Raw genomic sequence first — 72,089 nt, 5'->3', positions numbered from 1 at the left:
GTATAGTGTAGCCAAACTCAAACTATCAAGTAACTCAGTATGATGTGCTTATTCCGTAAAAAATACAAAACCTTGATTTAGGGGCCCTTCAAAAATTTTGTGGCCCCTGATCCAAAAACTAATTATTGGTCAAGATCAGTATTTTTTATTTTTTGTATCACTCCTAAAATTCTTGTTTTATTGTATTTCAGTCTGTAGACTTTTCAACAGTTTCTTTTTTTTTCTTTTATTACTTTCGCCTTCCCTCATTGGTATGTTATTTGAAGGCGTGAAAATTCCGAAATTTAATTCTATACCAATGAAAGAGAGTAAGGTTGTTCCACTCACACTTCGTTGTAAGCCAAAATCAAAGAGTCCTAAAAATGCATTTCTCTGATGTGTGTGTTGTGTCTCAACTGAAAAACAAAAATTTTGATGGTTGAAAAATGTTTAATTCTTTTTTCGGTATTGATATATGTGTGTGTTTCAAATTATGCACGAATGAATCCACAGATTACCATTATTAACGTAACACAATATGAGCCAAGACTAACCTGAACACACAAGTCCTGCTTCCCAATGAACCTCCTTAGTATCGGCGCGATGATCTTTTTCTTAGAAAAGATGGATGAATCCGTTCGGTTGTCAGTCTGGGTGATTAGTTGATGCTCAATGTTATTCAAACGTGCTCTAACTGGAAAACCTTTTTATTGAACTGTTGGTGGTCGCGAAGTTTAAAGATGAAGTCCAAAGATGAATGATTAAATATGTGAGAATCGAACACAAAGGAAGTCTGGAGATTAAAGAACTGATAACCGATTCAATCTCAGATGATCGAAGGATGACGAAGATGAGCGAAAGTCCAGAATAGGACAGGGCAGGATAGGTTCCTGATCATTTCCAATCTTCGTATTTACATAGGTTCATGTCATCGTCTCTTGTGTTATTGTGTTGTGTTCTTCACTCTTAGGTTTTTGTTCCTTTCTTCCTGGTTTCAGAATTAGAGATTTTTTTTTTTTTACCTTAGTGTTTGCTCATTGTGTATTCGTCAGTTAAAATTTTTGACAACGTTTGGATTCTATTAAGCATTCCTTGAAAACGTACAAAACTACAGCGTTTGTGGTTTCATAAAATTTCCTCATGTTACAGGTGTAAATTACCTTGCATTTTCTTTCTTTTTTTAGAAGTTAACCAACCTGTCTTTTGTATCTAGGGTTGCCATATTTCAAAAATGAAAATCCGGGACCTACTAACGGGGAATCTTTGAAATGTTAAAATGAAAAGTGTTGTATACTAATTTACTTTCTTCCGTTAGATAGAGTTGTTCAAGTATTACGTAATCATATTTTTAGTCATTTTAGTAGACCTTTTCCTCCCTAGTTAGGGAAACGTTAGCAGATGATTTACCTATTTCCTCCTGGTAAGCAAAAAAAAAAAAAAAAAAAAAAAAATCTGTTATGTTTACTAGCTTTTAGTCTGTTTTAGCTAATTTAAGGTATTTTCCTTTCACACGTTTTGTCTGTTCGTGTTTTACTTTTTTTTTTTCGACCAGTTAATTCATTGGGAAAATGTTTTGGTGGCGTTTATTGTCTTCAAAGAACTTCTTTGTTGATTTTTTACTTTATTTCTGTTATTTTTAACAAACTAACAACTCAATAACTCGCATGTCTGTTCAGTTTTATTAATTAAAACAATGTACTTTTCTTCTTGAATGGTCAGCGGAAAATTACCAAAAATATCGGTCAGGAATTATTGATTAAAATATTTCAGAAGCAGGATGCAGATTGAAACAGAGTACTAAAGATTACAATAAGATTAAGCAGTAAAACCTTTTGTCCCTGGACCAGTGAAACGAATGCTTCGTTCAATGTCAAAGTAGTTAATCGTGAACTTAATTAAATCAATGTTTTATGTATTCAAGATTAAAAAAAAAAAAAAAATTGAATTGCTATACTCAGAAGCCGAAGAGAATAATTATATACGTAATCTTGTGAAAAAAACAAACTATAATATTCCCTTCTTTTCTTCTTTGCTGAAATCCGGGACATTTAAGCGTCCCGACAAATATTTTCGGAACGCCGGGACGCAGATCTCGATTCCGTGACAGTTCCGGATTTTCCGAAACGTATGGTAACCTTATTTGTATCATTTAATACTCTACTTTTTTTCTGGTTCTAAGTTCATTGTTCCTATATTTCGTTCTACAGATAATTTACATGTTCATAATTTTTATTAATAAATCAAAATGATACCCCAATTATAATTATTTTTTTAAACAATTATTTTAGTTTAAAATTTTGTGTAATATGTTTTGCTGTATCTGATAATAAATATGTCAAAACATTTGACAATACCTAGGTAAATAGAGGTAAAGGTGGTATTATGAACCCTTCGCGCATTATGAGCCACTTCAATATCTTTCCACACAGCGCTCTTAACCTGGCGGTGACGACATGAACTCTTAGTTTGGTAATATACCTTTCGCCACAAGAGTGTTCTCAGTTGTGGACTGTAGTTTGCGTGTTAGCACATTATGTTTTTTTCCTCGTTCTGAAGAACTTTGAACGGTTATTATTTTGCTTTTAATTACCGTTCTTAATCCTTTAAATTAATGCTAGTGTATTATTGGAATGGATGAAGCATGTTTGAAAGGTTGTTGTTGTGTAGATACTACGTAACTTGTGAGTTTCAAAGATTGGTTATGAGTGTTTCAATTCCAATGTGGCGTAACTTGTGAGTTTTAAAGATTGGTTATGAGTGTTTCAATTCCAATGTGGCGTAACTTGTGAGTTTTAAAGATTGGTTATGAGTGTTTCAATTCCAATGTGGCGTAACTTGTGAGTTTCAAAAATTGGTTATGAGTGTTTCAACTCCAATGTGGCGTAACTTGTGAGTTTCAAAGATTGCTTATAACTGTTTCAATACAAATGTGCCGAGGGTTGTAATATGAGGCCCAGAAATGGTTGGCATATGAACCTCGAACACTTGACCAATGAAATAAAAAGAAAGAGGTCAGGCTTAGCTGAAGGGAAAGGAATTGGAAATCTTAAAACAAAAGAAAGGAAGCAAGAAGCTTCTAGAAGGTTCAGATAAGGAATCATGTGAGTCAGACGTGGGTCTGCAGAATACGTCTTAGAAGCCAGTGTGGTCTTTAGGCTGAAAAGTTAGGAGACCCCCTGCTCCAGGCCCGTACCCAAGGGGGGTCTAGAGGAGTCGGGCCCCCCTAATTTTTTACTGGCCCCCCTAAAAGTTTCACGGTAGGCTTACAAATGAACTATAATATGGTGATGAATTATAATAATGTTGGATCGGTCCCCCTAACTTCTACAGGCTCCCTACATCGCTGGACTGGCTACCTACCTGCCCTGCTCTTGTTGTGGATTATCATTTGTTTGAATAAGAAACGATAGATTCGAACCCGAAACTTCCCAAGAGTTAGCTGCAAGTAACGCTACGTTGTTTCTCAGCTATCATTTCTCTATTAAAGCCGGAAGCAATAAAAACCAGTAGAACTATTAATTTCGATATTGATTCGTAATTATGAAGCAAAAGCTCTAAGAGATCGCGAAAAAAACTGTATTTTAAAACGGATTCAGCTTCCCAAAAACAGGTTTCATCTCACATTATGATTAGGATTAGGAATTAGATTTTTGCACTTTCGGCATCTGTGACCATGTTAGCCCGTCACGTATGAGGGATGACGTCCCTCGGCAATAACATTATCCGAGGAAAGGGAAGGAAGAAAAGACCATGGGATCTGTATGGTAAATACCATCCCGGTATTTGCCTGGTATGAATGAGGAAAACCCCAGGAAAACCTCACTCAGAATGGCTGGCGTGAAAGAGCTTTTACACTATTTCGACCGAATGTCCTCACCGGGAATCGAACTAAGGACCGCCCATCTGATATCGTGTATCTTTCTATTGCAACCGGAAGTGATCGTCTACTACTTCCGATTTTCATATCGAATCCTCAAACTCTACCGTAGTTTCAGAATGTGAAATAAATTTCTTTTGCTTCTCTTAATTTCAACGAAGAATATTACCAACAACTTCATGAAAATAGCAAAAAAGACCATAAATTTAACTTGTGATCAATTTCGAAACTCAACCCTAGGTGTGTTCGAAAAGTATCGAACCTTATTTTATCCCGCGTAAACCAATGTAGCACGGGAGACTTTCTGCATTGTAGATGTAGAGGGGACACCCATGCGTAGTAGTAAATTTTTTCCCACCGGCATAAAGCATTAGTTGCTGGCAGTCGGCAAATGCATGAAGACGTGTAATGAGCGTCGTCGGATTTCAGTTTTTAGTAAAATGACAGAAACACTTGTACAGCGATATTGCATCAAATTTGCGAAAAACTTGGCCAATCCAAGCTAAAACTAGTCAATCGGATCGGTACATTCAACTTTGAACGAGAATTTGAGCATGAAGAGTGTGTCCGCGAAATTTGATTCAGACTTTCATCGCCGAAAACAACATTTCTATGTGTCATCAGCAGTGATGAAAATTTTCCTATTCATAAAAACATATTAAACCTATTCCTACATCGTTGTTTAGCCGTGATGAGAGGTGGAAAATTTTCTTCTATATTTTTCCGAAAAATTTTCCGTTCTTAAAAATATCAGTGATCAAGTAACAATTCCTCAGTATTCAAAAAACTGATTGAAATCATGTATAGAAATGATAAAAAGTGAAAGATCGTTTAAAGAATCTGAAAATTTTCATGACACAATTTTCAGTACTATGTAGGAACAAGTGAAACAATTTTTCATGAATCGAAGTATTTTCTGTCTTGTATGGAAAAGTTGAAGAACATTTTATGAGTCGAAAAATTTTCATCATTTTGAAGCCAAAAGTAAGACAACTTTTTGTGAATCGGAAAGTTTTATTGCTCTGTAAAAGCAAGTGAAAGGAATTTTCATGAATCGGAAAATTTTCATCACGATGTAGAAACAAGTGAAAAAACTTTTCATAATCCGGACAATTTTGGATATTATGTATAGTGATGTTTGGTGGAAATTTTTCCACTATATTTAACTGCACATTCAGCTATAAAATTCGATTCCTGTAGAGGGAAGGTAGACAGCAACAAATTATCATTTTTAGAATTAGCTTTCGGAAACTTGAAAATTTTCTAATATTTCAAGTTGGGAAGTAAAAATATACAATGTTTCTCTCTCTCTCTCTCTCTCTCTCTCTCTGTTTGTGTGTGTGTGGGGGGGTGTGTGTGTAAAGTGCAGGGAACATGCATCGAGTTCGCAGAGAACAAATATTCCATTGCAATATTTAAAATGTAACAAAAAATTGAAAAGAAACCTTTGTGAATTTATCAATTTCAGAAACAGAAAATTCCACTATTTCTTCACGTGTAGGACTGCCTATGTAATGAAATAACTACATAAAAGTTCATTATGAAGATTATTTTTGTAACAGAAAATAAGAAAAAATGATTTTATTATGTTTAACACTCGTAAATCATAATTTCAATATTGGAATTTTGTATAATCAACATATTAGAGCAGATATTTGTATTGTAAAACTACCATTATTATGTATAAAATGTATTAGAAATAATGACTGTTCGATAGAACAAGTACATATATATATATAAAAGAAATATTTTTTTGTTTTGTAAATTAAAATGAAATTACTTGCTTTTAGAACGCAGCGCTAATAGTTCTGCTTTCTTTGTTTCTTTTATTATTTTATTGGAAGAACAACTACACAAATCAGCTTCCTTATTAGTTATATTTCACTTTCTCTTCTGAATGAATATATGAATAAATAAATGTTTATTTCCAGAAAATTATCAGTATTTGCTTTCATGAGTTACTTAAACTCGAATTTTGGATAGTCAAAAATTTACAGTAGGCACTTTATATTATCTCGTTGCAGTATGCAAATCTATAAAAATAGTAAGCCTATGAGAAAACCGTCTTATGCGTATTAAACTGACGAAATCTACTATTGTAAGATCAAAGGTGGGTTCTGAGGGAAGAACGCATTGAAGTTTTTGAAAAATTCTTGAAATGAAGAATCGTTAGATTTTCACTTCATGACACTTTTTAAGACAATATTTATTACCAATAAATTTTACGGCTAAACAACGATGTAGGAATAAGTGGAGTATGTTTTTATGAATAGGAAAATTTTCCGTTTCAAAATTTTCCGGAAAATTTTCATCACTGTACAGGACAGACAATTTTTCGATTTATGAAAAATTGTTTCACTTGTTCCTACATAGTACTGAAAATTGAACCATGAAAATTTTCATATTCTTTAAACGATCTTTCAATTTATAACATCTCTATACATGAATTCAACCAATTTTATGATTGCTGAGAAATTGTTACTTGATTACTGATATTTTTTACAACGGAAAATTTTCCGGAAAAAATATAGCGGAAAATTTTCCACCTCACATCACTAGTCATCAGGCTTCCTACTTTCCCGACATGGTTCTGTATCCCAAGCTGAAAATGCCATTAAAAGGGACCCGATTTGAGTCAAAAGAGGACATGAGAAATGCGACGGCATGGTTGTTGACCATTAAAAAAACTGCGTTCCAGAAGTGTTTCCAACATTACCAAATCAATAAATGTATTTATTGCCAACCAAAGGTTCGTTACTTTTTGAAGACACTTCGTATGAAGTAATTCTTTTAAAATCTTATCATGTCTTTTATCTTTACTACAAATAATTTTAACTTTAGACCTAGCGAATATGTACAGGGAAAGACAGAGATCGCTTGTATGCGGTTTATCGTTTGGGTTAAACACGTTGTATTACCAAGTGAATTGTTCACCTCGTTTCCTAACGAGGGGAGAGGAGAAAACTTTGCTTCAAACTTGAAATTAAATTAGCGTACGGTATACAGCCACACAAGGAAAAGTATTCATTAATCAAAATTATATAGAACAAGGTAGCTAACAACAAAGGTTTATTGTTGTCTTTTACCTTCTAACGACAAACAAAACCCAGAGCTACTCGACTCTAAGAAGGACGGTTTCCTTAATCTTTGTTGGATTAAACACAAATGCTGGTGCTGCCGTCTAGCGTTGTTTGACATTACTTCTCCTTGATTCGGTCCTCCTTTTGTTCTTTGCAGACAATTTCACACAAGCTATGTTGTTATTAAAACGATGTTTGAGAACGGGGGAAACTCAAACAATCTAAAGGTTTATGTTTCCTCAAAAGATGGCTTTTCTGTTGAGATACGTGGATTATCTTCGTAAACTTTAGTCGTCAAACACAGTTCCAAAACAAGATAAAGGAAATGTGATTCGTCACTTAGTTATGTATAGAAGTCCTTCTACTTAAATGTAACATGATATTGGGTTCTGAAGTATTTCAGTTAAAGTGTTACGTCTGCAATCTTCTTGCAAATAGAGTTTGATAAAAAAAAATCTTGTTTTTCAGGGAATAACATCAGAGTTATTGTAAGTTTTCTTATGACCTAGTAATTTTTGTGAAAAATGAGCGCGGTTTCACAAAAAATAATTGAGCTTCGAATGTAAACTTGGCGCCAAATTTTACGTTGATCCATCGGCGTATATACAATATTTTGGTGGAGGTGCTGCGACCTCTTACTTCAGAATTCAAAGTACTTCTTAGGACCATTTTCTAATAAATAGTATTTATTCTTTTTCATTTTAAAAATCATTTTACATTGTAAGCACAAATCTTCTCCCTCTTATTACCAATCCCCCGCGCTTGGCAACTTACTAACATCCGTGTCTTCCTCTGTTTAATTATTTTTGTCTCTTCAAATTTAAAGGCTGTCATTGGCGTAACTATGATATTTTGCTAGGAGAGTCCAGTGCCAGGGCCGTAGCCAGCCCGAAAATGTAGGGGGGGGCGGGGCGGTGAAAGTTAGGGGCGGCCCTATCCAAAAATATTATAATTCATCACCATATTATAGTTCATTTGCAAGCCTACTGTGAACATTTTAGAGGGGGGCAGTAAAAATTTAGGGGGGGCGTCCCCCTAGACACCCCTGGATACGGACCTGTCCAGTGCCCCTCCTGAGAATTGAAATTACCTTTCAGTTTCAGCCTATAATATTATGTTTTACGAGCGGTAATCAGAACACAAGGTTACATTAAATTGTTTTTCGACATAGTCTCCATATTGTTTAAAGCACTTGTCGCATTGTGGGACGAGTTTCAAGAGTACCTCCTGGTAAAAGTCCTGTCCTTGCGTGGAACCCATTCGGAACAAACTTTCCGGTACTGCAGAATATCGTGCACAATCTGACGAAAACTTCCGAACGACATTCCCAATTCTGCCATCAGATGCGTAACATCATCTTCCTGTCAGTGATACCAACCTGAAACGTTATAAAATCCCATCTCGAGAGGCAGAAATTCCCATTTTGCTTTTGAATTTCCCACGCTATACTAATGACAACATTTTCTGTATTTAGAAAACACGAACAGTGAAATTAGTGTATATCGATTATTTTCTTCTACGCATGAGCGAATTATTAAAAAAATTCCAATCGTCTACGTTTATCAAACAGTTTATGACACAGGTATTGTCCTTCATTGAAAGAACAATCGACAATACTGATGAAAATAATTACATTTTGTTGTGAATTAAATATTTCCATCATGCTTTTTTGCTATACTCTACTGAACCTTATAAAAATAGATAAACTTAATTCTTTAGTCATTTCGTGTGCAGCGATTTGAAAGTTGATGTTTCTCGTTTTATTTTCTTCCGTTGTGTTCTTTCTTTCATTTCTATCTTTTTAATACCGGAATATAATTGGCGTTCCTTGGCACTTGAGTTTTCAGATTCACAAGTCACTGCATAAATCAATTTAACACTAATATGCATTTTATAGTAACAAAATTAGACAATTAGCATTAATTTCAAGTTTTTTGAAGGTTGATTTGTCTGCTCCTCACCCATAGACAATTTTGCTGGCGTGAATGGAACAGATATATGAAAAATCCCATAGATCCTGCCAATTTTCGTGAAAATTCCTTTTATCTCATTTCCAAAAATTATTGTCAGAAAATCCCACAATATGATTTTTCCCACGGGTTGGCATCACTGCTTTCTGTTGTCCTGAATCAGCTCCTCCAAGCGAGCTGTGTTCAAATCTGTTGATGCCGTGCTGGGTTGGCCACTGCGCTTCTCGTCGGTGACGTTTTCTCTACCAGCCGCAAAATTTCGAACCATGCTGACGAGGCATTACAGTCTGACCGTAAATCTCTACCAGCCGTCGGTGAATTTTAGCCACGGTTACATGTTTCGCCCACAGAAATCCAATAACAGAACACACTTCTTTGCGAGACAAGTTTTCCAGAGGAGTAGCCTTTTGTGTTTACCTACAACTAGCGCTGTAGGTGGCGGGTGGCTGGAACTGTGCACAGTTGCCAACTGCATGTGATAAAATTATCGCACACTCCTAATTCCTGTATAACAGACGAAACCAGAGAAATATTAGCCTTGTAACCTTAGTTTCTGATCCTCCCTCGTACTAAGGAGCAACAGTTTTCTAGTGGAGGTCCTGACTACTCCCTGGTTGTTTCGAGTTTCGCCTATGAATACCGTTGAATACTCCTGCAGTGCATTTAGAAGTCTGATGGTTGGCATGGCTGATAAAAGGTGGTTGGAGAAACAAAACTGAAAAATATTCTGCCCAAAGTAGTTTAAATTGTATGTAGACCAAGCAATTATTTGCCGCCATTTAGCTAACAGTTTCGATCTTATAGTCCCAATTATACTTTTATTTCTCCCGTAGGAACTCTTTTAATCTCATTATTGCACATGTAACCCATACCTTCTACTTATTTACAAATATGTAATAACTTGAATTCATGACTAAAGAGTACTTCCATCCGAGCTTTCGGTCACCTGTATACAATACATTAAAATCTTGCTTAGTTAAAATATCTATCTAGTACAGATAGTGAAGGAGGACGTACATGAACGAAGACGGTATTTCGGTACGAGGTGGAATGATTAGGTGTATACGGTTTTGCAGATGATATAGCACTTGTTGCGGAATCAGAAAAGGATATCAATAGGATGTTAGAAAACTTGAGGGAGGGCTGTGAAGAATATGGGATGAAAATAAATGTAGAAAGACAAAAGCCATGGTGATTGGAACGAATCGGTCGGTGTCAAATATAGAAGTAGCAGAGGAAAATAGAACAAGTGACTAGTTTTCGATACCTGGATAGTATTATTAGTGATGATATGAACTGTGAACGTGAAATAAAAGTAAGGATAGGAATGGCGAAAGAAGTTTTTAGGAGGAAGAAAACTCTATGTTGTGGGAACTTGAATGAAAAACACTCATAAAATACTTTGTGTGGAGTATTGTATTGTATGGGGGGATACATGGACATTACGCAAAAATTATGAAAAACTACTGAAAACTTACTAAATGTGGGTGTGAAGAAGAATGCAGAGAATTAGCTGGATCGAGCTGAAAACGAATGAAAGGATCTTAGAAATGGTGGAGGAGGAAATAACACTTTAAATATTATTTTGAAGAGGAAGAGGAACTAGTTGGGGCATTGGCTAAGAAAGAACTGTATCATGAGGAAAATGCTAGAGGGTATGGTGGCACGAAAGAGAGGAAGAGGCGAAGGAAGTTACAATTCATGGACGATGTTAGAACAGAAATATCGTACGTGAAGACGAAGACGTTAGCGGAAGGATATGGAACATGAAAGCTTCTCAGTTGCGGTAAGTGACATTCCAATAATTGGGAGAGTAACTATGATGATGATAATAATAATTAAAAGCTCTTATCAATTGCATTAACCAAATATATTTTTTGAGTTTGCCTATCAACAACAAACTCTATACCATGTTCGTATACTATTCCAAAACTTCGTTTTACACAACAATCCCAGAAGTACAATATCTATTAGCGTCAGGCAAACAAGATGATAGCGTACATAGCGATATTTGTTATCATAACTGTTTACTATTAGGAATTAACCTGGTGCACTGAGAACTTTACTGTTTGTTGTAGACACTCTATTTTCATTATGCCCCTTGTCTTCCTGCAACCAACATTTCAAATTTGATGAACAATGTTGTATAACATTCCAGGATAGTGTTACACACGCTGGCTTGTTTGACATCTGTAATTTGCATATATAGGGTGGGCACTAAGTTCCCACTCTGTATATGGAAAGAAATGAAATGAGAAGCTATCAGCAAGCGTTTTTCATTTTTGTATTTCAACTGGCATTGCTGTGTTTCTTAATATGGTTGGGACTGGCAACCATATTTTCGAACATTTTTCGTTTGAGTTGTTTACTGGGTGAAGTTGTGCCTAGTAGTACAGATGTTGAGATGAATCACAAATTAACAAAGGAACAACGTGTCTTCGTGCTACAGGCTTGGGATGGAAACAGAAGAAAAATACAAGTACGGTGAAAGCAGACTTCAGGAGAAGATTTCCAGGTGTAAAACCTGCATCACGTCAAACCATGAGAAACCTAAACCAATCTGTGTCCGATCTACCGCAAAATGGACGACCATGAAGTGTACGAAATGAAGAAAAACACTGAACTTGTTCCTCAGAGTTGTGTATCTAGCTCGAAGAAGTGTACCAGAAGGTTTGCACATGTCCTGGGAATGACATGTATCTCCTTAAGGAACATGTTAAAGGATTTGAAGATGAAGCCTTACCGGCCACGTGTTGCACGAATATCATCCAGGCCAGCGTGTTGAATTCTGTGAGGAGTTTGTTATTCGGAACTAAGATGTCAGAGACTTCCGGAAATTAATTTTGTGAACAGATGAAGCCTCATTCAAGATGAAATGACCCGTAAACAGACACAACTGTTCTTATTGGAATGATATAAATCCATATGAGATTGTGATATGTAAGTTAAAAAATCTTAGTGTCACAATGTAGGGTAGTATTTGGAATGATTGTGTCATACGGCCATTATTTTTTAAATAAACTATTTCCAGTGACATACTTTCACATATTGCAGGAAATTGTGATTGCACAACATTTAAAGAATCCTAGCTACGAAAATGTTCAGTTCATGTGGCAACACGATGGTGCACCGCCACACTTTCGGGTTGTGGAGAAGAGATATTTTGGTCAACATTTCGATTAATAGATGGGTCATTATGCTACGACAGATTGACCATTGCATTCATGTGACCTCCCACCACGCAAAGATTAGGTGTTTTTATTGCAACCATAGAATTCAGATAACTTGAAGCAGTTAATCTAGCAGTCATTCGAGAGAGTGGGTGCCAATCCTTAGTTATTCACGGTATTTGCAAATCAGTGCTGAATCAATCTTGTGCATTGAACATGGTGGGAGACAGTTTGAACAGTGTTTGTAAGTATATTGTCACGTTACCTAGTTTCTTTTGTTTTATTTGTTCATATTTTGGGGACAGTGATTTTCTGCCCACCCTGTATATACACAATATTATGAGAAGGGAATTTTGAATTCCGAAGAATGGTACACTTCGTTAGAAACTCACTTCCTCCCTTCTATTGTGCATATAACCTGCATTATCATTTCCAAGAAATACTGGGGTAAAAGCGAAAACCACTCTGTAATTTTAATCTAAATATTTTCTTTAAAAATTTTCAGTCATAATTTTACTTATGTTTAAAAGAAATGTTTATAAAAAATTAATTAGAAGTAAAATATTCCTTATTGCAAAACAAAGATAAGAACTTCAGCTTTCTGAGAAATGAAAGAGGTAAAAATAATATGAAAAGGAAAGCTGTGGAAAGTTTTCGATTACCAAAATATTGGTTCTTGTTTTAAAAGAGGGCAAACAAGATTCTTAAGTTGCTGATTGTCTAAAACCTCACGTTTCCTCCTTATTAAATTACGAGTTGAGAAAAGTGCACTGTTGAATATGGTTCAAGGGTTCAAAGTCAACACTCCACTCCAAAAGCAATAATTGCTAAGAAAATGCTGGGCGTTCCCTGAGTTTTTACCACTACTAATACTAATACAAGTACCAATAACGAAAAAAAAAAAACAAATCTTGCCTGAGCTTGTGGTTTCTCAGATTGAAGAGACAGACAAAGATAAAATGAAAGAAAAACAGATTAAAGGGAAGAGAAAGCAGTGTCGGTTTTTTAACGGAAGTCAAGTTGGTAAAAATTAAAATTTTATCACCAATTTGTAGAACCTTGTATTCAAGGCTAAAGGATCATAGGTAAATAACAACACTTGTAATCTTCCCATCATAGAAGATGCTGTGTGAAAACGCTAAGTAAACTATAGGCTAGCATTTAGCTATGCAGACGGCCTACATAAAAACCGAACCCAATGGCAACTGGATTAAAAAATCTTCCTTCTCTAAGGACAGATTCAAAAGCATGGGTATAGGCCGAGTTCTCTTAGTTCCTGGCCGACCCTATTGTCAATCTGGGTTACTACTCTCCTAAATTTAGTTTGAGATGTTGAAGTCAGATGTCGCTCATGGCAAGTGAAGGAGGCACCCCTTCACTAGTAGTTGTCGCCAACTGGAACTACAATTTAATAATTAAATAAACAAACTAGATTAAATCTTATTTCTTCTTTTCTACATATGTTTCGTTATTAGTTAATTAATATCGGACTTCCGAAGAGAAAATCAACTGAATTTATTGACCTTGTCTATAGCGACAACTCCCAGTCACTACCTCTCTTCAGTTTTATTTAAAAAGTAAGAAAGAATGAAGAAGAGATATATGAAAGTCTAGAAGGAAGATAAAAGAAAAGAAGAAAGAAGAAACTAGAAATGAAGAAATACTGGATAATTATGGACATATAATAAGAAGATTTAAATATGTATTAAGAAGATAATTAATACCCGAATTTATTGTTCGAGGATCGATTCCGAATTATTGTCGATAAGACACATGTTCCCTCATACTACTCTGACCTGGATCCAGGTAACTGCACAAGTGGGAGTTACCCTGACCCAGCCTAGAGAGTCAGTGGGAGTTACCCTGATGAGAAGTATTAATTTAATCGTTTGTCTGTTATTTCCAAATGTTAAATAACCTTTATCCAGTAACTGAATTTCCATAGCGGAGATCGAATACATGTTTGAGTTAGCCAAAGGAAAGAAAAAAAAATCCACATAATACATAATGTTTTCCACAATTTGGAGTTCGTGATATTCCTGGAGAGACTGTTGTTATCCCAGCTCGTTCTGTTGCTTCGGCTTTCCTTCCAGAGTCTATTTAGATTAATTAAGAGTTAGTTATCATTTATGATCTCGGCCACAAACCAATACACACAGGTTATAGTAATACACACATATTGGAAACAGTATAATCATAAATCAAGGCTAAAGGCTACCACTTAAAACTAAAGTTATTACTCATTCACACACACACACATTCATACAGGACAATATATTGATATAGGTAAATCAGCTTTGAAGAAAACTATCAGCAAACTACAGTTTGTCAACATTTATTACATCTATTAAAATAAGTACAGGAAATGTTTATAATAGGGATGGGCAAAACCGGTTTTTATAAAAACCGAAAACCGGTTTCTATAAAAGCCGAAACCCGAGAAACCGACATTTCGGTTTTCTCCAAAACCGGTTCGGTTTTTCACCGAAACTGGTTTCGGTGAAAACTTTTCGAAAACACATAAAACTATTTCTGTGGAAATGGAATCGGTTTCCGGAGAACAACGAAACACCAGTCTGGTCAGAAATAGAACAAATTTTGAAAAAAAAAACGGAATCGGTTTTGAAGAAAACTGAAACCGGATCAGGTGAAAAAACGAACCGGTTTTGGAGAAAACCGATAACCTGTTTCGGAGAAAACCGAACCGGTTTTGAAGAAAACTGAAACCGGTTTTTCGAAAATTTTCAAGAACCGGTTTGCCGAAAAACCGGTTTTTGTGCCCACCACTAGTTTATAACATGCAAATAAGTATACATAAAATATATCATTACACATGGAATCTTGGATTACATCAATATAAATTCGATATTAACAGGAGGATAAAAAAGAAAAAAGAATAATTTAAATTTTAATAAAATAAAGCGTAAAACTGAAAATCTAGTTACATCCTATTATACTGTATTTCATACGAAAGAAACATTAAAATACTTAAGATGATGGTTAAACGAGTCTTTTCTCGTGGTTTTCAGGTACTATTTTATATTGTGCGTCCATAATGCACTCTTTTGGTGTCCATGTATGCAATTTCACTTTAGTTAGATACGCATATGAAACAATATTTATGCACTCGTGAATTACACATATTTAGTTTGTAAAATTATTCATCTAAGTATAACCGCTACCAGGTTATAGAAGGATTTTTTGTGGACACTCTGTATATTTCGTAAAGACGGTGATTATTATTTTCGATTTATACTTTATTCTGCAACGCACATAAGTTCTTTCTTTAGTGGGAATTGCTTCTTTCCCACACAATTGGACAAAGAAGTCTTTCATCGTTTTCTCATATATATATTTAAAACATTGATTTTGCTGAGAACATTTCAGTTAGTGACTAACCATTTCAGTGTTTCTCCCTGACTCATTATATGCACAGTATATATTCTATAGTTATTGGGAACTGACTTAAGTGCTTTCTTTAATCGCTTATGGAAACATTATAATAGATTAGAGAAATGTGGGCTGACCAGATGTCCCAGTAGCCAAAGTGGCACCAGCCTCACAATTTTCGTAGCCCGTTATCTGTACTTTCTCACGCCAGTGTTATCGCCGTGTCTAGTGCATTATAGGCAGTTGACTAAAATTAACATAAATTGTTTTCCGTATTCTGTTTGTATGTGTATATAGGCGAGTTAACTGAGTGATTTTTGAAATGAACTGCCAACACTTTTCCGTTGACCATTGCAACCCGTAGCTTGAGCTTGGATGCTCAAGGAGTTTGACTCCAGGTCTGGAAGCCGTAACCACGCATCTCGCGTCGAACTTCAAACATAAGTTGTGTTAAGGGGCACTAGCTATTTAGCCGGTGAAGGACGATTTCTTACGGCTAGCCCCAATCAGTGAAATCCCAGGTCCTCAGACCTTGTGCGTTTAAAATGTTATATACGCGCCCTCCAATATCTGTATTCCATTGTGGAGATCTTCTTTTGTGTGTTTGCTGAAGATTCACCTTTACGCTGCAGGACTGTTCAGCGTAACAACTGGATTCATCGTGAGACGATCCAGACAACTTTTCCCCAGTGCGAATCCCCCAAGTGTGTTATTGGTGTGAGCGAAGTATTTATAGTGATATCTGAATTATAATCATATATATATAAAGGGCTATATTTCCCGAAAAGGGCAAAGCGTAATTTCAGCGGCAAAATTTTATTAGTGTCCAGTGTTGTGTTCATTTCTCTTCGTTATTTTTTTTCAAAATAGTGTTCTAATAAATAAGTATAGTGTCATTTAACCCAGTGTGTTTTCGTTGTTTGTATGAGTGATGTTTATGTGCGTTATGGTCTGGATGACCGTCTGATCGTCCGTGAGGTTTTCGAGACGAGACACCCGAACCTCTCGGCGCCTAATGCTCATATTATTGAGACAGACGGGCAATTTGAAAACAGTTTGTAACCTTTCTTGGAGAGGTCTTCGTCGTCCTGTCCAGGTAAGTTAAAGTATCAGGAGTATACTTATTGGTAGTACCACGAGCCAAGGACAGCGAACAGAACTACAGGCGGTTACAAATAAATGACGCCCGAACTACCGACCCGAATCGAGACCGTTGGTGCTCGAATACTTATAAGATTAATATTTTAATATACCATTTCTTTTTCAGCTCAGTACCAGAAAAAAAAGTATCTCTTTCAGGTGATTTTAATCATGTTTTTGTGATAGTCTAGGTTATTTTGTTCAAGATGCCATACACGCAAGCACAACTAGCTTTACTTAATGAGAAATTAGATTTACTTTTGCAACAAAATCACGCTAACTTTGCTAAATTATTAAAGCAAAATAAAGAGTGCCGTGCTGAGTTTAAAGAGAATTGTGCTCGCTTGAAAGAGAATCTCGTTGAGTCAAAGAGTGGATTAGGTCAAAAGATAGACGCTTTACGGGATGTGTTTCGTGAAAATAGTCGGCAAACAGTAAATACTGAAAACAGCCAAGAAACAGAGAGCGCTGAAAACAAAACACCGGAATGTGAACCCCAGTTACAGTCAGATGTTCCTATTGGATACGAAACACCGGAATTGGAACCTGAGCTAGAAACTAACACTCCTAATGAAAAGGAAACGCAGGAATCTGAACTCCAACCAGAGACAGGTAGTCTAAACCAACCTCGTAACAAATCTGGCAACGATTTTATCTATTCAGAATCTAATAACATCCCTGATAGTAGTACTAGTGACGCCGCTTGTAATAGAAGTAGTGAAATCCACAAACATATGATTGTAGACGACAGAAGTCGTAAGCGCACAACAACAGCTGTCACAAACCACAGAGTAAAAAAGCGCAAACGAGGTTACAGTGATAGCAATAGGCAAAAATATGCAGACTGGAGCGTAAACAATACGAAATTTAAAGGGAATCAAAACAAAGACCGCACTCGAAAAGGTAGTAACAGAAACAGAAGGAGTCGTAAATCACGGCCACGTAGCCTGAGTTATCACATACTAGACAGGAACCGCAATTTGTGTGACATTAAGCATAGATTTGTACGGAGAGGTAACCACCGTAGAAATAGACGAACAAACCGTAATTATCAAAGCAGAAACAGTAATCATAGAAAAAAAAGTAACCAAGACTTTGTGTGTTGATACAAATTTTTCTCCTAGGAGAGCGACGCATTTCTAAGCGATAAACATGTATTCATTTTTCTTCCTTTTTGCTTTTAGTTTTTGACAGAACACCTGGACACGAAAAGAAAAACTACGCATTTCTTTTAAACTCATTTTTTGCTTCTAGCTTTTAACTGTTCAGCAAAGAATAGATAACACGTTTTTCTTCCTTTGTTTTGATAAGATAATCGCTGCATTTTCGATCACCTGTTAATGTCGATGAATGACGGACGACACACAGCTGATTGATTCTTTGTGTGTGTGTATGAGTGTTGGAAACCTTATCACTGACTTACTATTAGTCTAATGTTATTAATTTTTTTCTTGTTTTATTTCAGATGTTTGAATTTAGATTTCTTAATAAATAATTAACGTATCATATACGTAGGGGAACCGTACTTTTCTAAAAACGGTTTGAACTAGTAGCGCAGTTCCGTACCCTCAGCCAGTGGGAAGATATTTTGGCCTTATAACATATTTTTATTAAATGTTTTAAATTTTAAATCCCTTTTTAGGATCCCTTCCCACTTTCGAAATTCTTAAATATGTTACTACATGTTATTTACAATAAATATTTGATTTTCTTTTTTTTTTAAAAAAAAGAAGAATATATCCAGATGCGCAGGATCAGAAAAATTTTAGTTGTTACTTATATATATAGTTGTATGTTTATAATTAAAATTTAGTATGTAATCACATACGTAGGGGAATTGCATTTTAAAAGCAATTTGAAATCTTGGCGCGATTTCCGTATCCCCAGCCAGTGGGAAGATGTTTTGGCCTTATAACATATTTTTATTATTTTTCATTTAAAAAAAATCTTTTTAGAATCCCTTCCCACTTTCCAAATCCTTAAACATGTTATCATACGTATGACTCACAATTAGTTTGATTTCCCTTTAAGAAAAGTAGAATGTATAGATAAGAAAATTTTTAGTTGTTAATTATATATACTGTACACGTGTATATTTGTCATTGAAACTTAGTATGTAATCTCATGCGTAGAATATGGAATTTTACACTTATAATCAATGTTAAATTTCTTTTCAGTGTTAATCTTAGATTTTCGTTTTCATTTTGAAGTGTTTACTGTAATTTTATTGAACCTCATTTACGTCATTTACCCGATTTTGACTTATTTGAATTTCCAGGATGTGACATGATATATTTTGTTCGAAGAGAAAAGTTTAGAACGGAAAGTAGGCTAAGCCTTAAACAAGTGATAACAGACATTTCCTTGTTGGTAATAGAATGTGCAGGAATGTCGTGTGAATAGTATAATTCTCCGAACGAAATCAGTAATCTTTTTATTGTAGAAGGAACTATATGAACAGATATTCTGATGGTGAACGGTCGTTTTTCCCCTCATATTAATATATATGCGGAAATATATTTAACTTCTATATTTTCTTGTAATTTCTAATTAACATTTTTTTTGTCTTCTCTAGACCACTGAACGATCGTAGGGAAACTTCTTCGGGTAGGATATTTTATGGGGATAAATATTTTTTTTCAGGGAGGCAATATTTCCTGGAATTGCAGATCTGTTGCAAAAATGGATGTGGCTAATCCATTGGATATTCCATAGCTAACTGTATTTTCGCCATCAATCGCAAAATATAGTTTTTCATTTCTCTTCTTCTTTTATGGTATCCGTAACTAAGTATGCGTATTCTTAGGTTAAATATTTTGAGTATATTTTATTGTCTAGTAATATTCTAGTGAATATTTTAATGTTTATGAATCGTAACTATATTGTGTACTTGTATGCTAATGAGTTGTAATGTTTATTTTTCATGTTAATTTTGAGAAAATTGTATTTTAGTTCCAGTATGTCCTAGAAACTATTCGAATTCGATATAGATCCCGAATAATAAACCTATTTTCTTTCCAACAGCGTGAAGCCATAACGATTTTTGAAAATTATTTTGTTAATTATTTCGTATGCTCGATGACTGAATTTTAATATGTTAATAAGACCATTTTAAATATTTGTAGCGAAGATGCCTAAGGAAGCTTGTTACAGCTGTTTTGTAGGGAATTTAATTTGGATGTTTTCAGACCAACCAGAAATTTGTAATGTCGTTGACTATACTCTTGTTTGTATCCCATGTTTTTCTTTTCACCGGTCTCATGTATTTTGTCTTATAGAGACATATCTTTACGATGCTAGGAGAGCATTTGTATTTCGTGTGTTTACACATTTTTTTCCAGGTGGATGATGTACGTTATGTTCCAGGGAACATACGTGTATTTTACTGAATATTAGTGTTGATATTTCAGTTATGTATAGAAACATTTTGTAAGTGCCTATGGTCGCAGGCCTTTCCACGTTTCTAGTTTTTTGCCTCGCAGGTGTCGATGGCATATTGTGTGTGTAAGTACGTGTAGTATTACACATTTTTCCCACCTATGCTTTTGGTCAATTCATGGTGTAATGACCATTTATTTTCAGGAATGTTTGGACTAGTGAGTCAACTTCCTTGATTCAGACCTTTGAAAAACTTGGATCAATATTGAATAGTTTTCAACGCTGCATTAATAAATTTTTTGCAGATAATACCCACATGTTCTGGTAACCCTACAATGTTTACGTTTATGGAAGTGAACAACAACCATTATTCTAGGCCTAAGCTAATAATAACTTTGTTTCAGAATAAAATCATTTGTTGTATTGAGCATTATCGAACTAAAGTCTCGACGAGCAGATGGCATTTGATCTTATGGCGTGCCAAATTTCCTTCATACATGTCAACGAAATCACGATCTTCTTCTTGATATGCAGAAGCATGCTTATTTCTTGGAATCACTATGAACGTCAATTTTGACATTTAAGTTTATTTTTTTATTTTTGAAAAACGATTTTTCGTTCTTTTCTGCCAAACAACACGAGGCACAGTTAAAAAAAAGGACATACAGGTTAAAACCTTATTTTTGTTTGTATATTGTCAGTTTATCATGTGTTTACATTTTCATTCACTTTACTTTTTCAATGATTTTCATATTTTTCAAATATATGATAGTGATATCGAAACTTTAACAATAATTTTAATATTTTAGTACCTTTAACATGTTTTGCTATTTGCTTATTCATTCACATTTTGATATTTTAAATACAGATATCAGTATATTTACTAATTTTTATTGAGATATTTGATAATTCTTTATGTCGATGTTTTCTTGAATAGTTATTGAGTGTGCACATTTACTTCATATTATACAAAATGTAGTGATCGAAACGGAACACTTAAACATTTTATGAAAAGTATTTGTGCTTAAAAAAAAATAAGAATTTTAATAGCCCTACAAACGCTTTCTGCGAACTTTAAAAAAAAAGTTATCATACAGGTGTTTCAACAATACCTCGCTTCCCACACCAGTGTTAAAAAAAATCTCCCCTTCTCCCCTCATCAACTCATCGTTGGAGAACCATGGAGGATACTCATACAGGAAAACAGCATGGTTTCAACATGTGAAGAAACGGAAGATAAAGAAACCCAATTGCACCAATTACCTTATGGAACACTTGGATTGGACATTGCTCATGCAGGAACTTCATCATGTTGTAGCAAGTGAACAAATTCTTTAACTATTTTAAATAGCCCTTTTTCAGGTGAAAAACCATTCAACGTTCATACACGTAAGTCTCACACCATCTGACAGTGTTGCCAACTAACCGATTTCAAATTTTTGGTGAAAAACCTAATTTTATTCATATTTCGTCATACGGCCAAGAGTTCTCAACCTGTCTACGTGTGCACTTGACAGGTCGTTCCACTTTCGGACACCATATATAACCGCTACCAGGTTATAGAAGGATTTTTTGTGGACACTGTATATTTCGTAAAGACGGTGATTATTATTTTCGATTTATACTTTATTCTGCAACGCACATAAGTTCTTTCTTTGGTGGGAATTGCTTCTTTCCCACACAATTGGACAAAGAAGTCTTTCATCGTTTTCTCATATATATAGAGATGCAAGTGCTCGGAAAAAAACCGGCTTTTTTGGAAAAAAACTCGGTTTTTTCTGCTTTGCTTTTTTGCTTCGGAAATTTTGGGCTTTTTTCAAAATACTGCTTTAAATTGATAAAACAGACTTTGTATCGCTTCTCTATAACACAAAAAATCATTTAATTAGTGGTTGATGCTGATAATAATATAAAACATCGAAAATAAACTATGAATTTCGAAAAAATATTTCAAACAATTTTTCTTCAACATATTTACATTATGAATTCCACAGGATTAACCAATGTATATAATAAGAATTTTTTAACCTCCTATATACAAAAGCAAGCAGAATTGGCAAGAACCGTGGTTGTTTTTGAAAATGCCAAAAACCCGTTTTTTGGGGGATATTTAAACCAGGCTTTTTTGGTTTAAACCAGGCTTTTTTGACTTAGATTTTTTGCTTTATGTATTTATATTACATATTCACAGAAATAGCCTAAGTTTGTTTCGCCTTGATGTTATTATGCAACAGCGGGGTTATGCCGGAAGAACTCCCATAAGCTTAAGAAGTGCGGTCAGTAAATTTCTTAAGTTGAGAATCTCCCGCCCTAGCCATTGGGAAAATCCCGTCATTACTTGAAATGTAAGACAATTACGGGAAAATCCTGTTATTGCTTTGCATGTAAAATTTAAAGGTCAACGTACCATAATCAGTACGCTAAAACTGAGGTATTAAATTACAAATTTAGTACCGGTACGTAGATATAATTGAAAGTCCAATCCAAGCTAATGTTGGAAGCTACGTAGGCAATCGATAAATTTTGCCAATTTCTATCAATATATTTAAGCAATATTGGCTTCTTTATAAAACAACACGCATTTAGGCATGTAGAAATATACAATTTGGTTTGTTTCGTATATTTAGGCTTAACATCCTTACGAAATACCGAGGTTATCAAGGAGAAGACTTTCGCTTAAACTGACATCCGAACCGCTACTTGGGTTACACATGAAAGAAGGATTGTGGTTCGACCGAGAATTGAACATGGGACACCTTGATTAAAAGGTGAAAGGGAAATAAAACTATTGCAGGTGGTTTGATATCTGGAAACGTTACCATGAAGTTCACACGATTCGCAATTTTCATTCTTTTTATTTTTGTGGTTTAAACCAGTTATTAAAAAAAAAAGTTGGTGTAAATCAGCCAACCCTAAAAGTAAACACTTCTTTTTAAAGAATACACAAATAACTAGCAAAATAGTATGTAATATTTTTACTTCAAAATATTCCATACCCTCTTTTTGAAACAAAATAAAATTAAAATAAAACATAAGAGAAATACTTAGATTTATATGATACACTTAAAGACTGCACATCTAGAACTTTTGGTTCTGTATATTCTTGAAATTCTACAGTTAAGTTTTATAGAACCACCATCACAGTTTACCCAATCCTCAAGTTTTCTGAATTTTTAACAAGAGGGATTCAACATATCATTACGGAACTCCTCCCCCCCAAAAAAAAAGACTACGGAATATATTTAATTTAAGCTAAATACAACTGCACAACAAACATGACTGAGTGATTAGCTTTTGCGCTTCTATCGGGAAGTCCGGGATTCAACCAGCATTCGACCATTCTGTCAAAGCTTTTCTTCATTCCATCTGTGAATGTAGAAATAGTGCGTGTACTGTGAGTTGGGCGACTTCCTTTTTTATTGTTTTTAAATCGTTATTATTACTAATTACCAGCAGTGACGGTTTTGCGAAGGTTAGGGGGGCGGTCTTTCGGACTGAAGCCCGTTCCCCAAAGTTACGGAATGTCTGCAACAAACGAAATATCTATTATTTATGCCTTTACTGATAAACTTTAAGCTCCCGTCAAATAAAAATTACGAATGTTTAAAAAAACTAAACATTAGTAAGAAACCCTTCCCAAAATACTTTTCTAAATCCGCCACTGATTCTCAGTATAAAATGATTTTTAAAGTTGTATCCGGAAGATTATTGCCAAACATATAAACGAAACGAAATATTAGTTATGCCTGTACTCATAAACTTCAAGCACTTCCCAAATAAAATTAGGACTTTTTAGGAAACGAAACAATCAGAAAAAACCCTCCTAAAGTACTTTTCTAAATCCGCTACTGATTATTTGTATAAATTGGTATTCAAGGTTGTGTCCGGAAAATTATTGCTAAATCACTTCACAGCTACAGTATAACAGAAATGTGGAAGTACGGTTTGACGGATATATTGAAAAACGTACGCTTTGACGGATAAATAGAAAAACGGGCAAGTTTAACTTTTGCGCTAGAAGCTAGAGTACTAAAAGCTCTTAGAAATGAAACACGGATGACAAACTAGAGAAGAAAAAAGATGTCGATAACTCAAAAGTTAAAATAAAGTTAAATAGCCTCTAAAATTACCCTCAAATACTACATTCTTCATGTTAGCTTTAATTCGTAAAACATGTGCTCCATCCATCTTGATGGTGAATTTCAGGGCGAAATATCACATTCAGGTCATGGAATTCTTATCTAACTATAGAATATACTATAAGAAAGCTATTTAGATAGAAAAATCATGAAGTTGAAAAAAGCCAAAATTTCCAAAATTCTCGTTTTTTTCCCAAAAAAGCCGGCTTTTTATGTGAAAAAAAACATCGATTCAAAAAAGCCGGCTTTTTTGCATCTCTACATATATATATTTAAAACATTGATTTTGCTGAGAACATTTCAGTTAGTGACTAACCATTTCAGTGTTTCTCCCTGACTCATTATATGCACAGTATATATTCTATAGTTATTGGGAACTGACTTAAATGCTTTCTTTAATCGCTTATGGAAACATTATAATAGATTAGAGAAATATGGGCTGACCAGATGTCCCAGTAGCCAAAGTGGCACCAGCCTCACAATTTTCGTAGCCCGTTATCTGTACTTTCTCACGCCAGTGTTATCGCCGTGTCTAGTGCATTATAGGCAGTTGACTAAAATTAACATAAATTGTTTTCCGTATTCTGTTTGTATGTGTATACAGGTGAGTTAACTGAGTGATTTTTGAAATGAACTGCCAACACTTTTCCGTTGACCATTGCAACGCGTAGCTTGAGCTTGGATGCTCAAGGAGTTTGACTCCAGGTCTGGAAGCCGTAACCACGCATCTCGCGTCGAACTTCAAACATAAGTTGTGTTAAGGGGCACAAGCTATTTAGCCGGTGAAGGACGATTTCTTACGGCTAGCCCCAATCAGTGAAATCCCAGGTCCTCAGACCTTGTGCGTTTAAAATGTTATATACGCACCCTCCAATATCTGTATTCCATTGTGGAGATCTTCTTTTGTGTGTTTGCTGAAGATTCACCTTTACGCTGCAGGACTGTTCAGCGTAACAACTGGATTCATCGTGAGACGATCCAGACAACTTTTCCCCAGTGCGAATCCCCCAAATGTGTTATTGGTGTGAGCGAAGTATTTATAGTGATATCTGAATTATAATCATATATATATAAAGGGCTATATTTCCCGAAAAGGGCAAAGCGTAATTTTAGCGGCAAAATTTTATTAGTGTCCAGTGTTGTGTTCATTTCTCTTCGTTATTTTTTTTCAAAATAGTGTTCTAATAAATAAGTATAGTGTCATTTAACCCAGTGTGTTTTCGTTGTTTGTATGAGTGATGTTTATGTGCGTTATGGTCTGGATGACCGTCTGATCGTCCGTGAGGTTTTCGAGACGAGACACCCGAACCTCTCGGCGCCTAATGCTCATATTATTGAGACCGACGGGCAATTTGAAAACAGTTTGTAATCTTTCTTGGAGAGGTCTTCGTCGTCCTGTCCAGGTAAGTTAAAGTATCAGGAGTATACTTATTGGTAGTACCACGAGCCAAGGACAGCGAACAGAACTACAGGCGGTTATAGTAATACACAGGTTATAGTAATACACACATATTGGAAACAGTATAATCATAAATCAAGGCTAAAGGCTACCACTTAAAACTAAAGTTATTACTCATTCACACACACACACATTCATACAGGACAATATATTGATATAGGTAAATCAGCTTTGAAGAAAACTATAAGCAAACTACAGTTTGTCAACATTTATTACATCTATTAAAATAAGTACAGGAAATGTTTATAATAGGGATGGGCAAAACCGGTTTTTATAAAAACCGAAAACCGGTTTCTATAAAAACCGAAACCCGAGAAACCGACATTTCGGTTTTCTCCAAAACCGGTTCGGTTTTTCACCGAAACTGGTTTCGGTGAAAACTTTTCGAAAACACATAAAACTATTTCTGTGGAAATGGAATCGGTTTCCGGAGAACAACGAAACACCAGTCTGGTCAGAAATAGAACAAATTTTGAAAAAAAACGGAATCGGTTTTGAAGAAAACTGAAACCGGATCAGGTGAAGAAACGAACCGGTTTTGGAGAAAACCGATAACCTGTTTCGGAGAAAACCGAACCGGTTTTGAAGAAAACTGAAACCGGTTTTTCGAAAATTTTCAAGAACCGGTTTGCCGAAAAACCGGTTTTTGTGCCCACCACTAGTTTATAACATGCAAATAAGTATACATAAAATATATCATTACACATGGAATCTTGGATTACATCAATATAAATTCGATATTAACAGGAGGATAAAAAAGAAAAAAGAATAATTTAAATTTTAATAAAATAAAGCGTAAAACTGAAAATCTAGTTACATCCTATTATACTGTATTTCATACGAAAGAAACAATAAAATACTTAAGATGATGGTTAAACGAGTCTTTTCTCGTGGTTTTCAGGTACTATTTTATATTGTGCGTCCATAATGCACTCTTTTGGTGTCCATGTATGCAATTTCACTTTAGTTAGATACGCATATGAAACAATATTTATGCACTCGTGAATTACACATATTTAGTTTGTAAAATTATTCATCTAAGCATTTCCAATTCATAGATGGAGAAAGCAAAGTTTTTCCATTAATTTCTCCGTGACTATATCACTCATTTCGTTATTCATTGTTAATCTCATCCGTCCACTAATTTTTAAATCACTATCATATTTTATCATATTGAACTTACAATTTGGTAGTTATAGTATTAATACAATTCAAAGGACACACACATTTGTTGAATACAAAGAGGTTCAGTTGTAAGCAGTTCCATATCAAGATCAATCACTAATTCAGAGAAACACTATTCGCGTTTGAATATTGTAGATGACGAATGGAATTGAAAAATTAAGACGACCACAGTTCGTATATTTATATAAACAAGGCTCCTGATATATCAAAATCCATTTTACACACTGCATCAAGATATTACCTTTTACTGTAGTACGTAACAAATTAAACAAACACATTCTTTAAAAATCTTCACGAGATGGATTCTTTCTTATGCATTATTTATTTTTCCGTTACTATGATAACTAAACTCACATCGTCGAATCACTGTTATAACAAAATATAATCGCATTACAACAAAAAGGAAATTAATTCCATTTCTCTTGTCATATTCTTCTTCTTCCCTTTTTGAACAGCTTGTGCATAATTTAAAAGCACATTTTGCCCATAAATACAAATAAAGATATAATAAAGGTGTTAAAATACAATTATCGTTGTAAAATAATTGTATGGGAAGTTCTAGGGTTACTGACTTGAAGATGAATTGAATGTTAACTTAGGGTTACGACAACCTCTTTTAATTACATGTCACATGCAGTTAATACAATAATAGGAGATAGGAGATGTTAATACATACACATATAAGTTAACTATGAACCAAGGATTAAGGATAATGTTTAACATGGGGCGGTATATTCTAAATTTACATTTGTCGAATTTTCCGAAATAATAGCAATCAACGTAACCGTTCGGGGTCAGCAAAAACCATTTATACATATTTATTCAAGTAATTGAACATCATACGTTTTTCTTCCATATTACATTTATATTCGTTACGTATTTATATTTCAACATACATATATTTATTTATTATTCAATCTTTTAAATTAATTACTCCGCTCAATAAAATGTTTTAGATTGCAACACTACATACAATAAAATTCGGCTATATAACGACTGATTAACCGCAGATTATGATAAACAATTTTGTACTTGAATAATTTCGAGTTACTGAACATTTAAAGTGCAAGGCAGGCACGTAAACTGAAGTACAATACAGAAATATTATTTTACAATTTGTCATCCGGATGATGAAGCCTTAAAGTGATAACAATACTTATGGACCCAAACATCTACACAGAATTCATCTCTAGAGTGATCGATAGAACAAAAGTGGAAAAAAGCAAATAATACAACGGTTAGTTCCAATTAAATAACGGTAAGGGAGACGAAAACTAAGTTAAATTGTACACCGTACAATCGCTCGCTACTGCAGTGGGTCAAATTGTGATGGAAACGGTTCCGTGATATCTGACGAAAGTGAATACGTCCACGAATTGTGTCTTGCAACATCTCAATTGAATATTCATGTTCAAATTATGTATGTTAAATGGTAAAAATTTGTCAAGTTAAAACTGCATGCGGGGAGGAAGGTTTATAAAAAATTCTTAGAGAACAGAATAGAAAGATAGCTAGAGAAGAGAAACAGCGGCGCGCCAAAGGAAATAAACTAGAACTCTACATGCTACAAAGATAAGTGGTAAAATTTTTACATATGACAATTGTCAACTTCAGAGCCAAATATATATTTAAATTGTACCAAAAAAGCTGGCCTACTAAATGCATGGCCCAACGGGATATCTGAGCGTCTAAGTACGAGTTCGTGCCTTCTAGGCAACCAACTCACAAGGAATAAGCCCTGTGGAATGATTGACTATTAACCGTTTCAGGTACCAATTCGCTCAGATTACGGCCGGTCCAGCCGGAAGGCCAGTGTGGTCTCTTAATAGAATTTCTAATAAAAAATTATCCGACCCTTCAGAAACTGAGAAGAGTTCAGAGTAAAGTATGGAAAACTAGAGTAACGTCGATAAAAATAGAGAAAATCCTAACTGAGATTTGCCAAAATTAAAAAAAAAAATAAATAAACTTTGCACTAGCAAGTTGTTTGCAAAATTCTTGCTAGAGCTCCCAATCCCGCAAGATTCGCTACATCTTGAGGTGTCGATTATTTTCGATTACTACATAGTTTAGAACTAAAGAATGTGAAAATATTTGGGGGGGAGGGCATCGACAGCTTGGTACGGAATATGGAACTCTACTGTAATGAATTTGCTATATTATTCACTCCTATCCGTTTCGTTATCTGTGCGAACAGTAATGAACTCGGCTTAGTCAGGTGACGTGAAAAAATTGAGTCAAAGTACTATTGCAAGTGTACATATATTTAAACTGTACCATTCCTGCAAACAGCTATTCTGTTCTGTGATTACTTTCAAACCATCCAGAATCTTTTGCCACATGATCACTATTCACGTCGTCAGACCAGATAAACAGTTAGTATGTGCGGTTACTAGTACATGCCAAGCCTCGAAATGAAAACATGGTCATTTTCACACGACTCACTTCCTCACACGAATTTCTGACGCAATTGTCAGTGCTCAAAAAATTCATCATTATATATAAACAATCTATATTTTGTGGAAAAAATACAACTGGGCTCATATATTCACAGGTGTCCTATTATTCAATCACACTTATTATAATATATATATATATATATATATATATATATATATATATATCACTATTATTAATTTATATTTTCTTAACATTTACGACATAAATTCATTTCTAGACACCCTATTCTATAATTATGCCCAAGACTGTTCAAAGCAGTCTCATTCTATATATTAAAATCAACAAGCCACTACATAAATTATCGCACACTGATCAATACGCGGGAATTCACATGAACCAACACTCAATTCTTCCTACACAAATCACACCATATTTGCACTTCACGTCTTCATATTATATATATATATATATATATATATATATATATATATATATATATATATATATATATATATATATATGCAATGAGAATTCAATATTACGGACTGTATTACTTGAATAAATGTGTTTATATTTTGAAAACAACAATGAGATATATCACTGATTGCAACGAGGGGAGTAAAATTCGTAATTGCAATCTGGCGACGGAATAGCGTCATGTATGCAAACTTGTTTAAGAACGAACGTAAAGTCCTTGTTAATTAATTATTTAATTACTAGACTACATAATGTATTGTGCTTCTCAGAATAGTTGGTTGTTAATGTAATTCGTTTATTTATCTATTCGTGTGGACCAGAACTGCAACACATTTCTTAATAATCACGAAAAAGAGGTAATTTTTGAGCTAATTTCTTAAATCTCGGGGGAACGAAACACTAACGATGAGTAGTTGTTTACGGGATTGTATGATGGCGTTGTGGTATAAAAATAAACGTTGTACTACCAAACACGCTTTGTACTATATGAAAACCTAGCTATGCGCGGTATATCATGAGATAACAATACAGAATTACGGTAAATTTGTATTTCGGACTATTTTTTTTTATTAATTTGGATCGAAAGAGATGAATAATTAAAAGTTAACAATACACTGTTCTTAAATAAATTAAGTCTTAATCATACTTTCACAAATAGATCACTCCTACTAACCACATATTAAGTTACACATAAACTAAAATTATACATAACACATATCACTATGCATCCTAATTATTACATATAGTCAGTGTGCGAATTAAATAATCTATATTGGGGGGGATAAAATTAGGCCAAAGGACATAGTCTGAAGGTTCAAATTTCAAAATGAGAGAGTAAATGCCTTACCCCCCATATATATATATATATATATATATATATATATATATATATATATATATATATATATATATATATATATATGTGTGTGTGTGTGTGTGTGTGTGACATCTGTAATAAATAAGACATTTATTCATTTAATAAATCTACCGACAATAACTATGCACATATATATTGTCTGACATACACACACCCTACTAAACCTTTCTGAACGTATTTTAATGTTGTACTCACTCTTGTCCCCGTAGCTCTCTAAGGTTTATTTAGTTAATAATTCGGCTTAAGCGATAGCCATAATCACAAGCATATGTTAATTTTTCCACTCATATTGAAAGCTTCCACTTTGCATAATACATACAGGTTGCGAAAAGAAACCTACTTCAGTCTTGTGAAAACCACTAAAATTATCAGTTAAACCGGGCATTTTTTTAAAAAAAAAGAAAATCTAGATATTAGCCTATCAAATAAGAAATGGATTGTTGCTGATCCCGATTTCTGACATCAAGGTCAAATCGAAAGCCAAATATTTAAAATATCTCAATTCAAATTTCGAACTTGTGCTTCTACTTCCCGCTAAAGCTGTGCTCATCACGACTTTTTTTCTCCAAATATCGATTCCGTGATGGGCACGGAAAATCAACACTTAAAAATTACTTTACTGTTACGTTGAAGATGAGTTGATTCACTATGGGCTACGTTATTCAAATAAAGTAAAACATTACTGAAGTTTTTCAGACAACATTAATTGCGTGGACAGCAAACTGTACAGCGAAAAGATGGAAAAATGAAGGGTTAACTTAAAAAAAAAAAAAAAAAAACGCTCCAGTTGAAATGCTTATACAGACACGGACAATGACACGGAGAACTAGTCGTATTAACAAATGCTGAAACAAATATTGAATTATTCGCTTATTCACCTAAAAATCACTTTCATTAACATGTCTGCTCACTAGGAGCGTATCCCCCAGCGTGTACGTTAACATATACTTACGAGAGAATACCTGTATCTCAGATTTTGAGTACAGTTTCAAAAGTTCATTTCCGTAAACTGTAAAAGCAGTGATTACTATGCTAATTATCACAAATTAAATGAAACTTTTGAGTTGCATACACACAACCTACTAGGGAATGAAGATCATGTGCTAACAAAGAGTACACTGGAAAATGAAATAACATGTTATAACAAAAATTAAAATAAGATGATAATCGATACAAATATAGAGGATGAATATGACATATTCGAACTTCGCCAAGTATGGTAGAAGAAGCTATTTGTTTACTTCTTCTTGGCCAACCGCTAAGAACATTTATAAATCTATATGTGGCTTTGTTATACGCAATTAGTACATTCAAATTCACAAACGATGACGAACTGAAGGGTACGAAGGTACAGTTGCAAGTAACAACCGTAGTCATAATAATATAGTTCTACTAAACAACGTTGAAAATAGTGGGTAATTAGGTGGTAAGTAGAAATGACCAAAACTGAACAGTTTACATCGATCATTTCGAAATACAGCTAGAAGATTAAATTTACAAGAAATAACAAAAATCAGTGAAATTTGGAGTTATATTAAGCATAGTTTGAGGGGGAAAGCGAGCATCCCCGGTGGGGATACTTCAGCTGACTCCTTTGGGGGGGAACAAAATGTGATTGAGGGGGAAAATCCCCCTCATCCCCCCCGGTAATTCGCACCCTGCATATAGTCCGAACAAATCACTAATATTACCCCATTCTAAACCGGCTCGCGAACTGAGAAGGGAGGAAAGGGGTTGGAACCAAGTGGCCCTTCTATCAATTAACCCATGTTTTCAGTTTTAAGATTATTGTCAATGCCCCGGGAGGGACATATTGAAATTATTAAGGAAGAAAGATTCCTTTGCTGAGGGGAAAAGAACCTTTTTGGAAGCTATTGTCAATTTAAGAATAAAAAGGGGAGTCCCTGTTAGAATTTACACTAACATGGTGAAAATTAACTATAAGAGAACCTAAACATACCGTCATGTTAAAAAAAATCTGATATACTACACACACAGAACTATATATAAGGACAGGCTAACGCACCCTAATTAAAATGCGAACGAAGGGGAATATGTTAAATGTTTCAAAATCTCCAGATATTTGTTTAAAAGATCCCAACCGGAAACCAGATTCTCTATCACTTGAGGCCTGTCCTAGGAGTCAAACATAGCGATCCCAACTTGTACATCCATATCTCACTGATTTCGGTTTGTCTTCAGATATAATTTCAATAGATTGGAACTCCTTTTGTTTCTGAGGTGTTTATTTAACTGTTTTGTACATTATTACCTGAATTCTACAATTTATTCCTGACAAAATCCCACTTTTCCAGGAGCGGAACTGAGGTGGTCTGTCTCCCAACGTGGCACACGAAGAACAAGCTGAAGGCGCGCTATAATACTAAGGCGGAAATATAGTTCCCAATCAGAGCAAAGGAATTTTCGCGGTGGAAAATATAAAGTGAATAAAAAATGGTAAAATCTGGATGAAACCGGATTTTAGCAGGGTATGGGCATCTCAGAGGGACGAAGGGGGTCTAAATTATTCTACCAAATATCAGATTGGTGGACAATTTCAGAAAATTCTGTCCAGTCACTGACCTATGATTTATATTGCAATAAAAATGTATAATTTCAATAATCATCTATTTGAGGTACCCATATACAGAAATTTACGATGAAATATTACATGAAATATAAATTTTTCCTAGGTTATTCTGAAGCTTCTGCGTTAATTTTTGGTTTAAATAAAGAACAAATGGATTTAATACATAGGCCGAAAATTATGCGTTGAAAGTGTAATACACAGCACGTTCGAAAAGTATTGGTCCCCCAAAATATTTATATTACCTTAACTGTAATGGCACATTACAATGTAGCATTAATTGTAGTAGAGCACTTAGAGTACTTCCAGATTGTTCTCGTTAACACAGGGTACATATTATATTATCCATGTTGCTAATGCTAAAACTACGCACCTATAATGTGCTCTTAGGTACTGTCAGGGAAACTCCACCAGTGATTGTTTAACGGTCAACTAGAACCGATAATGTATATGACAAACGCAATTTAAAGATGTAGGCAATATGTAATAAGTCATAGATAGGCGTATTTAAATGTTTGTGTAACGGCATGTAAATCATGAGTCTAACTGAAATGAAATGAAATGAAAATTTTGAATTTTACGTCTCACAGTTATGCCGGTTAGGCTAAAGGAGACGGTGATGATTAGTAATGAATCAAATGGTAGAATGAAGAAAGTGGGAGAAAACGGGAGAACAACGAGGAAACCCACGCACATGGTGTTTGTCCACCGTGGAGGGTGCTGATATCAAACCCGGGACCCCAAGCACCAGAGGTGAACGCTCTACCACTGAGCCACCGCAGCCCCATGGGTCTAACTGAGTAACTGTTCTCTAGCAATAAAAGGAAAGGATAAGATGCCCATACCTTACGTTGTTCATGATTTCTACCAAAATCTGGATGTCCACCAGATGAGTGAAGTTGTCAATGTTGTGTAAATACCAGTGTGGAGTAAGACAGTTGAGTATTAAAGTACAGCGAAAGCTATATTACTTAAGTATTAGAAACTAATACTAGATCTTGGAGTCTCTCTACAATTCTCTTTGAGTACCCACGAGTGACTAGATGTTATAATATCTACTTGAAGAATACACTTTCTGTATAAGTTCTGTATCTGTCACTTTCTAGTCTTGATCAAATTGCCTGGAGCATTTATACAACTGAAAGGCCACTTATACTGCAACTCATGGTTACCAAAATTCAGGCAGAAGTCACTACACGTGTGTATGAGATTTCTTTGAAGAAATCATTGTTAACCAATACCTTTTACCGACCGAGCATCTTGTCAACACTCAGCATCTGACAAAAGTTACATAACGTTTTCCGACGAAATGTGTATATCTTTACAATAACATTACAATTTTAAAACTCTTACGCTTAATACTATAAGCAGACCTATAAATGCTATACTAAAATATAATCCATTTGCCTTCAGCATAGACGTAGGATCTGTTTCTAAAATATTCTTCCATTTCCTACCACTTATGCATGTATACTGATTAACTTACGGCTAGAGTTCTCTCATCTCTGGTGGAGAATGGACATGTTCCAGACCTCAATATTCAAGAATATTCCATGAAAAATTCTAAGGGAGTTCTCTTGCAACGGACTTCTCTAAGGCTATTGATACAAGAAACTGGCCTCTTTCCCTACTTACGAGACGACCAACTCAAAGTATCGGTCCTCCAACAACAGACGACGCGAGCTTTCAGGGACTCTCTTTTTGTACTCTCTGATCTGCTTAAAAAAAAAAAAACGAAAACAATTCCTCTGGACAGCAAAAGTACAGCAAGTTGAGAAGGGGAAAATAGCAAACAGGGGAGATTCAGAACAAAAGAACGGAAATTCCATATCTAGCCTCTCGGCAGGCTTAGCAAAATTCTTTTACAAAAATTGAGCAGTGAATTAAGCTGAAATCTATAGCTAAAATAAGAGAGAAAATTATATATTATATTAATGTTGGGTTATTCTCTAATTTATGTACAAAAATAGTACTTTTCACTTATTAAATTTCTTAAAACTAGCATAAATAACATACCTTACATTATATATGTAACAGGCCTGGTTGTAGAAAGATTATAAATAAAACATAATATACACACAGTTTAATGTATTCATACTCAATTTTAACTAATTATATTTTTAATTAGCAAAGTGGAGAAAGATCGTTGCAAAGGTAAGGGAAGAAACTTGTCTAACGTTTTGCTTCTTGTATACAAAAACAATAACATGAGGTAAGATTTCTTTCTTTACCCTATACCGAAAAAATAAGAATTACCAGCAGCGATTTCCCTCAAGAGCTGCCAGTAAAAGAAGAAATTTCGAACTGGAACAAATATAGAATGGGTAGAAACAGATTCGTAGAAGTATTCTAAGTTAGGACTTCTCATCCTTTCTTATTATGAACAGGTTGGAGCTTAAGATCCGTTTTCAGCGTCGAGGATATATATGGCACGGATCTACAGCTAATTGTGAGATCCAAGACATAATGAACTTCCAACAGAAATCAAAACCCGATTTACAACTCCCGATCGACGTAAGGTTGCGAATAGCTATTATAATTCACATAAGTGCAAATTAAATAATAATAATAATAATAATAATAATAATAATAATAATAATAATAATAATAATAATAATAATAATGATAATAATAATAATAATAATGATAATAATAATAATAATATAATAATGATAATAACAATAATAACAATAATAATAATAATAATAATAATAATAATAATAATAATAATAATAATAATAATAATAATAATAATAATAATAATAATAATAATAATGATGATGATTGCAGTGTATTTTCCTAGTTCTGCAAATTAATTTTACACTGAAATTGGTAACTCGTATTATAATTTTGGTCTCCCCATATCTATGCAGATATCGTACTCTCTTTTGACGCGAAAGACCTGGCTTCGATTTCTTGTGGAAGCTCTGTGTGGTTTGGATTCCATGTTAAACTGTAGCTCCACGTCTCATATATCCTCGGTGTGAGAGAAAGGGTAAATTTAAATCAACTAAAATCGCATCAATCTTTCGAATCTTTTCACGGATATGTGCACGTAGATGATTTACAATGGTGCCCAGGAAGCGAATTTCCTTCCCTCGAAATTTCCAAACCATAAGCTGATATTTGTAAAAAAAAAAAAAAAGTTCCAGTTATCATAATATGATTCCAATCTTCTCGGCCTAGAGATCTTTGTGTTTGAGTTCTAGAAACCAAGTTATCTTAGTTGCTTTAGAACTTCTACAAATTGAACACAAAATGAAATATATGGCCCCCCTTCCCAAAAAAGTTCTTCCGTTTCTCAGCCCTTTAGTCACAGAAGAACGCTTACGTTACGTTATACCTTAAATGCAATTTCTGACATGATTAAAATTCATCTTCTCTGTATTCATGACGATTCATATCCACAGCAGCTCTCGACGTTTGTTCTGGAACTACTTTAGTAGAAGAACATCGAAAAAAAAAGCAGTTTCATAACTCTTAAACATCTGTGGCGAAAGTTTTCCCTTCTACCGGATCTGCTCCTAGAGGTACGGGAAACTTTCAGCTCTACAAGGTTAGTTTTCGAGTTAAGCTTTGCACGGAATAAAATTCTGGTATTAAGCTTCTTGTACAACGAAACTATAAAAGAGAAATATAAATTAACAAGTTTTTGAGATGTAAAAGAATGCTAACAACAGCACAGTTTTAAGAGAATATGACTGTGAAATGGCTGTATTTGATTTTACAATTTTCAGGTTAAAAAAAGGAAGTTAAAACTTTCAAACAGTAGTCCATAAATTACGAAGTACTAAGAGTGCGGTGTACTGTACTAGCGAGAGGAAATTTTAATTTAAGTTGGAGGTTTTTCACATGTTATCGTTGAGAAGTTTCACCATCTTTTACGGTTTATACATATGAAATGAAGGTTGTATGTCAGATTTTCACAGCAAAACAGTTGAACCGTTTCAAATGAATATTTGAATGTAGTTAGCACTTAGGTCGATCTCTATTCTTATTACTTCGATTTGTTAATCAACTACCCATTAGTTGACAAAATTGATAATCCTAATGTCCATTAATTGGAATAAATTTCTTACAGCCTGTTTGATATGCAACCGATGCTAACAACACCGAAAAAGGGGTTGCATAACGATCGGGGGTAATATTGGTTTCCTGCCTTGTATCTACAATGAGGCCTACAAGTGTACTCTTTATGACTTCGTACGAGGCTTGTCCTGAAGTAAATTGACCTTTTTTTTGGGGGGGATACCCTTGCAACTATGGCACAGTTGGTATCTCCCCGTATTTTTACGGTAATTACATTGTCCTGCTTTTTGTGACTATAACACTGCTAGCATTGGAGTTAAGTTTCGTTTTATACTTGTGTCGATTTTGTGATACAGTGAAACCTCCCTTAACAGACACCTTTTCGATTTTGTGATACAGTGAAACCGCTTTAATTGATACCGTGGCTATTTTGTGATACAGTAAAACCTCCCTTAAGAGACACCTTTTCGATTTTGTGATACAGTGAAACCGCTTTAATTGATACCTTGTCGATTTTGTGATACAGTGAAGCCTTCCTTAACGGATACCCTGGCTATTTTGTGATACAGTAATACCTCCATTAACAGACACTTTGGCGATTTTGTATTATAGTGAAACCTCCCTTAACAGACACCTTGGCGATTTTGTGTTATAGTGAAACATCCCTAAATAGACACCTTCTTAGCAATTTAGTAATACGGTGAAACCTCCCTTAACGAATACCTTGGCGATTTTGTGATACACTGAAACCTCCCTTAACGACTAATTCTTAATCTTATACACTTCTATAATACGGACATATTTTCTAGTCCTGACAAAAAATATATGTATTAGGGCCAGAACCCTTCCGTTTACGGACACTCTCAAAGACAGACACTTCTTATTCCTCCAACATATTAATAACATATTCATAAAGGACAGAAATTATTCCCACTTTATATACGTATATATAGCACAGAAAATATCTGCCATTGAAAAGTAAATCTGCAATAGAGTGCAGTAAACAGAAAATCACTTATGCAAAAACAAGCTTTTGTCATAATTCAATGACCTGGTTAGCCACTACACACAACAGCTGCAGCTAAGCTTGAAATTGTTCTTTTATCTTTCTACAATAAATACTTTCTGGTGAAAATGCTTTAGGAAGAAATACCTTTAATCAGTTACTTCTATTCCAGTCAGTATACGAATTAAAAGATTTTTTTGTTGGATTAGAATAACACGTACTTAAGAAGAAAATTATCACATGCAAGAATATTTTGCATTACATCTATTAAAACACATTTTCTTGTGCTTGTTCTAAAAATGATTCTTTCAGAGTATTCCTGTCATTTCTTCTGTAATTCGAACACCATAGAGTGTTTCGATATGAAACTATATTTACATTTATAAGTAAAGTATATACCGCACAACTACATACGATTATCTCATGAAGTGTGAGAAACTCAAATTTGTTTCCTCACCGTAATGGGTGCTTCTCATTTCCGGACAAGTAAACAAATTCTATTGCTATCCAGCATCCAGAGGTTTCAGGTATTACGGAAATGAAGATTTTGAAAGAGTAGGTAGAGTTAATCATATTTTGGTTCAAATCGGGTAAGACTTTCAAAATATAGTTGGAATTATACGGGTAAGATATATTAGTGTTGTAAGTGAAGATATATTAATATTATAAGTGGTTTCAGAGTGTCAATGAAGGAAGAACAATCATCTAAGACGAGGCAAAACTTGGATGCCCCCCCCCATCAGCATCTTGTGACGACATTCACGTTCAGAAAATGCGCGATGTCGTACGAAAAAAAAAATCATTGTTTGATCTTGTGCACAATAGTTGAGAAAGGAGAAATCAATACATAACTTAATCCTGCCTTATTATCTTACCTGAATAAGTGAACAAAACTGCGTCGTGTTGCAGCAAAACTTGTTCCATGAATGAACAAAAACAAATAATTTTGAACACATGTGAATATTGTAGAAATGAAGACAATAGCTTCTTGAAGATTGTCAAAAAAAAAAAAAAAAAAAAAAAAAGAAAAAAAGAAGCGACGAGACTTGAGTTTAAGACTAAGATATTGAAACAAAGTTATTGTTGTGACAATGGGTGGGAAAATTCTTGCCGGAGAAAAGCAGGAGAAAGTCACTCAAGCATTAAACTGATGCTAGATGTTTTATTTGTTTGTATGTTCTAATTCACTATGAATACATCTTAATTGCTCAAACCATCAACAGAAATTATTACCTATAGAAGTGATGATGTGTTTGAGGAACGCTCTGAAATTGGGAGATACCGCATGCTTAGAAAAGGGCAGGATGCTGGGCCTTCACAATTCTCCTCTCCATTCGGCACTGCCGATTAGGAAGTTTTTCATTAAGAACAATATCATTGTTGTGCTCTCAGCCACCCTGATCAACTGATCTGCTACCTGCAGATTTCTTCCTATTCCCTCAGTTGAAATTAATCCTCAAAGATCGCCATTTTCAATTCATAGAAGAGATTTTTTTAAATCACTGCGAGACCTCGAGAATATTGCAAAAAATGTATTAGAGGATGCATTCCAGCAATGGAAGACACGCTGTGAAAGATAAATTAAAAGCGGAAAGAATTATTTTGAACAAGATATATCAAAATTACTTCCAGAAACTGAACTACCATTATGCTGAATTTAGAAATTTCGGTTTTTCTTCTTTGACAGATCTCACATGTCGTCTTCAATGACTGAGCCGTTTCAAGTAAACTTTTGAACATAGTTATCACTTGGATGGAACTGGATTATTACCATTTAACTTTGATAATGAACTATCCACAAATTGAAATACACTCGGGTGGACACAAGAGTACGTTTGTTTTATCTTGGCACGCTTCCCGCCTAAAGGATGGATCTGTCTACAACACGTTCTTGCCACGTCTCAGTTAAGTTGCGAGTTACAATACGCTAGGGAGCAGCAAAACGCCACACCACTCACAAGTCACTCTAATACACTTGTTCGCGTGTGGCAACTAAGGACTTCAAATACCCGTCAAATAGCAATGACCTCATTTGATAGGCTGGCTGACAACTAAAGTCACCTACACGACAAAGCCAATAAGACGTCTATTGGATTAAAACGTTCACGTGAGTGGTAGCAGAAAGTACTTTAAAAGCCAAACAAGTGAACTGGTGGGAAGTATGCAAAGATAAAACACATGTACTCTAAAAAAGATGCACTAGAAGTTTTAATTTCGTCCGGTATATGTCAACTGGATATTTGTTGCCATATAACGGAGAAATGAGTAACTTTACTACTTTTGAAAAAAAAAAAAAAACAACTAATTCCACCCTGTTCAAGAGTTATCGTGAGGAGTAACGGAGATTACAATATTAGAAGCTCCACTTGCATTCATTAACTGTAATAGAACCAAATTCTCATAGCCAGTAGTGCATGCAACCATGCTAAACAGCAGGGAAAGAATGGTTGCATAAAGATCGGGTATAATAGCAGTACTCGGTTACTATCTCTTACCTTCAAGGATGGCTACAAGTTGATTGTTTACGGCATTGTCACAACAAGGCCGAACCATTTGAATGAATGAATGTTTGAACAAGCATTTGGGTCTAGTTGCGTGTTATTTTTTCACTTACATAATCAACTACTAAGAAGTTGAGATGATTGATAGCAATATTATGCATTAAATAGTAAGGAGCCAATTTCTCATTCCTGCGGCTGATTACTGCACTTATGCAGTACATTGGTGCAAGATAAATTTGTTTCCAGATAAAATTATATTTTCTGTAGTTGACCTTAGTGAAACAGGGTGAATGAAGTTAGTCAATAGGCGATTGTTGAGTACGCTGAAATTCCAAGATCAGACAATTCAGAAATCATATTCTACGCTTTCACTAACCATACGATTCACCACTTCATTTCGTCGTCTGCTAACACAGATTTCCAATCTTGGCTACTTTCGTCATATATGTCGGGAAGTCCTTGTTTAAACTCTGCACCACGCATGCACACAGCAATTACTTATGAAGTTCCCGCTATAATTCTTACTTATTCGACGATAAATTGTGGCTGAATTATACGCTTACATCTGAAGGAATCGAATCACATCGCGTAGTTTTCACTTGACAGTCTCTTCGATAGCTGGCTATGTTTAGACAGTTTCTATTTCACAACGGTTGAACGGAAAAGCTTGTCTTTGATATGGCAGAATTGTGACCTCCAATGAATAGATTTATTTTATTAGTGTTTCATCATTTCATGTAATTTTTCTCTGTTATGTTAAGAAAGGTTGAATAAAATCTGCATCGTAAATTTTGTGTTCAACTATTAGATTCCATTTTATGGATTAAGTTTCTGTTTAAACCGGAAGTGGTAGAAATAAATCACCCTCTTATATCTACATAATCTGGGAGTAATAGAGAGTTATGACTATTTTCAGTTTCAACATATTGACCTACGTAGACCTAGTATGGTATAACATAGCAGAAACAGCCTTTTTATATATTTTCACTGCCCAAAGAATAAGTTTTTTCATGATCTATACCCTTTTATTTAAGTCAGAAGTGCTGGGCCTTTATGGTATCCGGTTCCAACATAATCCGCAATAGTGGTAATAATGGTACAAATAGTGGTACAGAATCCTCCTTCTCCCACTTTAATAGTCTATTGCAACAACAAATGGTAGATAATTCCCTTGTTTCTATATGGTTAGAGTGTAAGCCTCTGGCGTGGAAGACCCAGGTTAGGCTCCCGGTTGAAGCTCATGTGGAATTGATCCAACGTGAAGCTGTACTTATATTTCATACAGCCTCGGTGCTGAACGACACTAAAATCTCCAAATCAATAAAACTAATCAGAACTGGTAAACATCTATTTTATGTTTAGGTTCCAATATTCTTTGTTATAGTAGTATTCATTCATATAGTAAAGTGGTAAAAGCAACCAACGAACAGTGTTTTGATATGGACTGAAGATCCAAGGAATACATTTTACTTCTGACCTTATTCCTTCACTGAAACCAGAAGAAGGGTGAAAACTATTTAAGTTTCGGTTTTAATATTAATAATTTCTCCATCATTAACTTTTTTCTTGCTTACGCGAGGTCAGCATTTTTTTTTTATGATCCGCTTCCATCATGCTCAATTCTAAATACCATCCTCTATTAACTGCTTTTCTTGTAAGTCCGTAATCACACTATCTATCCATCTTCTTTGTGGTTTTGCTTTTCCTCTTTTGCCTTTTACTTTCATCTTCTCCCGCTCCCTTCCCGGAATAATCATCATCTCTTCTCATAACATTATCATGTAATCTTCTCTCCTGTACTTTCTTCGACATCTCGGTTACTTTTACGCTGCGTCTTATTCTTTCGTTTCTGACAGCTCCCTTGTGGCTAAGCAGTTAGTATACGCGCCTTTAGGTGGGAGTCCCGGGTTCAATTCTCGGCTGGGGCTCATGCGGTTCAGATTCCACGTTAAGCTGTAGGTCCACATCTTACATAGCGTTGCTGCTGAAAGGGATACTAAACTGAAAATCCAATTAAAATCTTTCGTTCCTACTCTTACTCAACGTGGTCACTTTACATTCTCCAGTAGTTTACTTTTCTGGGAGAGAGGGGATAAATCAAAGACTGGAAATTAAACTACAGAAAAGGCAAGCGCGGTAACGATTATGCTATAAAACGTAATTATTGCTGACGAAGAAAAATAGTGAAAACTTAGTTTTATCTTAATAGCCATATAGAGGAGAAACTCTTTTATGAATAGTCTTGTGTCAGAACTTTATTTTCTTCATGTACATTAAAGATATAATTTGAAAATAAAGTATATGTAAAGTTGTGTCAAGCATACTATTACAAATCTCTCATTAACTCATATTTTGTAGAAAACTAGCATCAAATACCCGCTTCGCTGGGTTAAACTAACACAAAATAGTTATATGTTCCGTTAGTCAGTTACTTTTTACTATTACTAAAGCAATATTTGATATCGGTCATTTTCGATAATTTTTATATATACCCCTCCCCTACCCATGTTGCAGGGCACTGTATCGGACGTGTCATTGTTCATCTCAGCTACTCCGAAAACTATGGATTCGACATTAATATTGGTTGCTTTAGATTATATATATATCTATCCCCTCCCCTTCTCCCAAACTGCGGGGCTGAATTTGGATTTAAACAGCATCGAAAGTGTCGTTGTTTATCTCAGCAACCCTGAAAACTATAGATTCGACATTACTATCGGTTATTTTCGACCATTTCTAAATGCCTACCCCATCCTCCTCCCTTAAGTTATACCGTCAAAGTGATATGACAGAAACCATCACAGGTTCGAACCTCATCTAGGTTGAAAATTTGATTGAGATCGGTCGGCGGGTTCAAGAATGATGAAGTCTGTAAAACAGTCAGTTTCATTTTTATTTTTTTTTACATATATCTCCCCCTACCTGTTCCCTACGTTGCATCCTCAAAGTTAAATGATAAAAATTATCTCAGGCAGGAACGTCATCTATGTTGAAAATTTGATTGAGATCGGTTGGGTGGTTCAAGAATTAAGTTTTATTAATTTTTACATATAAATCTCCCTCTCCCATCCTAATCCCCTGGGTTCTCACGTCAAGTGAAAATATTAAAAAGTTTCCAGGCTCGAACTTCATCTATGTTGAAAATTTGATTAAGATCGGTCGGGTGGTTTAAGCGTGATGAAGTCACAAAGACCATCACTTTTATTTTCATTTTTTTTTACATATATATCTCCCCCTCCCTTCTCATACGTTGCACCATAAAAGTGAAATGACGAAAACATCAAAGGCCTGAATTTTATGTATGTTGAAAATTTGATCGAGGTCGATTGGGTGGTTCAAGAGTTATTAACTCATAAACGTAGTTATATATATATATATATATATATATATATATATATATATATATATATATATATATATAACTACGTTTATGCATATCTACCCCTCCTCCCCGCCCTCTACGTTGCTCCGTCAAAGTGAAATGATAAAACATCCCAGACACAAACCTCACCTATGTTGTAAATTTAATCGAGATTGGTCGTGTTTCGTTTAAGAGTTAATAAGTTTTATTTATTTTTCTTTTATAACTCCTCTCCTTCCACCATTTCCTAAGTTTTACCGTCAAAGGGAAATGATAAAAAGCACTATCAGATCCGAACCTCATGAATGTTGAAAATTTGATCGAGATCGGTCAGGTGGTTCAAGGGATTAAGTGTCACAAACATAGTCACTTTCAATTTTATAATATAGATTAGGTTCATATTGTGTATGCTTGTGTGTGTGTGATTATCCGCAACTGATTGGCGCGAATTATTGAGCCTAATGAAGCATACACAGATAGATTACATGTACTTAATGGAGGATACCATCCCTTAGAGAATTCGATACCTCTGCGTATTTTGTTTTTATAATTTGAACATATTATTACTAGATGGATAATTAATCTAGATTGCATGGACATTAATCCGTAATAATAAAACCATAAAAGGATGTTGGTATCACTCGTTGCATGTATTAGTTATTTAAAATAACTACAAGTCATTTTTACCAGATGTTTAAAGAATTGAGATATTTTCTCATTCTATTAATGAATCAGTGCTGTTCATATGATGCTGTAATTGAATAATAATATCGTACATTAATTTGGCAGCAGTTAGTAATTAATTTATAATTAGACCAGTAGTATTCAGCAGCTCGTCCCAGGATTCCAGAACAATATATTGCACTTTAACTAATCTACACGTAAGAGTGATTTATCTGACAGGAAAACTGAGAGGAAACAGAACAAACATTCAGACAACTACAAATACACGATATTACATCAAAACTAAGTAGGAGGGAACTTAAATTTTGGAACTATTATGCTGTTTATGTTACTTCATATTTCTTAGTAGTATGTTCTCTCTCGCCTACATTATTTAGTGTCTATCTAGAAGAGATAGTGAATAAGAGTCTACAAAATGAATACAGGATTTCAGTAGGAGGTATAATGATTAGGCGTATACAGTTAGCAGATGATATGGCGCGTGTTGCAGAATCTGAAGACAAAATCAATAAGATGTTAGGAAAGATGAGGAAGGTCTGTAAAGAATATGGGATGAAAGTAAATGTTAGAAGAACAAAAGCCATGGTGATTGGAAGGAAGGGGTCGGTGTCAAATATAGATGTAGGGGGGAGACAATAGAACAGGTGACTAGTTTCCGATACCTGGGTAGTATTATTAGTGAAAATATTAAGTGTGAACGTGAAATAAAAGCAAGGATAGGAATGGCGAAAGAAGCCTTTAGGAGGAAGAAAATACTATTCTCTGGGACCTTGAATAAAGAGTTGAGAAAAAGACCCATAAAATGCTTCGTGTAGAGTATAGTGGTTTATGGGTCAGAAACATGGACATTACGCAAGAATAATGAAAAATGACTGGAAGATTTCGAAATGTGGGTGTGGGGAAGAATGGAAACAATTAGCTAGGTCGAACGGAAAATGAATGAAGGTGTTAGAAATGGTGGGGAGAACAATTTCAGATATTATTAAGAAGAGGAAGAGAAACTGGTTGGGACATTGGGTAAGGAGGAACTATCATTGAGGAACGTGTTAGAGCGTATGGTGGCAGGAAAGAGATGGAGGGGGCGAAGGAGACTACAATTAATGGACGATATCAAAACAGAGAAATCGTAAGTGAAGACGAAGAGATTAGCGGAAGATCGTAGAGCATGGAGGCTTCTTAGTTGCGGCAAGTGGCTTGCCAATACTGGCATAATATCTAATGATGATGATGATGATGCATATGTAAAAATACTGCTAATTAACATACTGTATCTATTGCTATTTATCTGCTTCTAAAGGAAGCATATATACTCTTAACAGTGACACACTCATCCTGCTAACACCAACACACATGTTCCTAATAATAATACACAAAGTTCTGGTGAAAAGAAAGGAAACTCGAGGGAGGAAATCCTGAAAACTGAATTACATTGAATTCACAAAACTTGAATGAGAAAATCCTCACCTCTCTTTTTGGGCATTAAAAATGAAAAATCAATGTAAAAATACAACAGAAAAGTGAAAGAGATATGCAGAGACAGAAAGGTAAGAATAAAGAGATAAGCAGGATTGACTGAAGAACTTATACAAAAACATAATAGATAGGAGTTCTGTTTTACTTTATGTATTTTTGTACCAAATAAATTATACTTAATAGTACAGTCCACGGAGGAGTGTGATCCAAATGGTATCTGTTCCGGCTTAGCTCTAAACATATATAAACAAAAAAATATATATTTGTATCCTTCATCTGTTCAAAACCATGATAGGCTAGTGATGCTTCACTCTAGCATGAGGAGGAGTAAATTATACACGTACATTGTGAGAATCCTGTGATGTGCGGAATACTCCCAGAAGGAACAAATCGAAATTTAAAAAACGAAAAAATATTCTTTGAATTTCTTTACTAAACAGAACTTATTAAATGAATTTAGCACAAACTGCATTTTACTACTACGTAAAACTTCCGTCATTAATATTCAACTTTGTCCTGGAATACGCTATAAGGAAAATCAAAGACAGCAAGCAACCTGGGTATAGAGCTGAATGGTATTCACCAGGTTATGGCGTATGCTGATAATATAAATTTAATACGGAGTGATAGGAGAACAATAGAAAGAAATGCTGAGATCTTATCAAACGCTTGCAGGAACATGGATTTAGAAGGAAAAGCAGAGAAACCTAAATACATGGAAGGTTGTCGGGATCGTAATACGGCAAATTATGCATAATTAAAAATATCAAACAATACTTTTGATAAAGTGGATACTTTCAAATATCTAGGACTAATATTAACAGACGTAAACCATGTTGACGAAGAAATTAAATTTCGACTAACAGCAGGAAATTCATGTTATTATTTAGTTCTAAATCTCTTGTCGTTAGCCAAACTAGATCCAGTTTCTACTTTGTATTCCTATTTCTGCGAGATTTATTTTAAAATTGTTCTCCCATCTGCGCCTAGGTCTACCAAATGGTCGTTTTCTGGTTGGTCTTCCAGTTAAGACTTTGAAAGCGTTCCTACTTTCTTCCTTCCTTGCTACATGACCTAGTACCCACTTGAGCCTCCTAGATTTCATGACCCTAACAATGTTTGGTTAAGTCAGTGGCGGATCTAGAAAATAAAACTTAAGGGGGCAGCTAGAGCTCAGACTATGATAGGTATATCATTAGTTTACTATAAACCTTCAAACATATATTAATAATAGATTCAATTATTTCAGTCACTCAAAAAACTGAGGGGACCCAATCTTTCTGGCCCCGAGCTATATCTGCCTGGTACTGAAAGGATGTTCAGATTAGGGATGGCCACATTTTTTCGAAAAATGTTTTTTTCGAAAACGAAAAACGAAATTTTTTTCGGAACACGAAAAACAAAAATTTTTTCGAAAAAACGGAAAATTTTTCAAAAAAGCGAAAAACGAAAAAACGAAAAATGAAATTTTCGAAAATCGAAAAACAGATTTTTCGAAAAACGCCATCCCTAGTTCAGATAGGTATCTTAAAGATTAAGTATGTCCAAAATGAACAGAATGTAGACTTGATTCTCTTGTGCCCTGAAAGCGCCATATGTTTGACAAAAATAAATAAATAAATAAATAAATAAATAAATAAATAAATAAATAAATAAATAAATAAATAAATAAAATAAAATAAAATAAATAAAAAATAAAATAAAATCCATCTCATACCAATACATTTACTATTATAGCAATATACTGTATATTAATTATGCTTGCTTTTATGAACTCTTTTATAGTACTTCTGGATTTATAAGTAAGCCCTTCTTGTTATTACAATTTAGAATAAACAATGGATAAAAATAATATATTAATATGATAGAAAGTATCAAAGGATACAAAAACCTAAATTAAAATTGAGAGGGAACAATGTATCCCTGCACTTTGTTTTCTGCATTTGTTAACGCTAATAAGGACACGCTACTTTCAAAGTACCAAGAGATAACAATTGTGTACATTGCTTTCGAGAACTCGTTGAAAGAAAAAAATAAACCTCTATTAATGACAGAATTTAACAAAGGAAATAAAGATAACCATTACTTCAGCCTGAAATACGTCATCACATTGAGTATTCAAGTTTTGTGAGTGGTGAGAGCCTCTCTATTGAAAGATGTGTTCGTCGTATTTGGATTTCATTTTAACCTTGTTTTCAAATCGTGTCATCGCAAAATGTGAAATCGCTGGCAACACGTCAATACAGGAAATGAATAGCTCTCACAGGAGAAGAGAGCTGGGTCGTGATAAAAGCACCGATGCACAGATATCTTTTCATATGTAGTGACAGGTATGCTTAAAGCCTATTGTTAGAATTTACCACTTGCATCCTGCAGCGACGGAATGAAACCATGAAAGTGGCTCAGAGAAATGAATAAAGTTGGCGTGCATAGTTTCTTTAATATAATTCGTTCAATCAGAAGACAGGCTAAAATAGATTTCACAAAACTGATAAAATTGATCTAAAGTGCGACACAATACAAGATGTTAAACAAAATTACATTGAATTGACGTAAAACTAAATTCAGTTTTCGACGTTGGACAGCGTTGTCAGATCGGAAAACAAACATATCTCTAGATCTAATGTTAAATATCTGTCAAAAATCGTATGTTTATTAAAATCAAAGTTACCAATCCTAGAGAACCAGCACAATACTACTACTAATAACAGTAATATGTAGTAAGTTGATTTTGAGTTTAACGTTCAGCAGCGAGGCTGTATGAGACGTGGATCTACTGATTAAGGTGGAACCCGAACCGCATGAGCTCCCGTCGGGAATCGAGCCCGGGTCTCCCATGTCAAAGGCGCGTACGCTAACCGCTTAGCCATGACGGAGCTCCGTAATATATAATAAGTGTGTTTAGTAATATTCAGCTTCGAACTTCAAATTGGTGTCACTCTCTTCACCATTTTCTATCCTTTTCAACACTACTATGAACAACAACAATATTTCCACTCTTTCCTAAAGAATGGATTCGGGGTTGTCCTTTAAAAATTTTCAAATCGTTATTGATTTATTTTAGCGAGAACGACTGTTAGAAACCTCATCGTGTGTATTTTATAATCATTTAATGCACATCTACAATTTATTTGTACATTCGAAAACTACCAAAAAAAAGTGAGTTCTAAAACAATCGTATATTCACCTATTATCGCAAAGACATTATGGTATAGAGCCAGTGGCGAATTTAGGGATTGGCTATCGGGCTCAAGCCCTCTGAAATAAATTTGTTATATGCAAAAGTTCATTAAAATTTGTTGACCCAAAAGGAAAAATATCAGTGCTTATTCACGAGTTGTGCATAGTTGCCCTGAAACAAAATCTTAAATACGCCACTGTATATAGCATTTAGGCTTAAATTATCGTATGTCAGAATTAAATTATGGTTGGCAAACCTGATTAAAATATCTCGATGAATATATGTAACAATTATTTTCAGCTTTCTGTTACTTCTTTAATACAGTAGTCCTATTTAATAGATAATATCGAAACAGAGCATATAAAATAATTTCTCGTTGCAGTATTCAAAGGAATCAAAATTCAACAATAATACGAGGGGCGTCCGATAAGTTATCTACCTAGACAGGGAGGAAGGCAGATAGGCTCACCTGGTCATCACTGGTTTTTGATGCAGTCCCCATGGAGGTCTATGCACCGTCACCACTTTGTGAACAAATTACACTGAAAAAAATAGTCTTTGTCATAGTTTGCAAACCACTGGAAAACAGCCTGTTGGGCCTTGTTGTTGGACCTGAATGGTTTCCTGCTTGCTCTCAGGATCCCAATGGTGGATTCAGGTTTCGTCTCCTGTCACCAGTTGAGTCAGGAATTTGTTCTGGTTCTCCTCAAAGAAGTCCAATAAGTTTTTGAACAGCTGCATACGGCAAACATTCGCTACGCGGCGTAACACAAAGATTCTGCTCAAGGTCACTGTGTTGTCCCGATTGACCTCAAATTGCGCAGCCGGGCTCCCCACGGTGGCTTTGGCTTGCGTATTAGGCGTGATTATGCTCCACCCATCCCTTTCTAGATAGATGACTTATTGGATGCCCCTCGTATATGTAATAATCTATGTTTCTATCAATGACCATTTCTGGTTCTTTTTCGAATGAGATTTCACATTTAATCTTGTCCATCCCAATCCGGTGCAGTAACGATAACCTGAAACATTATAATTATAATCTTATCACAAGGGGCAGAATATCCCATTTTGCTTCTGGTTTTCCCACGTTATTCTGTTTATAACTATGATATGTAATAGGAAAATAAAACTCTTATAAGTGATTAACTTTGTACAACATGCAGTTGAATTTATTATCCACAAATTTCAATCTTTCTATCATTACAAAATATTTTATGAATAAACGTTTTCCATAATCGAAAACAAATAGGTTTGTTCTACTAGGGATGGGCAAAACCGGTTTTTACAGAAACCGCGAAAAGGTTTCTAGAAAACAGAAAACCGAAATACCGACATGTTCGGTTTTTCAGCGAAACCGGTTCGGTTTTCTCAAAAAATCAGTTAGGTTTTTCACCGAAACTGGTTTCGATTAAAACTTTTGGAAAACACAAAACTATTTCCGCGGAAACGGATTCGGTTTCCGGAGAACAACGAAACCCTATTCTGGTCAGATGTAGAAGAAATTTTGAAAAGAAAACCGGAACCGGTTTTGAAGAAAACCGAAGCCGGATCCTGTGAAAAACCGAACCGGTTTTGAAGAAAACCGATAACCGGTTTCATTGAAAACCGAACCTGTTTTTGTGCCCATCACTAATTTCTACATCATGATTTTGCACCAACACCTTCTACTGACCTTAACGATACTGAGGGAAAAAAATTGTTCACATATTTTTTAACAAACGTCTTGAAAATTGATAGTTTCGGTTGGTATTTTACTTTGTCTTTTCAATCATTTGTTCTGCACTTTTTCATTTCTTAAATATTTATGCATAAAGTTTGTTTCTTGCGGCTTTGTCTTTCAGCATCGCATATGACTTCACTCACTCCACAAAGAGCTTCGGCATTAGCATGAACTTTCCCTACAACAAAGGAAAGACTTCGTGCAAAGATGTCGAATTTGGTGATCAACAATTGACTTCGCGCTTATTAAGGATGCATTATGTTTGCTTACCAACCGTAGAGAATTTCCTTAACGTGAATTTTATATATGTGTGCATATAGAAACAAATCCAAGTAAAGCCAGTTTATTTTATAGAGGAAGAAAAAGAAGAAAATAATATAAGATTAATATAGGTATTTCAAATAAATAATTGGAATGTGAATAGGTAACTAAGATCGACAAAAAGAAAGTTGTCATAGAAACAAACAAACACGATATAATGTAAATGTGATAGTGTCGCTGTTATGTTATATGTGAGTTAATGGTTTTAAGAAGCATCTAAAGATAATAAAAGATTTAACAAGGTAATTTAAAATCGGTCAATTTTATTATCTAACGAACTAGTGAGTGAGTATGTTACATATTAAGAAATAGATACAGGTTAGTTTCCTGCATTTCCTTGTTCTTGGAAATTAGAACGAAGCGGCATGTACTTTTGGTGTACACCTCGCATATATAATAGAAATTGGAAACGTTGGTATACCATAAACACGTTTAAACTCTAATTAATATGGGGTCGAAATAGTCGAATGAAGATAATATCTTGAAAATTACGGTTACTAAAAAGACATCGTTTCGCATTTTGAATTTTATGGAGATTATTCGTCAATTACGGGAGGTAGTATATAGTTACACTGCCGATTTGATAACTAATTTTTATCTATGGACTTACAATTCATCTTGGTGAACTGTTTAGGTGGATGGATATACTGCTAGTGAATACTTACTTTTTCTGCCAGTGAACAGATGTCGCGGCAGGCGCGAAAATTCTTCATAAGTTTGTTTTCAAACTTAGCTTAGTTCCGAATTTTTCCGTTAGGGATAAGTAATCTTTAAAAGTAGTTTCTGAACTATACTCATTAGACACATCAGAAATGTAGATACATCCTGACACTGTTTTGATATGTTAACCACTGTTCAAAAGTAGTTTCTAAAAATTGTCAAAAACATTTGAAAAACATTTTTTTTGCAGTGTACAGACAAATATGTAGACATGGCAACACTAGCGTTGCAGCTAATGATGGCACGATCATGACAACATGGGTTATTGAGTCATTTCTTTTGTCCGGGTCATCTATATCTGGTATCTTTTCTTCAGATCTAGTGACCTACACAGACCCGGAATCATTTTTGCCGATCCTAAACGTTTCAGTATTCGTGCGCTACCCTGTATTTTTTTTTAGTCGTACTACTCTAGCAGGCTGTTTTAAGTTGGTCATGAAAAATTGTACAGAAAAATTTGGGGAAGTCTTTAATTTGCCCATTTGATGTCGAGAACAGAATCCAACGACCCGTGTGGGGCTTCTAACCTGTTCCTACTACTACTACTACTACTACCGTTGACACACCCAGAACAAACCTTACACTACTGTACTCTACTACTACTACTTATACTATGGATCCGTATAGTAAAACTGCACGCTAATTTTAATGAAAAAGTGTTATGAAAATTAAAAAAAAAATAAAAATCTTTCGTTGGTTTGGGTTTGAACCCACGCCAAAAGCGAAATTCATTACGAGCCCGCTCGGCGAACTTTTTTTCAAAGATCAACCGATCATACCTCAGTTTCCTGAGCAAGCCGAGTTTTCTCGTATATAAGGCTTCTTTGACCTTTACTAAATTCGACACGAAAACAAACACATACATATCTATGACAGTTAAAAGTCCATCAGGTATCGAACCCGGGACCTCGCTCACCCAAGGCGCACGTGCTAGCCACTAGTCCAAAATGTTATAGTGAATGGTGTATGTTATGTTAGCTATAGTATTTATGTGTTCAAGTCCCTTTTAATAATTATTTCTTAATTACGATACATCTAATCTAGTTATTCTTAATTTATCATCTTGTAGTACCGATCTCATCGCGATACGTACTCACAGCTTAACGTAGCATGCATTTCTACTAGGAATTGAATCAGCGCCTCCTATGCCAAAGGCAAAGAACACGATCAAGCCGTATGTGAACAGCTAATAAAATATACATTCTCTACTGAACCAAAAATTTGCTCCTATATGTCTAAAGAATAGAGACAGAGAGTTGGTTAGTTGAAATTCAGCGTTCCTTTACAACATCTATCTTATGAGTTTATGAGATATGGAAATATAGTTAAAAGTGGAACACGGACCACTCTAATGCGTTCAATGCTCTTCCACCGGAAATCGAATCCTTAACCATGTAGACTACACTAAAGATACGCACGCTAGCCACTATAATACAGATGGAGACAGAAGAGAGAATGAAAATTTATAGATTTCGGGAAAGGAGAAGAAGAAAAGTGTGGAGATAATCATGTTTGTAAAAATTACGTTAGCAGACTCGGAACCGAAGTGCTTATTGTATATAGATGAAGTTTTGCAATCTCGTTCTTTGTCAAGATTACACCAGTTTACAACTACATCCTGGACACTGGGCCATCTAGTCTGGTGGATCACGAGTCTGATGACTTAAGGGCCACAAAGTTCGTGTTTCGTCCTGTAATTGTTTAAAGCCTATGAAAAAGAATAGTCGCGAAGTTGTAACCCGTCCCGTCATAGTTTAAAGCCTATGAGAAAGAATGGTCACGATGTTTGTGGTCTGTTCAATCGTTGTTTAAAGGATATGAGAAAGATTGGTCACAAAGTTCGTGACCCGTCCTGTAATTGTTTAAAGTCTAAAACAAAGAATGGTCACGAACTTTATCACATGTCCTATCATTGTTTAAAATCTATGAGAAAAAATGGTCATGAAGTTCATGATCCGTCCCATAATTGTTTAAAGCCTATAAGAAAGAATGGTCACGAACTTTATCACATGTCCTTTCATTGTTTAAAACTTATGAGAAAGTATGGTCGATCACACGGACTTTAGTAGAGTGCCATAAAAAAACTCGCCATACTTTCTTTTCTCCTATCGTCTCTAAGGTAAAAATGGTAAAAGTAGAAAAGAATCGAAGAAAAAAAATCTCACTCTCAGACAGTTATGCAATAGTATAGTAGGCTAATAATGTTTAATGCTTAATGCACTTTCATACAAGAATTCTAGGAATGACCCAGAAAATGCATCAAAATATTGTGATGTTGGCCAATAATTAGTTTCTAGATCAGGAGCCACAACAATTTTGAACGGTCCCTAAATCAAGCTTTCGTAATGTTTACGGAATAAGCACGTCATACTAAGTTAAAGGATAGTTTGGGTTTGGCTACACTATATGTAGTTGTCCAGATATAGAAAAAAATACTGCGTATAAGAAAATTTTTGATTAAAATATAATGGGTCTTTTCAGCCAAAAATCAAATTCATGTTATACAAAAGCACATTAGTGAGAAGTAATGGTTAAATAGAACGCTTTGGCTACACAATGGTGATCTATCTACTGATAAATGCCAGCAATGCCTCCAAGCACTTTTATTTTATTTCTTTATTTCCTGCAAAAAGCATTTCCATTTATATAACTGAGTATATGTATTCCATTAATATTCCATTATGTGATCTATTACGTGACGAGATTGTGATGCAGTTAGCAAACATTTTAGAAACATGCTCTAACTATTTCTCTGCTACTTATTTTTCCCTTCAATATTTTTATTCGAACTTGCGCTTGGAACACGTGTGGACGCAGTTGACTTGTGGTGTAAGAAAATTCTTAGAAATCATTCTAGATATTTTTTTTAAAGAAAATTAGCAGCAACATTCGAAAATTTTGTGAATTCAGACAAATTATACAACATTATTAACGTTTAACGAGAAAAAATGTCTGAAGATGAGAAGTACGCTAATGTACAGGATGTTTGAAAACGACACTGACAATGTTTGGAAGGTAATTCCTCTCACCAAGATAAGACAAAAAGTATAGACCAATCCGGGTGCAGAAATTCATCATTTCGGTTAGGATTCCTATCCAAATATCCATGTTTAAGAATCCTGCGGTATTTCCGCAAGAATTTTGATAGATGTGGTTGGTGAGTACTTCAAATTATATGCATGTAGAAGAACTCCCTCCAAAAAAGTGTTGCGTGAGTACCTTAAGAATCTGAAACATGTATTTTCGGATAGCGCACATATTGGTTAATAAGTGAAGTCTTGACCTGACTACGTTAGGTTCCATAGTATTCAAGCTATGGACCTTTGAAGTTATTTTTTTCATATTTTTGGCAGCCTATAACTCCGAAATAACGGATTTCTACTCCCAGGTTGGTCTATAGTTTTTGTTTTTTTCTTTGGTGTCAGGAATCACCTCCCAAAAGTTGTCGGTGTTGTTTCGAAACACTCTGTTTAGATCTCACTGACAAGTAAAGGGTCCAAATGGATGAATCGAGTGGCGGGATGAGATATAGTGCACCTGATAGAGGGTGTGATAATATGTATATGTGCAAAGTTATTGCGGCTAAGCGCCATAAGAAACGGAAGGGGAGGGGGTCAAAGTTGGTGGGAGAAGGGCTATGCTATGTTATTGAAATACACCAAAAAACAATTGAATCGTAAAAATAGTGAAAGATAGACAATGCAAACGGTGGTAGTTTTATATATTGGCAAAAGAAGAATAGGCAGAGTATTTAACGAACTTTCGCCGCCATCTTGAAATCCGCCATTTTGAAATATGTTATATTTTTTTGAAATGGAAAGATAGTCATGTGATATATCAATTAGAGCCGACATGTTCTCAAAAAGTCAATTATGAACTTTACTGATCATTATCTGTACTTATTTGGAAGATTTAAGATCATCTTTAAAGTTATTTACGAAAATTTAGGAGAATGATACTTGTATATTGAAAGTTTAGATTATCACGAAAACGCATGTAAGTTAAACAATCTAGCCAAGAAAATTAACAGTGAAATTTGATATCCAAGTTGTATATTATTACATTATTATTTCTGACATTACTTTCAATTTGGTTCATATAGTGCCGAAGAGAACTGTCCCGGTCTGGAAGAACCGCTGCCGCTTTTTATTATTGCTGTTGTTTATTTCTTGCTCTTTTAGTCAAAAACAATGTAGAGTTTATATAGCTACTTTTTGTTAAATTACATACTTATTAATGAACACCATAACACAATAAAAATCGGAAAGATTGGAATGTAATTATTACGTACTGTACGTATATCACTATATTTTTCACCACTTGCAATATTTTTTACTCAACTTTCTTTGTCCACCTTCGTAAGCATTAGAAAGTTGGGATGAGTGTAGAATATGATATCTAAACGAAAAGTGGTTCGCGAGTTCGGAAGTTGCAATGATGGTCCATCGTCGGAGGACACAATAATCGTGTCCTGCGCCAACATTATCATAATAATCGAAGGCTTCATATTGCGAACAACCCGATCAAACATAATGCGACACGATATAGACACTCGAGAAAGCCACCTCACTCGATAACTTATTTTCCGCTACAACTTCATTGCTCCATTCGACTGCAGTAGTCCACTTTTCCTTTAGATATCACATGCTACACTCATCCCAAGTTGCTAATGCTTACGAAGGTGGACAAAGAAAGTTGAGTGAAAAATATTGCAAGTGGTGAAAAATATAGTGGTTTACGTACAGTACGTAATAATTGCGTTCCAATCTTTCAGATATTTATTGTGTTATGGTCTATATTAGTAAGTATATCTTTTAACAAAAGATAGCTATAGAAACTCCACATTGCTTTCGACTGAAAGAGAGAGAGAGAGAGAGAAAAAAAACGGAAGCGGTTCTTCCAGACTGGAACAGCTCTCTTCGGCACTATATGAACCAAATTGAAAGTAATGTCAGAAATAATAATGTAATAATATACAACTTGGATATCAAATTTCACTGCTAGTTTTCTTGGCTTGTAGATTGTTTAACTTACAAGTGTTTTCGTGATAATCCAAACTTCGAATATACGAGTATCATTCTCCTAGATTTTCGTAAATAATATAAAGATGATCTTAAATCTTCCAAGTAAGTACAAATAATGATCAATAAAGTTCATAGTTGACTTTTTGAGAACATGTTGGTCCTAATTGATATATCAGATGACTACCTTTCCATTTCAAAAAATATCACATATTTCAAAATGGCGGATTTCAAGATGGCGGCGGAAGTTCGTGATCTACTCTGCCTATTCTTCTTTTGCCAATATGTAAAACTACCACCGTTTGCATTGTCTATCTTTCACTATTTTTACGATTCAATTGTTTTTTGATGTATTTCAATAACATAGCATAGCCCTTCTCCCCCCAAATTTGACCCCTCCCCCTCCGATTCTTATGGCACTCAGCCGCTATAACTTTGCACATATACATATTTTCACATTCTCTATAAGGTGCACTATATCTCATCCCGCAACTCGATTCATCCATTTGGACCCTTTACTTGTGAGCTAACAAAATGGTGTAAGAGAGTATGAATTCTCATACGTAATTTTCGAAAAAGTCTAGAAAGTCCTATTTCTTTCTAAATTTAAAAATATATTCTGTATGATTATTATGTCGCCTATTAAGATGAAATTGATACTAAAGTGTACACTAATAATGCTTTTCATGATAACTGTAGCAAGATGAGATAATTGACAGTATAGTTAATCAGATACGCACTAGAATTATGATTACTTCTTGAACTTTAGTTCTTTTGTTTAACTGTAACATTTTAATGGAAGATGCAATTATAGAATTTTTCTTTTCGAAAATGTATTCTTAACTTTGATGGTACGTTGTTCGGAAACCGAAAATCATGACAGAAAAATACGAGAGGCTTTAAAGCCAATCCCGGTCTCTGGTAAACACGGATCATCATCATAATTAGATATTCTGCCGTTATTGGCAGGTCAGTTGTTGCAACTGAGAAATTTTCATGCTCCGCGGTCTTCCGCCAACCTCTTTGTCTTCACGTATGACCTTTCTGTTTTAATATCGTCCATTAATTGTTATCTCCTTCGCCCTCTTCCTCTTTTTCCTGCGCCTATACCCTCTAAAGCGTCTCTCGTGATACAGTTCCGTTTCAACCAATGTCCCAACCAGTTTTTCTTCATCTTCTTAACAATATATAAAATTGTTCTTTTATCCCCTATCATTTCTAAGAGCCTCTCATTCGTTTCCCGCTTGATCCAGCTAATTCTCTCCATTCTTACCCACACCCACATTTTGAAGGCTTTTAGTAGTTTCTCATAATTTTTCCGTAATGTCCATGTTTCTGACCCATAGAGCACAATACTCCACACGAAGCATTTTATGAGTCTTTCTCTCAACTCTTTATCCAAGGTCCCACAAGATACTATTTCTTTATTCTAAAAGTTTCATTCACCATTCCTATCTCTGCTTTTATTTTAGATTCAACTTTCATATCATTACTAATAATACTACCGCAAGTAAGCAGGTAATCCATGGGTAATCCAAAGTAAACTCAGTGGCCCATACAATCCCGTGCTACAATTATATATTTATCCCAAGAACTTAACTAATGGCTGGAAGGCTTCGGCATAGAAAGATATGTTAATACTTCTGAAACATTGTAGGAAAGTTGTTTCATTTTGTTATTACTGTAGAAATGTTGACTTTCTAGGATTTTTTTTTACTGGTGTATACGAGTAGAAATCAACTTGCAGTCAGTGAACACGTCAACTTATCTGTGTCGGTCAAACGCGGAAAGCGGACCCACTTTTCGGTATAGCAAATGACCATGAATTACTTTGCCAACTGTACCTATTGAAATATTACACACCTTGGCAATTTCACGACATGTTATAAAACAGTTTTCCGCTTTTCACTGTTGCGTAGTAAAGATGACCACGCTAATCTCTGTGTACACCAAAGAACAACTCTCCGCCACCCGCTTTTTGTGGTTGGAAGTTATACCCGGAGCGGAAATTCATAGAAGACTGTCAGCACCATATGGGGACAATGTGTTGTCACAACGACGTGTTTACCAGTAGATTGAACAACTCAAAAGTTGTCCACAAAGAGAACGTGAAGGATGAGGGAAAGAGCAGGTCTGGAGTGGGTGATATTGTCCAGCTACAGCAACAGGTGATGACATTATTCAAAGAGTCCGTGGCTTGTTTCTGAACAATAGGGACGAGTGGCTGTTGATAAAGTGGCAACCCATTTGCAGTTTAGTCATGGTTCTGCATATGGTATTATGCATAACAGGCTGAACTTTCAAAAAATCTGAGCGAGATGTTTTCCGAAAAAAAAAAAAAACTCGATAAGGTGCACAAGTGCAACCGTGTGAGAATCTGTCAGCACCTACTGGGCAAATATGGTAACGAAAGAGAAGTGTTTCTCAGGAGAATTATTACTGGAAGTGAAACGTGAATTCATCACTTTGACCTAGAGAGCAAACATGGAGTGGAAACACCCCGGACCTCTCGTCAAGAAGAAATTCAGGAGTGAAACTTCTGTAAGGAAAGGGACAGTCCACGCTGTTTTGGGACTCACAAGAGCCAGTCCTGGAACATTACCTGGAAAATGTATCAACTGTAAAAGATAGAGTGATATTCTGGTAAGCAAGTTCAAGCCTGTAATTCATAATAAACTAAGAGGTTGATTGTCGAAAGGCGTTCTTGTGTTGCATAACTATGCGGGTCTTATACCGCCGCAAAGAGAGCTCAAACTCTTCAGACGCTGCGTTTTGAGGTGTTGGAGCATCATGCATGTAGTCCTGTTCTCCCCGTCGGATTATCATCTATTTGGTCCACTTAATGATGCTTTCAGAGGTCATCGTTTCAGCTCCGATTAACAGGTGTAGAAAGCGTTTCGTTCGTGCCTTCTGCAACATGAAACTTTTTTTTTCAGATGATATCAGAAAGCTTGTGGAACGGTGGATTGAAAAGCAAAGTTACTATAGTTCAAAATATGAGTAAAAACATTGTACTCTTGTGGTAATGAATAATAAAAATTGATTGTAAATATTTATTGACTTACCCTCGTATGTTATGGAGTCTTTTTATAAAAACAGAGCCCGGAGACTTATATATATGTATGTCTTTAATCCAGTTCTTCTAGTAATTAAAGAAAGTGTATGGGAGCGTAGTGTAGGATCCTCAATGCTCAGAGCTGCGGAGAGTATATTAAGCGTTTCAAGACCCAGAAAGTAGAAACAAGTAAAAGGAATCTCAAGGTCCAGGCATCCGAGAGAGGTAATTAGGAGTTTTAAGGTCCAGAGTAACCAAGAGAGGATGATCAGCTCCATGCAGACTGATATCGATAAATCTGCTGTTCTTCCTTTATTTATAAATTTGAGTGTATCCGCACTCCTCCGTTGCTGGCGCTGTTGTATTCCTTCTTTGGCTCACGTGATGGTTAGTTGACAGTTGATTGTCGTTTGCTTGCTGCTGTTGATTACTAACAGCTGGTTCGGATATTACAATATTTAGATTTATTGATAATATATCGATAATTATTAATATTCATATATATTATAATTTATTGGTATTGACAAATATATGAATCGAAGTATCTCGTCGAATTGCATACCTGATACAGTGAGTGTAAATCCTTATTTGTAGTTTCCGAGAAAATCGAAAGAACTATTTTTTTTTCAATTTTTCCGCCTAACATGATTTTAGTAATTCTCAGGCTATTAGCCGGGTGGAGGTATTGACACCTGAAGTTTCGAATAGAGACATTGCATTCATCTTCAGTGATTGTAATAAATAGTGCGGAGACGTGAGCAGGTTTCAACTCAACCCTATCTGGTCGGCCCTTTTCAGGAACAAAACCTGACATGTAACAAAGCCATTCTCGTAGTCATAATAACAGCCAATCAGAAGCCAACATTTCTCAGCCAATCAAAAGCCAGTATTTTCCTCTCATCCGATTACAAGCCACCATTTATAGCTCTGCCCCGAAGTAGCCACTATATGGACATATTCACGTCTCCCGTGTCTTCATGACAATTTCTGAAGAAGAATGCGATGTTTCCATTCGAAACGTCGGATATCAATACCTTCACCTGGTTAATAGCCCGAGAAGAGTTACTAAGATATGTTTTGTTGTTGTAAACCTACACGTTGACGCTGTATCATAAGTACGTAATTTGTCAAGACAAAACGGACACTGGTATTTAGCCTTATCGAGCTTTTAATGCCCATTACTCCTGTTTTGAAACGAGAAGTAGTAAATCTTTCACAATTTGGTTCTCATAGTTCACATGTTTTAGTTTAAAGGTGAAACAAAACTAAATTTTCGTTTTAGTTAAACCATGGATAAAATTAATTCACTAATGGTTAAAATACTATCACTATTTGCTATTATTATTATTATTATTATTAAGGATGATATTAGTTTAGAGTAAAACACACTTCTGACGTTTACTCATTTTATTTATTTATTGTATATTGAACCCAACAGATGTATACCGATTCATAGTGATCAGCAGTATACATAGTTGATTACATAACATTTGTTTTACATTCTAAATTATGTAGTCAAAGTATTTTTTATATGTATACTGCTGTCCAAAATGATTGTCGCATATCTATAACTTTTCTTGTAAGAATATAACTTGATAATGATTTTGCAGAGTACTTTTAATACTAATACTATGTGTGTAATCGCGAAATGAATATTTGTGGTAAATTACATGGGAAAAGAACTATAAATACAAAATTAGAATGAGTGAAACAAAATGTTGCTAAATGGATATGAAAGTTTTGTTTTCCTTTTATTTTGTTCTTATTTACTGCTCTTTTGATATGAAAATTACCACAAACATCTCTGTCGATTATATACATACGAACATTATAAGAAATACCTTGCCGAATTCGTTACCAATTTATATTCCTACAACAACAACATATTTATAGACATGCGACAATAATTTTGGACATGAGTGTACATCATATATATATCTTGTAGGGCATTTTATTTGAATACTATTATATATTTTGCACATTCGCCTAATAGGCGATATACTTACTGCAATAGTGCACTGTGGTGGTTCATGACATGTTTGTAGCCCTGAGCACATTATCCTGTTCGGAACATGAAGGGATATTTCGCACAATAATATTGGCGACTCTATCTCATTATGTAAAAAACATAGAAGGAAATTAGCTCTTCTTGTTTCAAGAGAGTGCATTGAATAGCTTGATAAGGATTCAAGACATCTTTCATATCGAGAATAGATCCTCGTGTCTATATATATTGAATAGCGTACAAACTTTGATTGAATGGATTCTAGTTAATGTGTATATTTTTGCGCACTCGCATTCCATGTTATGGACACGTATTCCAGTTTGATACGTACATATGCTCCATATATAATTTTAAGAACATTAGTGTCCTTGAATTCACTTCCAAGTCTCATTACAAATCCGAGATTTCTATAAGCCTCCCTTACAATTTGATTTAGATGAATATCAAAAGAGGGATTTGATCTTATTGATACGCCAAGATCAGTTATTTGGTCAACTCTTTGCACTGGTATGTAATTTATTTGATACTCAAATTTGAAGTGACTTCTTTTTCTTGTATAAGATATTACACTGCACTTTTCAATGTTTAGTGGAAATTTATTAATGTCACACCACTCATGAGGTGCATTGACGTCATTTTGCAAATTAATGCAGTCTCTTTCGTAGTGTATGACACAGTAGATTTTTAAATCTTCTGCATATATAGTTTTTGTGACTTTATATTTTAAGGTAAATCATTAACATATAAGAGGAAGAGCAAAGGTCTTAAATTCGAGCCTTGTGGAACACCTGAATGAACTATAAATTCAGTGGTCAGGACATATTTGAAGTGACCGTTTGGAGCTATTTTGTAACTGGTGCATTCGCTGCACAAGAGAATCAACTCCACCTTTGGTCAATTTCGTTATGTTTAAACCTTTAAAATTTCTATCTGATGTTCCTTGCAGAATTTAGATATGCATGCCCAGATACCGTGAGAAGCTCTTATAATGTAAAAAAGAACTATGTAATCCTTTTCATGTTCTTTACGTATATATTTTATACTCTTTATCTCTAGGTTCGTATTGTAATATGTATTGATTACTTCTGAAGCCTCATTTTCAAATTGGACATGATAATTATAATAAAGAGTACGAAGTGAAACTAAAAAAATTTTCTTATTTCTTTTAGGTAATCTTGACCACATAATGAGGACATGTTATATGGTTGTTCTTACAATTTTTGTAATGGCTAACAAAACAAAAGCTGGGGAAATTCTAATATCAAAATTACCACCAAACCAACCCAACAGTGAATTATTTGGTTGCCTTTCATATATTATAGAAAAGTATCGCAATCATACACGAGCTGTAACAGTGTTTGCAGAAAATACAAGTGATGCATTGAATGGACTACTATCAAGTTACAACGGTGCATTTGTAATTGTTAATAGCAACTTACCAGGTATACTAAATGCATCAAAACTCAAGGTTTCTGTATTAGAATGGTCCCAAGATTCAATGGTTTACCTGTTTTTCTTGGAAAGCAATGATGAATTTTCGAAAGCGGTTCACAAGTTAAAGCTATTTTATTTAAGTCCTAGAAGTAAATTCATTGTTTTTCTTTCTTCAGTGAATAAAACAACTGAGACAGAAAATATTTTTCGTAGTGCATTTCAGGAAAATATATTCAACGTGATTGTTATTACAGTGGGGAATATAAAGATACTGAATACCATCGACATATACGCATATTTTCCATTCTCACAAAGTCATTGTAAGTCAGCTGGTAGACTAATACTCATCAATCAGTGGCATAAGGGACATATGATCAAAGAAAGACACTTATTTCCGAATAAATTAGGAAACCTTCATTCGTGTGAATCGAGTGCTACAACAACTAATTTACCTCCTGTTTCCATATTAGAAAAGAGAACAGACGGTAGTGTTGTTGCTAAGGGCCTAACACCAAAAATACTGTATACAATTGCAAAGAGAATGAATTTTACTTTGAAGTTTTTGAAAAGAATTAATATAAATGATCATGGTATAGCGTTACCTAATGGTACATTTCCTGGAGATTTGGCAAGAATAATATCAGGAGAATTAGAAGGAAGCTTTGTAGGTTGGACACCACACTTGAATTATTTTGTACATTTCCATCCAATACTAAGTGGAAATATTTATCGAATGATATGGGTTGTACGCCAACCTTCCACATATCCTAAATGGATGAGTATTATCTTCCCTTTCCAATTACATTCCTGGATTTTAATTCTATTCGTATATGGTCTCGTTATTGTCTCTTCAAAATTAATGAGATCCCTTATTAAGAATAGAAATAGTTTAATGTTCCGATCTCCTTTCATGTATAATTTATCAATACTTTTAGGGATATCTGTTTCAGAACCACCTCCTATACCTTTGGTTAGAATAGTGTTTCTAATCTGGGTTCTGGGTTCTTTCATTTTGAATTATTGCTACCAGGCTTCGCTTTTTAGATTTGTTACGAAACCAATAAAATATAAGTTAATTAATAGTATGAATGATCTTTTAGACTCAGGTATTCCGCTTGGTGGCCTTTTTCACCATCGGAGGTTTTTCTCTGACCCTACTGATCACCTAATGAAACACATTCTAGGCAAGTGGAAGGACTTCACTTCTCTAAAAACTCTGCTAGAATCGTTAGTAGATTTGGCTGGATCGAAAAATTGGGGAATACTTGGGGAATCCGGTGTTGTTGATTATTTAGTATATTTACACTCCCTCTTCGATTCACAAGGTAAACCGTTGATTCATAAAGTCCAGCAGGTTGTTGTTGCAGTTCCTACGGTTTATTTGCTGCGACCAAATTCTCCTTACGTGAATTCTTTTAGTCAAGTGATTCAAGATTGTGTGGAATATGGATTACTTGAAAAATGGAAAACTGATACGTTACTTGATGTATGGAGAACAAGACGACATTTAGCTTTCAGTGCTAAAGATAATGATATCATAATAATTTCTATTAAGGATTTGATGGGTGGTTTTGCATTGCTTATTTTCGGATTATCGTTGAGTATAATGGGATTTGTAATTGAAGTGTTTCATAAATATAGTTCTAAGTCCAGTAAAAACTAAGTAGATAGCATTTTCCAGGATGTATTTTATATTGTGTTTTTAACAGTAGATAATCGACTGTTGGCTTTCTATGTACTAAAACAACTGTACACCTGCACTTGTCCTACCCTTAGTTTTTTTACCTCTGTACGTCTAGCAACTTTTTCAGCATTCACAATGATCAATGGGAGACTTGAATGTGCAATTTTGTCCGAACATATAAAATCCAATACTAGTGATTTGCTTCTCATCAAGGCATAATGTCATGCCCACGGGTGTACATGTTGTACATGATCTTTCGGCCAGCTGCACATTGAAGATTAAGATCTTGCATAATTTAGTGCTCTAATGGTTTATTTTCTTTATTTTTAATTTTTGACTTGAGTTTCAACTAACTTTAGTGTTACACAAATGCGAATGTTAAACTCTAAATGTGGTTACAGCCATTGTGATATTTTGAAATAATTAAGTTGATAGGATACAGTTTATGTTTAGAACTAAATCGTCACACTAGTTTTAAATCTATAAGTTGTTTGCATGATAATGACATATATTGGCATTGGACACTCAGCGATATCTATTATAGTGACTGTGTCCTATTATGAATTAGCGTGATGTAGCCTGATGTACTGAAATGTTTATATTTTATAAGTAGGATTGTTAATGTCAGAAAATGACATTTTCCGAATATTTTCTTTATATTTTAATCAAAAAACTAAATGCAAAACTCTACATTTCTTGAATGTTGTTGAACAGCTCAAGGACAATAAAGAATATTCTTTATAAGAAGAAGTCACGTACAATATAGGTTTATTTTTCTTACTTTTTCCAATTCCCTATTAATTTCTTACTAATTTGTAACTTTACATGATCAAAAATTATAATTTTAATCGAATGTTGAAAAGATGGAATTATATGTAACATTTTCTAAAATCACTTTTTACATTCTTAGAAATCCACTTAACATTTGTGGTTATGATTTTGTTCGGTTGTATATGTTGTACTAAAGAAAAAGCACTTCTTGCAGCTCCCTTTCGAGGAACAAAGTATCAAGGAACGACGAATCGTTGCCTTGTAGGACCGTAATAGATATACGTTGAATTAGGAAAGATGTTCAACAAACATCTTTAGATATGTTAGAAATGCATCTGCCTACTTCTCTAGTCTCAAAATTGGAACAAAAATATATTTATCGAGGAGGTTGTTGTATTTCCTCTCCTTTTTTTTTTTAACCTCTGTACGTCTAGCAACTTTTTCAGCATTCACAATGATCAATGGGAGATTTGAATGTGCAATTGTGTCCGAACATATAAAATCCAATACTAGTGATTTGCTTCTCATCCAAGGTATAATGTCATGTCCACGGGTCGTTTATCATCGGAAAGATGTTTGCGTATGGAAGGAATTCCGGACGTGGTGAGGGCTCGCAAGATGATATCGTTAACTGAGGAATGTCTGGTGTTTCTGCAAATGCTCTTCATGCATTAAAGGCCATGCAGGGCTCGTTGGGTTACTTGATCACTGCAGGCTGGATAGCCCGATGTGGCTTACAAACAACAGCACCCAGTCTTAAGGAAGCAGAGATTCGAAAAGTTTCATTAGACATGTAAAGACCTAATGGGGGTTGAAAGTATTGCATAAGACCATGCAACAGTATGGGTGATGAAACAGTAAGAAGTACGGCTTTATCCTCTGGAACAGCTTCTTACTGTAATAGAAACTCATGGAAATGTACTGCAATTGGTGTATACCAAGATGCAAAGGTACTTTTTTGCTGCTTTCTGGAAGCTCCATATCTGATATATTTTTCCATTTGCTTCAGTCTTCTTGAACTGCCCCACTGGCTCCAGATGACAACCTTGTGGAAGGAAAGCCTCGATTAAGAGATCCGTGGTAGAACACTAAAGCGTCAGGAATCTCCATATCAACGGTTCGTCGAATACCAAGGATTCCTAATCCTACAGATAAGAATGCTTGCATCCAAGAGACGTCACATACGAAGCAGTTCAAAATTGACTCAGACCCATTCTGAGGGTAAGATCATATTTTTCCAGCAGTGGGGGTCTCATTCCAAGATGGAAAAGCTCGTAAAACTTAGTTTAAACGAGGTATTGATAATGAAGCACATAGAAGAAACAATGATGCATATGCTGAAATCAAAGCGAGGTGGGACAAAAAATTCTAATTCAGATATTTGTTAACAGCACATTTGTAAATGTTTTCTTTGTGAGAGTAGCACCTAGAAGACAAAACATCCTGCTTAGTTAGTAGCCGTACTCCTGGGGGAGTTTCTGCAAATCTTCTGAATAATTGGTTGAACGTGGCTTTATCTGATCAAAGAAAAAAGCAACTTGCATTAAAAAATCTATTGTAGGCCAAGTGCAGATGCCACCGCCATGGTTCAGAGGTAGAGGACCAAGAAACCGAATAAATGGTAACACGTCTATTGCATCGCAGGAGGTGATGAGTAAACCACCAACTTCAAACTTATCTAATATCCAAAATAATGAAGAAGGTAAAATGCCGACTCTCCAAAATGGACCCGTGTCGGATAACTAATCATGCAGATTGAAAATGGTATGTCGGAACATATATAGTCCAAAGGATGTAGAGAAATTGTGCTATGCTAATTACTTTAAAAAAGGATCCAGGACTTAAACCTTCGAAAATTTTACTTATCATAAAATTTTCTTTTATACGGAGGGGAAAACTGTAACGCCCCGCTTGTACAGCGTTACAGTATTTGTTTATTTTTGTTCCAGAAATAATTAATCTGTTTTTGTTTCATTTTCGTTCCAAGTATTAATTTTGCAATTATTTTAAATAGTTTAAATTTCTCTGCGATCAGCGATTTATTTAATGAGCACAATTCTATACTACAGAAAAGAAGAAGAAGAAGATTATAATTAATTTTATTTTAAATTTCGATTATCTGATGTTAGTTGATGGAATAAGAAAGAGTTTCGAGATTACTAATTAGCAAGAACAGTTTGATGAATTTTAACACATAAAATAAACAGAAACAAGATATAGTTAATCTTCAAAACTACAGAAAATAATTATTTACAAAACCTTTAATGAAGCTAAGTTTAGACCTGGTAATTTTAAAAAGTGCATAATAAGTGTGGAAAGCAAACAGGTAAATCTTAAACTTTAAATAGCCAATTTTTCGAATATTTGTGTTTAAAGTCGTGAATAGAAAATAATAATGCAGCATTAATAATATTATATGGGAAGTTCCATTCTTCCCATAATATAATGCCACTTTTTATGAATGTCGTGAAGATCTAAGGCATATTACTGCCTTCTAAATTCTAGTTAAAATGACTTCAGAATTTCGGTAATCTCACAGACCTTTTCTGAATGCCGCATTGTTAGTAAGTAATGAGTGATTGAATCAGAGAATATGCATGAACACCTTAACCAATAATTTTGTATATTGATAGCTTGATGAATTCCATAACTGCATATTATTGTAACATACCTTCATTTTAAGAAATATAGTACAATGCTGTTGACATCCCTCCTATTCCATATCAAACTTGTAATTTTAATAAATAAGTATATTATGAAAAATATGTTAGCTTGCGATTGCAGCTAAGAATTATGAAGAGTACGTGGGGATTATAAATAATATTTAAGTGTGGTACCACAATGCTGATGTAATGTATCGTGATGAAAACGAGTACTATATTAGTAACATATTTGGAACACGTTGGATGGAGAGGAATCAGCTGCAATTCGTTCGGAATCTGTAAAGAAAATTAAAATACATTATTTAACATGTTTTAAAAGAATCAATATACAAATAAAAAAATAAGTATGTTACTATAGTCAGTACTGATTTATAGAGGTTATCAAGCATATCTTCCTTTTCGCTGAAACCTAACCTAACTTCCAAAGAAAACTTCGAACTCTACTTACTAACTAAACTACTTTTAAAATACCGTCCATCACAATAATTTGTATCAACTAAGCACTAGTGTTATATATGGAACAGTATTATGGAACAGTATTACAATATAAATAAATACAAAACCCTAACTTCTGGAAAAGGAAAATAACGTAACCTAAACCTATTCTAAAGTTACTATTACTACTACTACTACTATCATCGAAAATTCTATGATTAAACTAACTTAATCTAATAAATATTTTCTGCTAAAACTGTTTAAGAAAATACTTACCTGTTTTGAATACCTTGGAATACGTACCTAAAATTGATGGACCTCTGTACTGGAATCCTGCCTTGCATATCTTCTATAGAGCTGTAACGGAAAAGGAATGTATATGATTAATTTGTTGTATCACTGCACTATTTCCAAATTGTTTTCTTTTTTTAAAAAAATATATTCAGATATAATGAACTAACAATATTAATTTCTTGTTAAAGAGTAAATTATTTATGTCAATTACTGAGGTAAGTCATAGACTATAAGCTACATATATTATGATAAATTGCTACTTATCGGAACAACTTTTGACGTTTCCTTTACGTAAGGGTCGACATCAAAAGAACCTGCTTTTATTATTGTTTTTCGCGAACATAATCGCGAATGGCGACACTGGGCCTTACTTTGTTTCAGTTTTCCAATAGGCATTCTAGCATGGAGCTGACATTGTAATTATTAACCTTTGAACAAAATAATATCTGCTGTATCCTGAAGCACAGGTGCAGTTACACACCCTAATACACGTTGTTGCTCTAATTTTTTAAAACTAATAATGCTATTCTGTAGTTATTACTGAAACATTTATTTATGAAAAACAAACAGAATTTCAAGGGAAACTTCGTTCGAAAAGGTCTCAGTCTCAAAATTAAACTACCGTTTCTGAACTTTTTAATGACTAATGGTTATCACGTATCAGGGTATTTATGAAACATTTGTTTATGTGATGCTATCAAAATCGCATTAGGCATATTTGAGGATATAATAATAATAATAATAATAATAATAATAATAATAATAATAATAATAATAATAATAATAATAATAATAATAAAACTACTCTTGTAAACATTTTTGTGACAAGTTATTTGTGCAATAACATTAATGACACATATTAATGATTATTAATGATTATTAGCATTATTAATGACACATAAAGAAAATCATCTGAGTCCTTTTGAGAAAGGTCGCTTCAAAGAAATAAACTATCCGTTGTGAATTCTTTAAGGGAAAAAGAGTTATACCTTATTATTAGTTTATTAATAACATATCTATTAATGAAATGTCAACCCAAGGACGTTATAAAACAGAGGATCTGTCTATACAACAAAATTGTGAAGGCATACGTTACAGTTTCGCCACACCCACTCCGCCCGTTCCGCCCAATAAAATCACAATGAGCCAAAGTTCATGGCGGAAATGAGAGTAACCAATCAACAAAAGTAAACGTGCCGATGCTCGGCTGTATTTTTTTGGCAGCTTACAAGGAAATTTTAGCGTACATACAAGAAAACAAAATAGCTCATTTCCACACAGCCAGAAACAACGCAAAGCATGCCAGGGTGGTAATTAGGGGATTAGCAGTCGACATGTCCATCACAGACATAGAGTACTACATAAACAGGGTACTACAGACAACAGGGGTCACAGTGCATCAAATGTCCAAACGGGTGTATAGTGACAAAAACAAGAAAACAGAGGGAAAAGAAAAGGTTCCAATGCCACTCTATCTTGTTAAGTTGCCCGATAATAAGCTAAGGGAAAAGCTCGTGAAATTGCCGCATATTTTAGCAGTCAGATTCGAAGAATATAGGCCTTCCCTCCAAGATGTAATTTAATGTCACAGATGTCAGAACTTCCAGCATTCAGCGGCCGGCTGCAATATCCAACCCAGATGTGTCAAGTGTGGACTTGAACACTGGACGAAGGAATGCAAAAAGCCCAGAAGCGAGCCACCAACCTGTGCTAATTTTCGAGGACCCCACCCTGCCAATTACATAGGCTGTGAGTTATATAAGAAGATTCTGACCAGAAAATCTGGCAACTTGCGCGATGGAAGGGGTGCAAGAATCAGAAACACAGATAAAACACCACAACAAACAAACAAAATCACCCAACAGAAACCAAAACCAACCCAACCAAACCCTCATCCTTCTACCTCCAACCAAACAACAAACCAGCAACCTAACCAACCAAAGAAGTCATCACACCAAAGATCGAAACCAACATGAATCCACGTAATATACACCTCTAGCAGTGACACAGAAGACGAAGCCACACCAATACCTACACAGACACCAAAGCAACAAAATAAAAATAAAAATAAAAACCAACCCTTAAATGAATCTCAAACAGAAAGTTACACAGACATTGTCTCTAAATCATTAGACCTGTTTTCTAAAATTGTAAACAATAAAAACGTAGATTCAGTAATATTTCATTTAAAAGACTTCATAAATAATCTGTTAATTTGGGCAGCCAGAGTTGCAAAGAAATCAACATTAGATCAACAAACACAAACACACTAAAAATAATAAAACTAGCAATGGACAGTTTAAATAAAAAACCAACAACACTTAGGATACTAGCCTGGAATGCGGAAGGGTTGACAGAGAAAATAGATGAGCTAGGCGACTACTTAGAGGAAAACAAAATAGATATTGCTTTAATTAGCGAAACACTGCTGAACCCGCTAACTAAAACAAAAATTCGAGGATATGCAATATACCGAAATGATAGGCATACAATAGGTCTTGGGCACAATGATAGCAGTCAAGAAAAGCATAAAACATGCAGAGATAATTCTACCCACCCTCAATACTATTGAGGCGACGGGTATCAGAATATTTGTGAACAACCAACACATCAACATCGT

Source organism: Thermobia domestica, chromosome 14 (assembly GCF_964235325.1).
Source record: "Thermobia domestica chromosome 14, izTheDome1.hap1.1, whole genome shotgun sequence".
In the NCBI taxonomy this organism is placed as follows: Eukaryota; Metazoa; Arthropoda; class Insecta; order Zygentoma; family Lepismatidae; genus Thermobia; species Thermobia domestica.
This window is presented reverse-complemented; position numbering follows the sequence as displayed.